A 54,887-nucleotide genomic window follows, 5' to 3' on the forward strand; every position below is an offset into this window, starting at 1 on the left:
CAATCCTATGTGTCGTGCATGTTTTGCTGTGATGTAGGATGAATATTAATCACGTTGTCAAAATTTATGAAGAAAAGATTTGTCAAACTTTATTATGTCACGCAACTGTTCTATTTGAAAAATGTCCGCTGAATTGTCCGCTGTACTCATAAACCATCAATATTCTAACCTATCCACTTATATGGAAGAGAGTTCGAAAGCTATTTTATTTTTGTAAGGTAATCAAGAACTATAATAATAACCACTTTCTTCGTCTCCCTTTCGATAAAGTTATTAATAAGAAAGGTGTTATTTCCTCTTTAATTTATCTAATCTATAATAATTTTGCCTTTATCTTTTTCTTTGTATAATATGTAAAGAACTTGCCATTGAAATAATAAAATTTTCGTAAAATATCTTGTTCACAAGAAATACTACGTCCTATTCGTTATAAGTAGTGATGTACTTCTCAAAAAAGTCTAACAATTTGGTCGTATAACTAATATGATTAGATGTATCATTACATGATTAACTATATAATCTTAAGTGAATACATCACATATTTATTAAGTATGCACTTTGCGTTAAAGAAGATGGTGTGCGACAAAATGTGGGAATGATGTTAGGATAAGTGAATTGTAGAATAAGTGTTTAAATTTGTTTTTGCACACTTAGACTTAGCAAGAAAGAAAAAAATTGATGAAGCAAATAAATGATTGAAATGCTTTGGATGAATTTTTTTAAGGGTTAGATATGTTTTTAATCTCTTAACTTTTAGTGAAAATTGGAATTAGTCTTTCTAAACTTTGACCTAATTTAGTCCTACAATTTTAGAAATGTGTGAATTTAGTTCTTTTAACCAAATTCTGTTAGGTTTATTTGATATTTCAAATGCGTTTCATAATTGCATTTGAGTTGTTTACATTATTCGACACATTTCCACTTCAATGTTAGATGAGAAATGAGTTTGAAATGTTAAATAAATTTAACAAAATTTGATTAAAATGATAAAAATAACGTATTTCTAATGATAGAGAATTAAATTAGTCAAAAATTTTGAAGAAAAACTAATATTAATTTTCACTCAAAGTTAAGGAATAAAAAACTTATTTAACCCATTTTAAAAACATATGGCTTATGAGTTCTGCAAACAAGAAAAAGGCCCTCTTAAAAACATTTGGCTAGACCAACATTGGTTATGCTTGTCAAGCCTTGAAAATTTCTCTATTTAAGTTTTTGGGTTAATTATGTTTTTTGTTCCTTAAATTTTAGTGAAAATTTGAATTAGTCTCTCTTCGAAACTTTGAACAATTTAGTCCTTCAACTTTCAAGATGTGTGAATTTAGTAGGGGTGGCAATATGGGCCGGCCCGACCCGTTTAGGCCTGGCCCGCCCCGCATACTTTATGTGGGCTGAAAACACTGCTCCACCCCGCATACTCCTTGGCCCGGGGGCCCGGGGGCCGGCCTACTTTTTTTTTTAATTTTTATGATAAAACTTTCAATGTTTAAAAATTGGGAAACTTTAAGAAGTTTACAAAATTAAGTAAAGACTTTGGAGAATTAGATGATAAATAGATAATTCAACATTTTCATCATATTCATACTATGACTAGAGATGGCAACGGGACGGGGCGGACACGGGTTTCGCTGTCCCATACCCATACCCATACCCAAATCCAACGGGTATTAAACTTTTGACCCATCCCCATCCCCACTGGGTAACAGGTATAATCTCGTACCCATACCCATACCCATTTTCTTACTACTTCAATATTAATTTTAATTAATTTTTATAAAATAATAAAATTTTTATGATAAAGGAAACATAATATTATCAAATATTCAATATTAGATTGATGATTGTTTCTTCCATATCAAATACTTTAAAATAAATTATAATTGTTTACATTTTATATAATAATACCAAATAAAATTTCATGAGAACTAAAACAATTATTAAATTTGCAAATATTAATGAAACATAATTGATAAAATTTAAAAATATTTTTTAAAAAATATAAAAGAAAAACAAATATTCAAATTAAAATATATTTTAAATGTTTGTTTACTTCAATCTTTTAAATTCTAATAAATCTTTTTTTTTATACACTAATAAAAGTTATAATACATCATTTGATCAAAATGATACAAAGAACATAAATGATATTTTAAATGTTTGTGTACTTCAATCTTTTAAATTCTAATAAATATCTTTTTTATACACTAATAAAAGTTATAATACATCATTTGATCAAAATGATACAAAGAACAAATAATAATCATAATAAAAGTTTAAAATAAATTATAATTGTTTACATTTTAGATTATAATACCAAATAAAGTTTCATGAGAACCAACACATTTATTAAATTTACATACATTAATGAAACCTAGTTGATAATATTTAAAAATATTTTTTAAAAAGTATAAGCGAAAAACAAATATTCAAATTAAAATATATTTTAAATGTTTGTTTACTTCAATCTTTTAAATTCTAATGAATATCTTTTTTATATACTAATAAAAGTTATAATACATCATTTGATCAAAATGATACAAAGAACAAATAATAATCATAATAAAAGTTTAAAATAAATTATAATTATTTACATTTTAGATTATAATACCAAATAAAATTTCATGAGAACCAACACATTTATTAAATTTGCAAATATTAATGAAACCTAGTTGATGAAATTTAAAAATACTTTTAAAAAAATATAAAAGGAAACAAATATTCAAATTAAAATATATTTTAAATGTTTGTTTACTTCAATATTTTAAATTTTAATGAATCTCTTTTTTATACACTAATAAAAGTTATAATACTTTACTTAATCAAAATGATACAAAGAACAAATAATAATCATAATAATAAAATTTTAACATAGATCTTATATCTTTTGAACTTCAATTATGTTGGATGGTGATAAAAAATATTAATGACAATTACATTAAATTTTTATATTGTAGTAAATAAAAGTTATTTATATAATTATAGTGAAAAAATTACAGTATGATTGATAATGAGTTAAAAAATAAAAAATAATTAAATAAAATATATCGAAATAGTATTATACATAATGAAAATAAACAAGAAATAAAAATATTAAAAAATTAACAAATGTTTACAAACAATTTGAGAGACTATTAAAAGAAATCGCACAAAAGAAAACAAATGTATAATTAAGGGTATGATAAGTTGAAAAATATCTTAGAGATCTAAGAAGATTTTTCAAATATCAACGTATATACTCTGTAGTTGAGAAATAACAAAAAATGTTTTAGTGAAATAAAAAAGTTATTCAAATGAAACAAAAACTAATAATAAGAATAATAAGTAAATGATTTTTTTTATATTACCTAGTAAACGAAATGTTTGTGCTATTAAATACTTAAATTGAGAGTATTAAACATTTTCATGTAAAAGAAAAATATACATTAAATAAAAATATTAAAAAATAATAGAAATATTCAAATGTGAGATATAAATTTTTTAATTAACATACATATTTTTGAACATAATTACATAAAGATTATGATAAGATGAAAAATATAATTGAAATGCAAAATTAGTTTCATGACAAACCAAATAATTAGAATAAATAAAAAATAATATATATATATATATATATATATATGTGGTTATTTAATTAATTAGGAATATTTTAATAATTTAAACGGGGACGGATAATATGACGGGGATATGTACCCATCCCCATACCCAATTGAAAAAGTTGGGGATTCCTCATACCCAAACCCATACCCGGTCAATGCGGGGATTCCCCGTCAAAATGAGGACGGGTTCGGGCAATACCCACGGGGACGGGTTTATTTGCCATCTCTAACTATGACATACACAATGTATTCTTTAAATTTTAGCACATTAAAAATTACATAATACTTGTCTTTTCCAGTTATAAAAGAATTTGAAATGTTAATGCAAGAGTCCATAAAAGAAGTAATTAATATACACAAATGCAAGTTTTTTTTTTTTTTTTTAATTTTATGCGGGCTTGCGGGCCGGCCCGCACAGGCCGCGGTCCTATGCGGGCCGAGCCCGCGCGGGCTTGCGAGCTCACTATTCTGGCCCCCCCACATTTTTTCTGCGAGCCTGTGGGCCAGACCCTAATTGTCATCCTAGAATTTAGTCTTTTAAACCAAATTTTGTTAATTTTATTTGACATTTCAAACACTTTTCATGATAATATGTAATATTTGAGTGGTTTACACCGTTTGACACATTCTCACTTAAATGTTAACTGATAAACGCATTTGAAACATCAGATAAACTTAAAAAAATTTAGTTAAAAAAAAAAATTAAACCCATGCATATTTAAAAATAAGAGACTAAATTGGTCTAAATTTTCAAAAGAGGCTAATTCTAATTTTTACTGAAAATTAATGAACATAAAACATATTTGGTTAAATATGTTTTTGATCCCTCAAGTTTAACTGAATTTTAGAATTAGTCCCTCTTCGAAACTTTATACCAATTTAGTTCTTCATCTTTAGAAATGTGTGGATTTAGTCCTTCTTACCAACTTTTGTTAACTTTATTTGACATTTTAAACGCATTTTATAATAATATTTGAGTTAATATTGAAGCGAAAATGTGTCAAACCGTGTAAACAATTCAATATTATAATGAAATGTGCTTGAAACATCAAATAAACTTAACAAAACTTGGTTAAAATGACTAAATTGACGTAATTTTAAAGATGAAGGACTAAATTGGTCAAAAGTTTCGAAGAGGACTAATTCCAAATTTCACTGAAACTTGAGGAACTAAAAACATATTTAACCCTAAGTTTTTGTTATGCAAATCTCTATACGACTTCTCTATATTTAAAAAATAAATAATTTTTTTTTTATTTTTGTATATGATAGGCTTATTCAATTCCATTTGAGGAAGGCCATAGCAATTATATTTCACTCCAAGGATCAAAAGGTTTAGCGGCTTAAGTTAACTTGGATTGATAGCTTGTTGTTTTAACCATAAATATACTGAAAATATGTCTTTAAAAATTAATGTAGTGTATTAAGTACTTTTAGTTATTTAATTAAATGTATTAAATATGTTCACAATTTTGAATACATTAAATATTTATAAATAGTAAAATCAATAAAATCATCATACAAAATTATAAAATCATATAAATCTAGATTTTTTAAAATGTTTGTTGATTACTTCTTCACCTCCTTAAATAAATGCATTCCGTTTAAATTAAACCTATACCTGAACCTAAGTAAAAGTTAATTTAATTACAAATTTTGATTGTTAGATGTGTTCTCACCACATCACAATTAAAAATTAATATAATTAAAATTTTCTTTGTTTTTCGACCACAAATTTTTTATACACATAAAACATTCATTTTATCTCTATAAGTTCATTTTAATTCTCTTTGTATACCCACCTTATCATTTAAATTTTAAAGATTAAAACTGGATTAATTTCTACTCTTATCAAAAATTAATAATTGTTCCCATTAAACCTAAAGTAGTAACAAAGAAGATGATGTTCTTGTTATCCCATGTTCTTATTAATTTAATTCATGGAAGAGATAGAGCTAATGAAGATCTTTTTAGTTTTTATTTTGATTTGAATGATTTATATTAGATGAATTAAGTTTAATGAAGTATTAAAAAAATAATCAATTTTATAACCATAAAATTTGATAAAGCATTAATAGGGGATTGATTTTATTTTCATGAATTTGTGTTTAGTGATATATTATATTTGTAAAAAATTTTAAAATCTATTAATCATGTTACGACTATACGAAATCTTCACGATTCTGAATGTAATCTCAATTTTAACAATTTTAAACACATGAATCTCGTGATTAATGTGTAAAAAAAAATTTCACTTAAATTATCGAAGATGCCGAGGGAATACATAATGTTTATAAATTTTCATAAAATCAAGATTAACACAAATTCGCCTATTTAACTTCTTATTTCAATGTTGAATTTCTACATGGACGGAGTTACGGTCCCCTTTCTAAGATAGTATTTGTTAATTCCTATTCATAAATACAAATTAAAATATTGATGATTTTTTTAATAAACTTTTATCTATATTGTCTCTTGTATTGTTTATTTTTCAATAAAATAAATTTAATTAAAAAAGATAGATTAAAGTAACAAAGAAGGTAAAGAAATATTAATAACAAAGAAGAAGAAGATGAAGAAGGTAATTTCTTTTATTTTGAAAGCAATAACATAATTGAAGAAGACAAATCCTTATTTAAATATTGTATGGATGACTTATAGCATATGAAGTGAGTGAGTGTGAAGTTGCTATCCAATGGTGGGAGTCTTATAAACGATTCCCTCTTTAGTGACCCAAACCCTAACCCTGTCACAACGGAAATCAGCTGTGACTATGGATCCCTTCAGCACAGTGTGAGCATCCACATAAGGATTCTCCCTCTCAATCGTACCCACTGCCACCGATCCTTCCACTCCGACTAACTCCGGCCATGAATTCTTACCTGCACACACATTAAATATCAAATTATATATCAAACCCACAACCCTTATTCTATTCATGCTTGCTATATACAACATATATATTTACCTTTGCACTCCGACATCTTTCTCTTCTGTTTTCTTAATGCAATTCTTGTTTTTGTGATTTAGATGCGTTGATATGTGGACGTATTTATAGTTTGTTCTGGCCATGAACGGATGTGCCTACTTTTCAATTATGTACGACACAAGTTAATCAGATTGTCAATATTTACACAAACAAGATTTGTCAAACATTTGCGATCTCACGCAAACACTCTTCTATTTTGAAACTCTTTGCTGCTTATCAACCCTTCAAATCTTTACACACATACCTTCCAATTTCTAATCTAACCGCATACTACTTCATCAACTCTATCCAAAACTTGTGCCTCTTCGCCCTTGTACTAGGCCATGACGTATATTACAGTTATATTGCGAAAAATATAAATCACTTTCTTAAATATTATATATATATATATATATATATATATATATATATATAAGTTAATTAATTAAATTAATTTTATCGTATAAATGTACCTTTTTAATTAGGATAAAAGTACAACAAGATCTATGTGAATGATTTAAAGGTTAGATTAATTATGAATAGTCACGTACATACAAAATTATAACTATTATATATCCTTTTAACCATAATTCATTCAAATTGTTAGAATCACTTTAAAAGATTTGTTAAAAATTCATTCAAAATTATACTTTTCCACTAAACAACCTTTGAGATATACTTTCCGAAACGATTAACATCCATCCTCTTAGGACAGTGACTCTTATGTACAAGGTACCAAATGTGTATGGTAGGTCAACTAAAATAGGCATGCTTATAGTTCGTGTATACATGAATATAGGATTTACGTGGAGTAATTTGTTTCGGATTAGATTGAGTTGAATTATATTTCTAGGGATTCATTCTGAGACTTCCTTTATTACATAACCACTAATATCCGAGCTGCTGCAAGATTTAACGGTATCTAATTTGTTCTAATAAGACATCTAAGCACCTAAGCATGTTGTTTAATTCATGGTTCAGAATCTATCCTAATAAAGTTTTTTGTTTAATTGAGTTTATTATTTCATCTGCTGTTAATACAATCGTATTATCCAATAATATTTCATGCTCGAGATATATTGATAAGCAGATAATATATAGGTATATTCATGCATTAGTTAAAGACATTTTTATGCATTTGTACATTATTGGATTAATTTTATCATGCATTATCTAGTTTCGGACAATACATTTGAATTGGTACATTGTTTGTGTAAATAGGTCAAAGGGAGTAAGTTAGACGCAAAACAGCATGTTCCACAAGTGTCTGGTGGAGTATTTCACGACTTGTGGATTTGACTTCAATAATGCGAGTTTCAAAACAACTTGTTCCATAGGTGCTTGGTAGATTTTTCCACAACTTGTGATTTTTGCTTCAAATTGGAGGATACAAAACAATGTGGTGCCTAGTGGGTGTTTCCACGACCTGTGGAGTTTGCTTCAGGAGATCATGGGCAAAACAGTGTGTTTCACAGGTGGCCTGTGGATTTTTCCACAACCTGTGAATTTTCCAGCGAAAAATTTAAAGATTACATGAGAACGTGGAAAGAGGAGAGATATGGAGAAACGATTAGAGGAGAGAGAAAATCACGTCAACAAACGAGAGAACGTGGAAAAGATAAAAGGAGGCGTGTTCACGAAAAAAAAAAACTTCTTCTTCTTCTTCTCTATTTCCATCAGTTGCTTTGCCTACCGTTTGAAGTTTTTCTTTTCATTATACATAACTAATTTCCTTTTGTTGGAGGTTGATGTAAGACTTTGGATTATAGGTTCTATTCTTTACATTTGATGTTTTGTTAATGTTCTTTATCTCAGTGCTCTGTTTATGGTTTTATCATTTATTTATGAGCAATTTCACAATGGAGAAAGTGGGGATTGTTTGCAATTATAAACAAGACATGTTAGATTATGTCACAATTAGGCATATCTAATTAGTTTGCAATAGAGATGATTATTGATTTCTCATGATTTTATTGAATTTTTGTAAACTGACCTAAGAAATTAGGGGTTCGAATTCAATGAATAGATTTTACTTACTAAGGGATTAGGAGTAAAACAACTCTCAGTAAACTCAAGTGGATGATTACATTGCTTGCATCAATTGAAAAGGAGTATAATTCTATAGGAAAAAGTACGAAATCAATCCTCTAACGGTTCTTCTATCTTCTATTGATTAAAGTTTTTGTTATAAATTTTATGATAGCAATTCTATTTATCCACATTTGCTCAAAATTACGCGAATTGGGAATCTAGTATAAAACAAATCAATCCTAGAGGACGATATTTTATTACTACGTTAACCATTGGTTCACTTATCAAACATTCATCATATATATCTCAACATAAGAAAAGAGTATCAAAAGTTATATCGATTAAAAATAAGACTAATTTAAAAAATATAAATAAATATAAATCTCACTTTACATGTTAATTTTGTGTAATTGAGAAGTTTACTTTTTAGATATAGAAAACAAAATTATTTTAAAGTCATTTTTTACATGGATACGCCCTGAATCGTATTTTAGATGATCTTAGAAAAGAAATGTTGCATTTTCTCCCAAAAGTGCACTAATATGACGTAGTAAATTAAAAAGTGATATCTGAAGTCTGGTGCTACTGAACTGTTACGTTGTACATGAGCTAAACGTCGGTAGGAGATATATATAATTGTTGTTTGATTTTTTTTTCTCTTTTTTTACCTTTTTTATGATTTTTCTAATTGCAGCTACAAATTCGTTGATTATCAAGTCAATTTGATATTTAGACCACATATTTATAAGGTGGAATTCACTTTCATCTTAGTTTAAACGATTTGTTATTACGGTTGGCCTCATGAAAATAACATGTGTTGAAAAGTTTCACATCATTTAGAATAATTATGGGAGTGAGTGTTAATAACTATGTAATGGGCTCTAAGTCTATTATGTTCTTTGCTCCAAGTCAAAGACACTTTAAGTTTGTATTTGACTCTTCTAATACTCTTGTAATAAGAATTTTGTGAGGGTTGAGTTAAATTATTGCTTTGGGTATATATATATATATATATTATATATATATATATATATATATATATATATATATATATATATATATATATATATATATATATATATCATACAATTAAGATGATGAAAAAGATCTTTTTTAATAGACAATCAATCATACTCAAGTATGCTATCTTTTAATAATACCTTATAAAAATAACTTTCTATAAACCAATTAATATATCCAGTTTGGTATCCTTTATTTCATGGATAATTCTTAACTCCACTTTATTTTGGAATTAATTAAAACGTAAAATTTGATCACTTTTATCGTTACAAATTTACCATACAATTAATTCCTAATTCCTAATTAACAATAACATATAATACATAAAGCAAACCATTATGCCATAGTGAATGCATTTCTCAAAGTATTCATAAAACAAATCATTATGCCATACATATAAGTGAATGCACTTTTCAAAGTATTCTTATCAGTACCAAAAGCTTGCAAATTCAAGTGCAATCCAAATTTTGCTTTATCCATTCATGTTAATCAAAGTTTTCAATTCAATTCCATGCATAACAAAAAGACACATAATTAATCTAATTAATAAATCATAAAAGGGAAAATTAATATTTGTGCACATACCATACAACGCATACTACAATGTATCAAACAGTAACTCGTGCACCCAATTTTATAAAAACCAAATAAAAATTTAAAATCCCTAAATTCCATAATTAGGGTTTTTATAATTTGGGAAATTCTTTCTATGGAGAATTATAAATTCCTAAACTTGACTTTGATACCAATGTAAAATCAACCATTCAAGAAACAATTTTATTATACACGAACTTTTAGAAACTATGATTCTCACAATTATACGATTAGAAGAGTTCAAGAATTTACCTGGATCTATTACAAAGTTCTCTTAATCAATGTTTTTCCTCTTCTTACTTCTCTTTAATGACTTCTTAATAATATAGAATTACCAAATACAAAGTCTTCTCCTGTCAGAGTCACTTTTCTTTTACTTTCTCTTTTGGAACATAATATATCCTTCAACTTCTCAGGAGCAACGGTCATATTTTACTCATCTAGTATTTTAAAAACTTTAGTAAAACACTATAATACCCCTATAAGGAGAGAAGTGAGGAAATTAATTTAATAAATTTAAAATAATTTTTATAACTTTAATACATTTATATTCTAATAATCATCACCTTAGAATCTTTTCGGTAAAGTTATTTCTTATATTACATCGAAGCAAATATTAAATTAATATAATTTAACACTCTGTACGCATCTAACATTACATGAAGCAAATATTAAATTAATATAATTTAAGAGGGCATAAAAGCAGAGGAAAGTATCATAAAACTTTCAAATTCTGAATGCTCTTGATACCATATTATGCACAATTCTGGTGTTCATGTCAGATCCAAAAGACATTGAACAAAACACTTGGTGGCAACAGAGAGAAAAGTAAAAAAAAAAAATGCCAGAACAAAGAAAACAAAGAACGAAGAGATGCCACACAGCCTTAATATTAGAGATGTTAAAATGAGTTTCAACCCGTGAGTCAATCCGGCTCACCACAGGTTCGAGTCGGGTTGGGTTGAAAAAAATTCAACTTTTTCAAAAGTGGGTTGAACTCAACCCGGCTCACTTAACCCACGGGTTAAACGGGTTCGAGCCGGGTTGATAGTGGGTTAGCCTACTTAACCCACCAACATTTTTTTAAAATTTTTTTTAATTTTTTTTAATTTTTTTTTAATTTTTTAATAATTATTTACTACTTCTTTTATATTTGTTCACAATTTAATATTTTTAAATGCTAGAATGTTGCTTAATTATATTTGAATGTTTAATTAATTTGATTATCAAGTTATATATATATGTTGTTACTTTTTTAATCTTTAACTATAATCTTTATAGTAAATTACTCAAGTAACCGTCTTATAAACAATTTTTTTTTAAATTAGCATGAAAAAAATGTATAGTTTTTTTATTTATATTTTGTTGAATAGCATGACAGAAAATTTGTAATATTAGTCATGCTTTCTTATACTAATGGATATTTTCTTGGAAATAATTCTTCATATATTGGTGTTGAGCATGATCAAAACATTGATTTTTGATTTTACTATGATTGTTATCTCAGGGGTTACTTAAAAATTTATTTAAATATTTGAATACTAAAAAAAAAAAAAATGGGTTGGTGAGCCAACCTACTTAACCCACCAACCCCTGATGGGTTGAGTCAGATTACAAAATTTCTTGCTAACCAGAAAGTGAGCCGAGTTGGGTTCACTCACTTTCAACCCGACTCGTGGTGAGCCAACCCGTGTGAGTCGGGTTGGCTCACTTTGACATGTCTACTTAATATAGGCAAACATAACAAAAAAAGAAAAGAAAAAAAAACTAATATAAAGGCTGAGCGGAAGATGAAAGGCTCTGAGCGGAGACAGATCCTATTCATCGTAATAATTATTGATGTACTCAAGAAAGTCTAACATTTAGTATGTTACTCGGTTAATTATGTTAGGTAGAATTAATAATTTGGTTTTATAAGTATTAAGAATTTAAGTCTGAGTCTAAATCTCATATTAGCTATAAATGAAAAATTAGAGCCCTATATAAGAATAAAGAGTCATAAACTCATTACTTCAAGATTTTGGATTAAGAATGGTGTCAAACCTTATGTGGTTAGACTCGGATTTTATTGATGTTTGTTCTCCCGATGAAACTTCCTTTATAAACCTAACACTAAAATGATTAGATATATCATTACTTGAACCATATCATCTAAAGTGAGTAATCACATATTTATTAAGTATGCACTTTGTCTTAAAGGTGTTCAAAAATCTTGATCACGGAATAAGTTGTGATTTGAAAATGTATGTTATTGTTATTTGATTGGGAATTGTTATGGTGAGTTTTAAAACTAGGAAAACAAAATTGGGAATGACGTTAGGATAAGATAATTGTAGAATAAGTGATTAAATTTGTTTTTGCACACTTTGGCTTGGCAAGAAAGAAAAAAATTGATGAAGTAAAGAAATGATTGAAATGCTTTGATGAATTTTTTTAAACATAAGGCTACTGAGTTCTGCAAACAAAAAAGTGTCCTCTTGAAAACTTTTGGCTAGACCAGCCTCAGTTATGCTCGATGAGCCTTGAAAACATTTGTTTCCCTCTCTCTATTATTTAAGTTTTTGCTACGCAAATCTACGACTTCTCTATATTTTTAAAAAATAAAAATAAAAAATTCTTGTATATGATATGCTTATTCATAGCCATTTGAGGAAGGCCATAGCAATTAATTATGCTTTTACCGCAAGGGTCAAAAGGTTTAGCGGCATAAGTTAACTTGGATTGATGTATAGCTTACTGTTTTAACCATAAATATTTATTAAAAAAATTAATGTAGTGTATTAAGTACTTTTAGTTATTTAATTAAACATATTAAATATGCTTGTAATTTTGAATATATAAAATATCTTTTCTGTTGCACTGAATTATTCACATTCAGCAATATTTTAAGAAGAAAAAAACTGCCTCCCAGTATTTCTAGTTGATTTACTCTAATTTATTTCATATTTTAAAATAAAAATATAATTTTGTTCGTATTGAATAGGTAGAATAGAAAATAAGGTGTTTGTGTATTATCATAAAAAGAACATAAAAGAAGAAGAATATAACACACTTTTTAGTGACAAATTCATTCATGAATATTGAACCTTTTATGCATAAGTCATAACGAACAAATTCTATTATATTAGATTAATTTTCTTAATTAACCAGCAACAAATGGAGATAAAAAGTTAATTCCTTGGAGAAGGAAAACGAAACATAATTTGAATATATATAACGAAAAATGAGAAGAAGAAGAAAAAGAAGAAGGCAGTTTCTTATATATGATCCTTCTTTTTATTTTGAAAGAAATAACATAATTGAAGACAAATATTATATGGATGACTATAACATATGAAGTAGGTGCGTGTAAAGTTGCTATCCAATTGTGGGAATCTGATAAACGATTCCCTCTTTAGTGACCCAGACCCGAACCCTGTCACAACGGAAATCATCGGTAACTATGGATCCCTTAAGCACAGTGTGAGCATTCACATAAGAATTCTCTCTCTCAATCGTAGCCACTGCCACCGATCCTTCAACTCCGACTAACTCAGGCCATGAGTTCTTACCTGCACACACATCAAATTATCAATATGTTATCCAGATAAGAAAATGAGTACGGATACAACACGGATACAGACTAAATTGAAAAAATATAAGACACGAGACTCGATATGTATATATATATATTAAGTTTGAAACTATCAACTAACACATAATTAACTAACACAAAAATGAATTTAATGTATCTATCTAATATCCAATATGCAAAAAGTAATAATAATATAAGATTTGTTCCTTATTTTAATTGTCAAAATCATATGAAATAAAAAAAAATATCTTTCCAATTGAACATAATATGTCTTACAAGTATCATACGAGTGTCAATATCCGATACATATTAGACACGGAACATGCGATTTATAAGGCATGTCGAGAATCATAACAACCCCTTATTCTTTACATGATTTATATACAATATATTTACCTTGGCACAACGACATCGTTTGTTTCTCTTCTGCTTTCTTAATGCAATTCTTCTCTTTCTGATTTAGATATGCGTTGGTATGTGGAGGTATTTATAGTTTCTTCCGGCCATGAAGGCTTATGAGTTGCTGAACGGTGTGCCTATTTTTCAATCACTTACGTGTTCTGATATATACAAACAATATTTGTCAAACATTCCAATCTCATGCAAACAGTGTTCTATTTTGAAACGCTTTTACTACTCAATTCCCCTTCAAATCTTTACACACATAACTTCCATTTTTTAATCTAACCGCATACTGTTTCGTTAACCTAAGTCCAAAAAATTTGTGCCTCTTGCTTACCATAACATATGTGTTGTAATTGATGTTGCCTTTATTTTTGCGAAATATACAAAACAACCACTTTCTTAAAAATTAGTATATACATACGCGAAAGCGTATGTGTGTACACATTTTTTTAAATATGTGTGATATTATATTAGTAAGTGATGATAATGAATGTTTTTAAGTTAGTATACAAAATAAAATTATATTTATTAAAAATAAAGTTAAATATATCAGAAAAGATAAAAGAATAACAGAATAACGGTTGATAATTAAAAAAGAAAAGAAAAGAAGCAGAGATAAATGATTTTTAAAAAAATTTGCAAAAATAATAGTAAATTCTAAAAAATGTAATAAATAATTATATTTTAAAAATATAAAATTAGTATTTTGAAATATGAATAAAAAAAAAATCTTTTATATATCGTTAATAAGATATAAAAATTTTCATATCTATTTTATCAACTTATGAATGGACGACAAAGAATGGGAGGCTCCCACCTACCTATGAATTTGGAGTTTGCAATTGAAAAGTACGTAGTTGTATTCAATCTCCATGCGTCGTCATCCACACCCAGCTACTCATTCAATGCCTAAACCACTAAAATAGTATAAATACAAGTATAATCGACATTAGCAATATGAGAATTAAATATGTAGCCAGAAAATAAATAAATAAAATGCTCAAGTTCATTCTTAAGTTTTTATTCATAAAAATAATTTTTATTTTTCATCCACACAAGATACAAAATGAATTGTAAAATCAAGTTAATCGATTTAGTTATACATAGATATTAAAAGTGGAGAATATCACCGTTAATTTAAGATTTTAGACGGTTAAAAATCACACATAATTTTTTAAATTTTAAGAGATTAAAAAGTAGGGAGTAACATCATTACTTTATATGTTTTATATCATCTTAAAATTATAAATCAATAGTTTCAATCCTTTTAAACCAACTATAATCCTAAATCAAAAATATTTATTAAAAATGTGAATATTAATTAAAATATTAGTATAAATTTCTATAAAAATTAAATTTTGTCTGGATTTAGAGAGGAGCAAAATTACTCAATTTTTTTTTAAAATAAGAATTAAATTGAATATAAAGCATATGACACACGTCACTAATCCACACGGAATTTTTTTTAAATAAAGAAAATTAAAAAAATTCATAAACTGACACGTGACAAACATTATTCACAGTCTATTAATTATTTAAACAATATTGGCAAAAATGATCAAATTGAATTTGACGAAAATTAAGATTAAATTGAACAAAGGAAAATATTATGACTAAATTGAATAAAACTCAATGAAAATAGGAACAAAATTGAATGAAATCAACGAAAATATTTACAGATAATAAATACTCGCATATGATACATGTACCCAACCCGTTTATAAACAGTATTAAAATACATGCTATTTGCGGATAATAAATATCCTAGGACATATGTATTTTTGTCATCTATATATGACTCATGGAATTTTATAATAAAATTTTTATGGAAGTTTTTAATTGTGAAAATACGATGAAATATCAACAAATAAGAGTGAATTTTGTTGATGTGTTTAACTGGTAGTATTTTTTTTTTTTCTAACAACAATATCTGGTGATTAATTTTTGTTCACAAACTTTGTTTGATATGTGTCATTCTGACAGTTCTGTTAAAAGAATATACTACAAAATTTACTTCATTTTCCGTATTTATTTTATTCATAATTTCTGCTTGTCTATAAAGAATTGTTTTACTTCTTCATCCATTTTTTTATTTTTAAATTGATTTTTTTTAAAAGTTGAAATATATTTCAACTTAATTTACTTTCCTTTCTATTTCAATGTAATTTAATTTTTTATTCATATTTATTTTTAAAGTAATAATTCTTTTTTTATACTATTTTTCTTTAAATTTTTCTTATGGATTTTAATTACTTAATCATTAAAAATATTTATTAAAAACTTATATTTAAGGTATTAATTAGTCATTTAATAAATTTATTAAAAAAACTTATATTTTAGGTATTAATTGTTTTTTTCTATACTATATATTTTTTTTATTTTTTTATTTTATGAGTTTTAATTACTTGATAATTTAATAATATTTAATTTAGAAACACGTATTTTACTTTTATTATTTAAAATAATTTTATTTAAAAATAGTATAAATTTATGAATACATATATGAAAAAGAATTTTCATATAATAACTTTGTATCGTAAAAATTTATTTCTTGTAACTATGCGTATTCTTGGCACAACCGTACAAAATTAAAAATTTAGCTTTAGAATTTTACTTCTTCTCCTCGTATAATAAGTTTCTTACATAATTTCTATAAAAGAGATGATAAGTGGGAGAATGAACAAAAGTTACGTACATGTACTTTTAGATTTTGTAAATATTGTGTCTAAATTCACTTCAAATGTTTTTCAATGCCACGTAATATGATCTAATAGCTTCAATTAACCTCATCGCTAAAAAGGCTATAAAAAACTATAAGATATTTTCACATATTCTATTCTCATATATATATATATATATATATATATATATATATATATATATATATATATATATATATATATATATATATATATATATATATATATATATATATTAATAGTAATTATAAAAAATTTCAATAATTTAAGTTTTAATATTTTTTATACCAAATAATATTTGATATATTAATAAAGGTTTTATTATTATTATTATTATTATTATTTATTCAATATAAATTGTTATTTTATTAATGTTGGTTAATATTAAATTACTTTTTTTATCACATAGACTTAAAAAGTCATATAAATATATCTTCTTGTAATACACTTTCTCATATTTATTATCTTTAATCTTAAAATATCCAATTCTCTTATGAACTTACATAAAAACAATAAGTAACAATAAAATAATATATATATATATATATATATATATATATATTTATTCAAAATATATATTTTGAAAAATATTTTCGAATTTCAAAATACCTTCAAAATTACATAATCGTATCAACGTTTTAGAACATGTTTTTAAATTTAAAATATATTTTTAAATACATTGTGACACATTATACTTATGCATATATACTTTAATAACAATACTGTTGGGTTACTTCAATTAATTTCATATTTAACCCTGAAAAATAAATTAGATAAATAATCTATAACTTCTAAAATACAATCTCTAAAATATCATATCTTGCGATGGAAATAGACATAGGCAAAAAAATTAAAAATTATTAACAATTTCTTTATAAAAAATTTAATATATCCCGTTAGAAATATCAATTAACTATAAATATAACAATGAAAAGAAAATATTAAAAAAAATTATTTATAACCAGTAAATAAAAATGTGTACATATAAAAACATCAAAAAAACTAAAAAAATATATAGATTGGTACTTATAATAATAAAATAAAATAAAAAATCAACTCAATCTTCATCCACCCCTTCGAATGCCCATGCATTAGTTTTTCGAAGCTCAGCCTCTTCCTCTTCTGTAAAATCATTAACTATACCAAAGAAGTCTCTAACAAATTCAACACTCTTATTCTGAATAACGTTTGCAATGGCGGTGGCAATAAAGTGGAAAAGAGTCTTCATGTTAAGATAATTGGCAGCGACAAGTATCTCCTTCAACTCATCATGACTGAGCTTCTTCGCCAATTCTTGATCATACTCTCCCTTTACCAATTCTATGATTTGATTGAGGATGTGGCTGCTGACATTGGAAATTGGAAAGATAAAAGAATCATCCGTATCTGTGGCACCAATAAATGTTTGGATAATTTCCATCTCCTTCACTATTGAAATTTCCACTTCCATGGTCACTCCATCTGAAGTTACCAGTTTAACTTTTTTTCCTTCTTCTTCATATCCCGCTTTCGATTCATCTCCAACTATCATTTTTCCCTTCCGTAATTTTTCTTCCTCTGTTTTCTTCAGCATAACGGCTTCCGACGATTCTCCTCTTTCTGCCATCGTTTGCTGCTTTGAAAAAAGGAACGAGAAAAGAGTAAAGTTGAAAAACAATTTGATATTGATTTACAATCGGATGATACTTTTATAAGGAGAAATATGAGATATATCTTATATCTATATCCATATATTACTGTATCTTTTAATTATTTTCCTTTTTTAGGATAGAATTATCAAGAATTAATAGATATGATATATATAATTATCAATTAACTGAATTATCCTTAATTCTATCGATTATAAAATTCAACACATTTTTTGTACGAGATAAAATGTAAATATAATTAAATAATATTGGAAATAAAAATATTGTGTTATGGTTAGTAAAAAATTAGATTTTTGGTCGAACGTTTGAAAACAGAATTGAGTATTTTTTTTATGTTATTCATCTAAACACATAAGATATTCTGGTATTATTAAGATATTTAATATTTATAAAATATGTTATCATATTTGTTATATAATTTCTATAAAAGAGATGATAACGTGAGAAAATAAATAAAACGTGACATAATGTAATTATATTTAAATAATATTGTAAATGTTGTTTATTGAATTATTAATTACTTTTTTAAATATTAATTAAATATTTTTTTATAAAAAAAATATTGTTAAGTATTTAATATTAAAATACATTTTCTTTTCATTAACATTAAATATTAAAAAAACAACAATAATTATAGGAAAAAAATAGAAATAATAAAATATATGCATTAAAAATAAGTTACACAGTCAATATGTACACATTTCCTTGTTTACTTATTTTATATTTATGGTTAAATATATTTTTGTTCATGAGGAAAAATTGAAATTAGTCATTTTTAAAACTTTTGAACCAATTTAGTTTTTTATAGAAATGCATATATTTAGTTCTTTAAACTAATTTTTTTTAAGTTTATTTGACATTTCAAACAAGTTTCTCAGCTAATATTTGAGATAACATGTGTCAAACGGTATAAACAAACTAAAATACTATAATAAAATATGTTTGAAATGTCAAATAAGTTTAGTAAAATTTGGTTAAAATGACTAAATCTACGTATTTACAAATGTGAAGGATTAAATTGGTTTAAGATTTTCAAGAGAGACTAATTTCAATTTTCACTAAAGGTCGAAAGACTAAAAACATATTTAACCATTATATTTAATTTAAAAAATTAAATATTATTTGTATTCACATTTTTATCCAGTAAATCCGAGATTCTTTATTGAAATTATAATAAATTCAAATAATATCCACAATAATATATTTATTCATTAAATTGCACTTAATAAATCATGCATATTTGAATATTAAAATTTGAAGAAAAATAAAGAAAAAAAAATTATATCACTTTTTATAAAAGTTATCTTTTTTGTTGGTTACATTTTGGAATAGATAGAGACTATATATCCAAGAAATGAACTGCAATGAATATCAACACACTGTATTTCTCTTTATTTTGGTTGTTTTTGTCTAATATCTTACCAAATAAATACTTCTGTATTTCTTGCATTTAAGGACTCTTTATTTTATGACACAAGAGGGTTAAATACGATACCTAACATAACATTGCCAAAATCCATCATTTAATATACTCTCTAGTATTACATGTGTTGGAAAACCACAATGTCTACCTTAAATTCAAGTGCATCACTTTCTTCTTCTTTTTTATATTCTTTTATCACCTTCATTATCTATCTTTATTATTATCCTTTCTTTATCAATTTGTTAAATTATATTAAAATGATCCTGGTTTCATCCATTCACAAATATTAGTAGTAATGATAATAATATTGAATGTACAAATACAATATTATTATAAAAAATAAAAATAGCTTACTCTATACGACTTCTCTATGTTTTTAAAAAATAAAAATAAACAGTTCTTGTATATGATAGGCTTATTCATATCCATTTGAGAAAGGCCATAGCAATTATGTTTTACTGCAAAGATCAAATGGTTTAGCGGCTTAAGTTAACTTGGATTGATAGCTTACTGTTTTAACTATAAATGTACAGAAAATATTTATTAAACAATTAATGCAGTGTATTAAGTACTTTTAGTTATTTAATTAAACATATTAAATATACTCGTAATTTTGAATATATTAAATATGTTTTTTGTTGCACTGAATTATTCTACATTACACTCAACAATCCATTTAAGCAAAAAAAAAAAAAAAAATTGCTCCCAGTATTTTTTGTGAAAATATGTTATTAAAAGCATGAATCGTGATTAATGTGTTGAAAATTTTTTTCACTTCAATTAATATGTCGAGGTAATACATAATGTTTATGAATTTTCATAAAATCAAGATTAACAAGTTCGCCTATTTAACTTCTTATTTTAATGTTGATTTTCTACATGGATGGAGTTACGGTCCCCTTCTTAGATAGTATTTGTTAATTCCTATTCATAAATACAAATTAAAATATCGATGATTTTTTTAATAGACTTCTATCTATATTATCTCTCGTATTGTTTTTTTTTACTTAAATAAATTTAATTAGAAAAGAAAGATTAAACTAACGAAGAAGAGGGAGAAATATTAATAACAAATCTATTTGAAAGAAAAAAATAACTACCCAGGATTCAAATATACGTACAGATACTCTGTTTGTACTGATTAAAAAATTACAGTTGGGTTTATAAAAAAAATTATTTAATTAGTTTTTATTTTATTTGAAACAAATTCTACGTTATTTTATGAGAAATACTTGGATTAAATTTTTAAAATAAAACAATTCCATAACAAAAAAAAGGAAACATTTTCATATATACTTCTCAATTTTCTTGCTTATATATCTTTCTTGCTTATATATCTAATACCTAATAAATTTTTTTTTCTTTTTTCTAGTTGATTTACTCTAACTATTTCATATTTAAAAACATAAATACTATTTTGTCGGTATTGAATAGGTAGAATAGAAAATAGGTGTTTGTGTATTATCACCTTAAAACAACATGAAAAAATAATATAACACAAGTGAGAGATTCATTCATGAATATTGAAACTTTTATGAATAAATCATAAGGCACAAATTTGATTAGATTAGACTAATTTTCTTAATTAACCAGCAATAAATGGACATAAATAGTTAACTCCTTGAAGAAGGTAGCTGAAACATAGTTTGAACATAAATAATGAAAGATGAGAAGAGGAAGAAGGTAATTTCTTTTATTTTTGAAAGCAATAACATAATTGAAGAAGACAAGTCCTTATTTAAATATTGTATGGATGACTTATAACATATGAAGTGAGTGAGTGTGAAGTTGTTATCCAATGGTGGGAGCCTGATAAACGATTCCCTCTTTAGTGACCCAAATCCTAACCCTGTCACAACGGAAATCAGCGGTCACAATGGATCCCTTCAGCACAGTGTGAGCATCCACATAAGGATTCTCCCTCTCAATTGTAGCCACTGCTACCGATCCTTCCACTCCGACTAACTCCGGCCATGAACTCTTACCTGCACACACGTCAAATATCAAATTATATATGAAAAGCCAGAACCCTTATTCTAATCATGCTTGCTATATACAACATATATATTTACCTTCGCACTGCGACATCGTTTCTCTTCTGCTTTCTTAATGCAATTTTTGTCTTTGTGATTTAGATGCGTTGTTGATACGTGGGAGTATTTATAGTTTGTTATGGCCATGAAGAAGACTTATGAGTTGCTGAACGGTGTGCCTATTTTTCAATCACTTACTTGTTATGTACGCCAGAGTACAAACAAGATTTTGTCAAACACTTCCAATCTCAAGCAAACAGTTTTCTATTTTGCAACTCTTTTAATACTCAATTCCCCTTCAAATCCTTACACACATAACTTCCAATTTCTAATCTAACCGCATACTGTGGCTCTTCGCCGTTGTATTAATTGCTTACCATAACATATATGTTATAATTTATATCAATATGTACGCTGTTGCATTTATTTTTTCCAAAAATATAAACCACTTTCTTAAAAATAACATATATATGTATATATTAAAGTTAATACAAAGCTATAAAAATCCAGTTGAATTTTTTTTACAATAAGGTTATAACTATTATCCTTTTAACCAAAAATCATTCAAATTGTAGAAATCACATAAATTGTTTGTTTTGGTACCAATCCTATGTGTCGTGCAGGTTTTCCTGCGACGTAGGATGGAAGTTAATGATATTAATCACGTTGTCAAAATTTATACAGAAAAGAATTGTCACGCAACTGTTCTATTTGACAACACAAACCTTCAAAGTTTTAACACACACACACACACATATATATATATATATATATATATATATATATATATATATATATATATATATATATATATATATATATATATATATATATATATATAGAAGTGAGTTCGCAAGCTATTGTATCATGCAGATAGTGATTATTCTAACTATTAAAAGTCAATTATTTTTGAAAATTGACAAAAAAAACATAAATCATTTTAACATTTTTTAAATTTTTGAAATTTTTATCAGCAAAAATATATTAATTATATCTATAAAAAGTTAATATCTCAACTCGTATCAAAAAATTATTCAAACTTAAGCATCTATAACTTAATAGAGTCAAACTCTTCCTATTTAAGATAAGGACATTTTTTATATAACTGTCTCTGCACCTACATCCAATCCCTCTAATTTTGTAATAAATGAAATTATTTATCTTATCTTATTTTGTATTTTATTATACTCACAATTTGAAATATCATTAAAAATTTGCACCGTGTAAAATTAATATGAAGTAGAAATAAAGACTTAAAATGGAGAATAGAAAATCTTAAAGGAGACCATACAAAGGAAATCAAATTAAAGAAATACAATAAGTTAAATATATTTGTTATTTTGATTCTATTTCAGTTCCTTTTTTTTTTAAATGTTCAGTTTCATCTTTTTCAAATTGAGACCAAATTTAACTTTTATATAAATATCATAATGATATTTTTATTATAAGTGATATTTTTATGACATACTTTTACCAATTTTAAGTTTATTTAAATTTAAAATTTACATTAAACTCTATTTATTTATTTTAAAATTTTAAATATATTTATTTTAAATTGTTACAAAATTGTTTTAAAATTTGATATTTAAATTTATAAAATTATTATTTTTAAACCAACTCTAACATTTGTATATAAATTATTTAAAACAATTTTGTAACAACTTAAAATAAATATATTTAAAATTTTAAAACAAAATATAAGTAAAGTTTAGTGTAAAATATAAATTTAAATAAACTTAATATTATTAAAATATTTAATAAAAATGTCATTATAACATTTATATAAAATTTAAATTTGGTCTCAATTTGGAGATAATGAAATTGGAAAAATTTTAAAAACTTATGGACTGAAATGGAATCAAAATAACAAATATATTGATCAAATTAAGATTCAGACAATGACTTAATATGTGTCACCATACTGACTTGACACGTGCCACAATATTGACGTGATACGTGCCACAATATTGACGTGACACGTGACATAAATAATTTAAAAATAATAAATCAAAAAATTCAAAAAATTCAAAAAATAAATAAAAATAAATAAATAAATTCAAAAAATGAGGAACTGACATTTGACACATCCTTAACATATTTAACATCATACTAACAAAATGAACATAATTATTACGTATTTTCAAAAATATGAACCTAATTGAGATTAAAAAAATCTTAAGACCTATTTGAGATTTTGGTACAAAAACGTGAACCAATGGAGTATTTTAACAAAAAAAAAATGAACTCATGATTACTTCAAAATATAAACCAGGAACTTAATAGAGCTTTTTTTTTTCAAAACTACAATTCATCATCCCTATAATATTTTTATCCTAATCATTTATTTTTTCCATCATAGCTCCAGTGTCACTTTCGCCATCAGCTCTCCTATATCTGCTCACGTATATATAAAATATATGATCATCACAAAATAAAAGAAAACAAGAGATCAAACAAAATACAAGGGTAAGTTAATTTTTATAAAAATAAATATCAATTTAAATATATTATATCTTTTACAAAGGGTTTATAATTAAATATTTGAAATATACAAAATATCAAATAAGATACCAAAGATCAAACTTATAACTACCATAGTACATTTAAATCTCGGTAGAGTAATGTATTGAATGGATTCGTGAGACTCTACACTTGTCATATTGTCTCTCTTCTCCTCCTTTTGAACAATAATAACTCAAGTGGAACAATCATATAAGTCATCTAATACTGACATGTTAACTTCACTAGCTCCTTGAGTATGATCCTCTTTTATACCATATTGTCTGTCATGTAAAGCCTCTTTCGACCCTCACACCTAGTTATCATCCTCTATATGAGTCAGATGCTAGTAGAGTCAGGATACTCCCCCATCACAAGTTCCTTTCGATACATTTGGACTCATCCTATATTAGCATTTCTCCTTGGAAATAACTAATTTGACAACCCAACAGTAAAAACCTTTACACATATATATATGCATTGTCAAACATATGGTAATATATTTATAATCACACAGGAAGCACACAAGAAAAAACTATCTAAAAAGATATAACTCCTTCATTCACATAAGATAAATGTCATAAGTAAAATCACCTTACTGCATTAAAGTCATTCAAGCAAACAGACCCGCAAGAACCATTGAATCATACAATTCACAAAAAGTCATACTCATTTCCCAAAATTTCTACTATAACAACTTTTCTAACATTTGTTCTACAAATTTTATAACACCAAGAGTAGCCACAAATTAATGTATCTCATCCACCAATTTCACCCACACTTAATAATTACAAATCACAAATCAAATTTTCTTCCTCTTACAACAATCTTAACTTTCTTTACACAAAAGAAAATCATCACCATTGCAAACATATCATTCCTTATAATTTTGTTTCTCAAAAAAAATTTCAAGTTTTATCAACATTCACACACCAAAATTAAACCCATATTAAATTTATACTTCAACAGTAAAGCATTAATCTTGCAAAGAAAAATAGCTTCTCTTACCTCATAGTCTTGACCTAACATTGTTCTTTTCTTCTTAAACAATTTCACACATTAAAATACTTTATCTATACAGCAAAAGGCCCAAATGATGATCAACATTAGGGTCTCAACCAAAGAAATTTTCATTAAGGACGAATAACATGCAAAGCAGAAAGGAACTTGCATATAGGAGAAAACAAATTGTTACATGTAAAGAATGTGTAAAATTTTGAATTCAATGTTAAGAGAAATTGAATGAGAATTTTGGTAAATTTCTTCGTGTAGATTGTTCTAGGTAGTGATAACTGACATTGAATCAAAATTTGATGGAGAGAAAATTGAGCTAGAAAAAAGAAGAGACTTTCTAAAAGAAAATGAGATACGATCTGAGATTCTCACAAAATTCAATATCAAATAGAAATTAATATAATTTTTTTTAAATTATCTAAATAATTAACTATCGTAATATATAGTAATTTAAAACAAGAACATTAATAGGTATTAAAATGAATATATAAAGAACGAAAATGGGACATATATACACATTCTTCCTATCTCTATTTCAATTTAAAAAATTGGATATTACTTCAATACATATTGTACTCAGATTTGGATATTAAAATATAAAGTCACTACTAGTTCCAAACTCTTCAAATTAATCTTATAGTTTCCTAATGTTATTAAGACTAGTTAAATCTGCAACTTCTTTCGTCTCCTCTTTCAATTTTTACCATGTCAAAACTTATAATATTTCATTCTTTCTTACATTTAAGAACTCCTTATTTTATGACAAAAGAGGGTTAGATATGATACCTAACATTGTCAAAATCCATCATTTATATACTCTTAGGTATTACATATGTTGGAAACCACAATGTCTAACTTAAATTCAAGAGTTATAGCATTGGTGCATCACTTTATGTGTATTATTTTATCACCTTCATTATCTATCTTTATCATTATCCTTTCTTTATCTTTTTGGTAAAGTTATTGGGAAAAATAACTTTATCAATTTGTTAAATTATATAAAAGATTACCCTGGTTTCATCCACTCACAAATATTAGTAATAATATTATAATGAATGTACAAATACAAGATTATTATAATATTATCTCCCTTTAATGAAAAGAACAGTTTATTCTGAAACTTTCCATAGGTACATCCTTTTATGAAAACAACAAATTTATACAGGGCAACCCTAATGGGTTTACAATGTTAATCTTTTGACATTCTGAAACTTTATTCTGAAATAAAATAAGATAAAACTGGAACTGAGTGAAATTGGTAATAATTTGAAGTATTAGGGGGAGCAGATTCTATCCAATGTGGGGAACTTGTTTGACAATTCCATCTTTGTTGATCCAAACCCAAACCCTATCACATCGAAAGTCAAAAGTAACCGAAGATCCTTCTGCCACAATCTCAGCATTCACCAAAGGATTTTCTCTCTCAATCGTAGCCTCTGCTACTTTCCCTTCCACACCGACCAGCTCTGGCCATGAACTCTTACCTGCATAACAATCCCAAACCTCAATTAACCAAAACAAATTCATCGCAATTTATGACTATTAAATCACCATAACTACACATCTTATCAACATAATATTCCTTACCTTTGCAATCGTCAGACATCTTAGCTTTTATAATTATCTGTTTCTCACTTCTTTTCAGTCTAACTCGGTTTGGGAGGGGCTATTTATAGCTTTTATTCGTCTAGTTAAGCACGTCTTTGTCAAAACTTATAAATAATTTCACACTATCACAATTCAATATAGGCTGCTCAACTATTTTCAATTCATCCCATTTCACATCTAAATTTATACGATAACAACAACCTGTAAAAGAAGTTGAATTTGTAGTTCAAAGTTTTGTGATAAATTCATACGTAGATCTACACAAACTACCTATCTCAGTATGACAAGTATGAATATATAATAATATATAAAAGTCAGAGTCGGTGTCAAAGGTTTTACCAACTCTCAAAATCCGTATCAATGTGTACGGACTGGAGGAGGGGTTTCATAATTACAGACACTTTTACAGAGGAGGAGTTTCACAATTGCAGACACGTATACAGGAGGTAGGAGTGACAACCGATCAATGTTTATCTAATAGGTAATAAAAAAAATTTATTCGTTACTTTGTTATTCGTGTGATACTCCTTTAAAAAAATATATCCGAATATTTTAAAATCTGCATGTATATATAAATGTCTATAAATATTAAAAAAAGTATATTTTACAAATATTTAAAATTAAATTTAAATAAAATTATAAAAAAATATAAAAATTTAAATTTTAAATTTAAATTAATTTAATAAAATATAAATTAAAATTAAATTTTAATTAAATTTAACTTAATAAAATATATATTTTTATTTTATTTTTATTATTTTGTGAATAATCGTGATACCAAATTACCATCGCGAATTTTATTAGCAAATATGCGTGGATACAATTTTTTTTTTCATTCCTAATAAAAATGCAGTTGCATCTCGACACAGGATTAATTTGAAAGCCTCCATGGACTCTGATTTTTCCATCATTCCAAAATAACTTTATTAATCATTTTGTTCTTTTCTTATAAGAATATCGTTTCAAAACCTTCATGTAGTTTTTATTCTAGTATAAAATTTATAAAATCTACACTTTAAAAAGATTATTTACAATTTGATTTTTCGAAATTTTGAAATTAAACTATATTCTTACGATACATGACATTATTTAATATTCATATTTTTAAACTAAATGTCACATTAATATTTATTATTCACACACAAAATATTACAAAAGAAAAAAAATAAACTCATGTCATTGAAAGATCAACCATTTATGATTAGTGAATTCAGAAAAGAAAACAAAATTGTTACAAATTCATCTTGAATAGGTTGCTGACGTTATAAAACATATCCAATGGAAAATTGAAATATCTTAACTAGATCCTACAGGATAGCTACGTCAACCCAAATTGTTGATATACTTCAACATGTTATTGGTCCAAATGAAATTAAACTTAGTACGTTAAATAAAGTTTTGAATTTAAAATTTGAATTTTTTGGGTGGTTATCAAGATATCTTTCAATGTAAACAAAATCAATAATATATTTAAATTGGATTTTCCAAGCAAATCTGTATTCAAACTTCTCACGTAAACTAAAGTTTGAATTCTAAAAATAACAAATAGGAAGAAGTATACCAATAAAGTAACGAAACAAATTTCTTAAGAAATTAGTTATTCTAACTAAACTTATAAGCAATTAGTATCAATGTTTCGACTAAATAAACAAAATATCAAAATATTTCTATCGTAAAAAAAGACTTCGTAAGAAGCTTAGTTAGCAGTGGCATGCAACCTTGAAGCCGGTGTAATCTTTGACATTGAACATAGAACCTGAGAAGTACACAAACCTGTACACTTGACAAAACAAAGGTTTACAGTGTTCTGCATGGATTTCGAGGCATATTATATTGGATAACAAGGAGCACATCGTGCTTATCTTTAGTTAACTAATTTCTGTAAAAATGTCAATTTCCAGATGGAAATAAACTCTTGCTTGCTGCAGATGTCATGTCCGTTTAGTTCTTTTTGTACGAGAAGGCTTATTTGCCACGACAACCGATGAAGAACTAGTAATGTCCTTTTGAGGATCTTCATCACTTCTGTCAAAATCACTTTCTTCACCAAAACTCTCAGTTTTGTCTGTGTCTTCCTCTTGAGGATATTTCTCAGTATTCTCTTGTTTTGACAGCTTATCCCGAAGCTCTCTCAGTTTTGATTTCTTAGAATTTAAAACCCTCAGAAACTATAACAAAACAAAATGGAAGGTCATCCTTGATTGTTGAAACTTAGAAAAAAGGGAATGCAAAATTAGTAACAGTACATGTATGTAATGAAAAGCATTCAAAGACAATGAAGAAATTTCAATATTAACTCAACATCATCCTTCGGCTAGTTAAGTTGGCCTCGATAACCAGGTATTGGTGAAAGAGGTGCTCTACTCAAATTAAATTCCTCAACCCATTTATTTATTAATTGTGTTTCCATTCATGACTATTCGAACAAAACAAAAATAATACAAGTTGTCAGGAACTTGGTACAGTCCTTGTCCGTGGTAAACTATTTTACTATCTTAAGAGAATGGCCTTCAGGCTGTGATTTAGGCATTGCCACAGAAAAATATGAAAAGAAAAAGAGAAGGTTTTGGTTTAGGAAGTGACACTATTCAGTACAAGAAGTACATTAATCTTTAGTCTCAATGTTCAAGTTTTTGTAATCGTAAAGGACAACGTCATAAAGTAAATATTTTTAGTTGAGTATTTGTAGAAACTTAATGAAATTATCTACAACCTAATCAAGAAAAAGGTACCAAAATACTTGAGATACAGTATAAGTTTTTCAGAGAAAACTAATTACATCTATGTCATTTATAACCAATGTGTGGTGGTCACAACACAAATATTCTACAGTTACATTGTTACATCTGACACTTTTCATAGCCTGAACAAATATTGGCAGAAGGCTCGTATACTATGTTAGTATATTTATTGTGACATCACCTAGTATCTAATTTATACTAAAGGAAAAACCATTTAAGTAAAAATGTGGTTGCCGAAAATAGAGGAGCTCCAAGTATATTTTAACAAAAAATATATCATTGTTGAAAAGAAAGGAAAGGAAATTTTAAGGGAAACAAAAAGGCTAGCATGGAAAGAGATATAGTAAACAAGACAACACAAGTTACACCATGCCTCTGGTGAACTATATATTTTAACATTTCAAGCACAAAATGGTTTCGATGAACTTGTGATTTGGGAATTGAATATGCCATCTTGGCACAAGGCTGAGCCATGCTATTGCGGATTTACAATAAAACAACTAAAATCTAACAGTTAAGAAGTTACCTTTGAATAGATTTCAGATTCAAATTCAAGCCTCTCATTGGCAATTCTCTCACTCTGGGCTAAGCATTTCTCAGCTTCCACTTTCATCTTGTCAAACAATTCATTTTCTCCGCCAACTTTGCCCTGTACATGGATGTAAACAAACATGATTAATTGTGATGTTCGAAATTAATGGAAAGGGAAGAGGGTCCCAGGTACCCACTGCTGGTCCTGAGAACTTTAGTGTGCAGCACAAACTGATAAAACAATGTCCTTCTAGTCATTTAAATATTGCTCTTCTATATTTTTTTTGCAAAATAATCCATAATAATTTCATAATCAAGATTTTTTAAAAAATTCAACAAAATTTAGGAATAATTAGTTTTGAAAAAGTTCTTCCAAAGATGCAATAGTAATAGGAATACGAATAGTTAATATGTAAGTTATACATGCATTAGGGAAACAACTTTTAGATGTTTGCAACGTAATTTCAAATCTTGATTAGAAAAATTGTTTAATTCTTTCAGTACTAAAAGCAATCCAAAAATATCCTCAGGTACTATATTGCTCAAATTATCTTTTAAATAAGTCAATTAATTATCTACAATATATAAAAAATAATGCATCATAGAAGACTCTTTAGTAGACCCTTTTTTGGCCCCCAAAAATTGGGCTGTGGATTATGCTCAGGGCCACCATTGTGTACCTACACTATTCCTATACTATTCAGGGTTTGAATACATAAGTAAGGCTGTTACCCATTTTGTTCTTAAGGAAAGGTGATATTTTAACTTCACATAATGATTCAAGAAGAAATCATTTGTTGTATGTACAACACTATCCCTCATAGAGTCACGCAGATTATAGAAATCTGAGCAAAATAAGACTGAATAAGAGTTTATATCCTTCCTGATTCAGTTCTAGCCATTTTATCTGTTTTGCACCTTCTCAAGATTAGAACCAAGTTTTTCTACAAGCAATAATGCTTGTCAGTCTTTCTATAAACAATGATTCCTCACACAGACAGAAAATGTAACTTGAATCAATGACAAGGGAACAATGGCGTGCAGACTTTTGCAATTTCATCCTGTCTTTCCTAAAACAAAGAATATCATAAATGACAAGGCAGCCTTTTACCCCCACTTTCACCCGATTGAAGAGTCCTATTTGTTACCTCTCAAATCATCTCGTGTGTTTAGATTTTCTACAAGTTGCTATAAGTGAGGATATTCAAGACATCACTAACATAATGCGCATTATAAACAGACAAACATAAAACAGACAAGTCAATGCCACACACATACACAGCGAGCCAGAAATTACTTGTATAAAGAACACATTAGGGCAAAGACATTGCACAAGTTAAGCAGAATTTACACTTATGTTTAAGTTCGAGCCCATGAGAAAGTCCAATATTTCTACATTACTTTTCTTAGAATCAGGAGACAGCAAGCATTTCCATCTCCAGAGCATAGTTATTCCTTCCTTTTCAAACGTCCACGACAACTGCGACATTCATACCAATTACATAAACGATAGAAAAAGTAGCAAACATATATTAAAACACCAGTTTTCAAAGCATTAACATGGATAAGAGTGAGTGAGTAATAATAACCCTCTTATGGCCATCACCAGCATCGTCAAAGGCATAGACAGAGCCCGGTTGTTGAAGCCCCAAATAGCGCTCAGACAACTCCAGGTATTCTGAAACTGCGAGGTCCCACTGAGCAGCGCGCTGCTTCACCTCCTCCTCCGATGCTTACAATTAGAAAAAGAAAAAGAAAAATCAGAACTTGAAGATTGTTTTTGCACGAAATCGGAAATGGGTAGCTGAAAATGAGAAAAAGAGCGAAAAGGGATGTACGGTGGCAATGCCAGGCGGTGAGGCCATCGGTGACGGCAAGGTGGAAGTGGGTGCGAAACCACGTGGCCTTCACGAAAATGGGTTGTTCTTTTGCAGTGTGAGCGTTTGGAATGAGAAGCTTGGAGCAGGAGTACCTCTCTGTTTCCTTCGCCATCGATGCCTTTGCCCTGCACCTCCACCTCTCTGTGTCTCTCTTCCTTTGTCAATTTCATCTTTCTAGTTTGACTTCACATAAATACACACCAAAATTTATACATCTTTGAACTGTTTCTCAAAGGAAAAAAAAAAATCTACATACAAAATCAGTTTTAGGTTAATTTACTGAAAAGATTAATTTTATTTTTATATTATCGCTCTGGATCTGCTTTTTAAAAAATTATAGATAAGAGTTAAGTGCGTTTTGTGTACCCGTAATTTTAAAAAAAGTTGATTTAAATTAATATAAAAAAAGAAATTAATTTTTTATAAATTAACCTCAATTTTAACTAATATATAAAATAAAAATCAAATTATAAAATTATAAATTAAATTGTAAATAAGTTAATGCTAATTTACAAAAGAAGTTCATTTCATTTCTTTTTTCCTTAAAAACATAAAAGCAAATGTTAAAATATCAAAAACAAATAGATTTGTTTATTTTTTTAAACGAATTTTTTAAAAGTAAATAGATATATTTGACCATATTTGAAGATAAAATTTATATTATTTGTCTTAAAAGATCGAAAGGTGTAAGGAAAGAGATTTAGGTCTTGTTCTTTTCGGTGAATCTACTAATTAAGAGGATCGGAAAGTAAGACATAGAGAATGATCACATTGTTCTCTTTCAGGGATTGTTAAAAATTTTCATCCTACTATCCTTGAAGAGATTAGAAGGTAATAAATAAGAAATTACCACTTTATCCTCATTATATTTATTGTTAATAAATTTTTCAATAAAATTTTGTTTTCAATTATTTGTCAATCATTTAATAAAATAGTAAAAAAAATAATTTTAATGTATTGTAGTATTTCAATTTTGAAATGTTTTTTGTCTACGTGTCATATGAAAATATTATTTACTTTAAAATTTTTAGACAACTTAATTTATTAATATTTACCAATTTTATTTTTTTAACAAATAAATACATATAATTTTAGTTTTAATTTATTAATAAGAATAAATAAAAATTTTATTATTAATAAACATCTAAAAATCTAAAAGTTAAAAATATATAAACAATATATAATTCTATAAAATTTCAAGAAAAGAAAAAAATTTATTAAAAACTTTTTACCTATATTATTAACAAACATAATCAAATTAAAAAATATCTTCATATCAAATAAACAAAAAATTTATACTTCAAAGACTTAAAAACAATAAATATATATATATATATATATATATATTAAATAAATTATTTTTTATGTAAACATTAAATTAATAAATATCAAATTTAATTTCATACCAAATAAATTTCACTATTCATTTTTTTATAAATAATTTTTATTATTTTACACAATCAATAGAAATTAAATAAATTATTCTAAATGATTTATATAGCGTTTTATATTACTTTTAATATTAGGGATATTTGATAATCTCATTTTTTTATCTATTAAAACTTTTTTTTAACATGTCACATAACTCAATTCAATCACAAATTTTCACAATTTCACTCTCTAATATACTCTAAAATCACTTCCTAATCCCTTAAAAAGAACAACATCAACTTCACCCTCTAATCCTTTCCATCTCTTCCTCTCCCTCTCATTTAAATCATTAATCTCAAAAGAACACAGCCTTATGAAGGTGATATTTATGTTTTTTTTTTTTTTATGGATGTGGGAGTAATAATGGAGTGGATTTGAGAGTAATGTTTGTGAAAGTTTAGGAAGAATTTGACTGATATGACTAAAAAAATTAAATTTAATAGATGAAAATGTAAAATGACCTAATTGTCCTTGGTGTTAAAAAAGTATAATAAAATGATATTTAGGTAAATTGTAATTAGTTTTTCATATATTATTATCATAAATAAAAATATTATAAATATTTATTAATTGAAAGAAATAATATTAAAATATATTTGATTTAGAAAAGGGAAAATGCATGGCTTCGCAGAGTTAGAATGACACACAAAAATAGTGAATGGAATGAAATAGATTCCACTGAAAACAGAATCGGTTAAAAGGGAGAACGCATGGTTTGACAAAGTGCATGGCTTGATATAGTTGGAATCGAATCCAACCAACACTTGATAGGTTCCATTGAAGCATCTTATGGTTCATTTATTTGGAATGAAATAATGAGGGTAATATTGTACAATCAGTTCAATCACTCTCTAATCTCTGCATGCCAGATGGATCAGATGAAATCACATATCTCTCACATTATCATTGTGTTTCGCTTTCAAATCTAAAAAAAAGAATACAAATATTCTCCAGATTCATCACTTTCTATCGTCTATGTAGAGTAATCACCTAATCACCTACATAAGATAATGTTAAAGATACTCTTTGTATTGAATATCATTACCACACTACAAGCATGGAAGCATGGTCCCGACACAACCATCACTAGCCACCAACCAAACTACGCAACACATATGCTTAAGAGGAGCATCGTACGAACGTAGTTATTCCGCGTGATTTAAAACGAAGGTCATGGACAGTGTAATAATATTAAGTTTCATATACAGTAAATCGTCACATATCTTTTTAATTTACTTGGATTTAAAATATATATTTCTATAATTACTCTCTTACAAATTCTCTTAAACCAGATGAAGCAAACACAGAGAATGCTCAGATACCCATCCATTTTGAACAATATTCCGCAAAGCAAACACTGCGTAAAAGTTATATATGTTTAATAGCTTTTTAATACGATATCTTTCTATTTTTGTTTTTCTTTTTTTTTTTTCATTTGGTTTCATTTCTTTTAAAACCACTGAGTTGTCATAGTAACATTGTCGAATATTTTTTTCGGACTGCTATCATAGTAACGGTGGTGGTTGTCTGACTAAGATTACACATTATTAAGGATTAACTCCCTTTTGTTTACCAATTAAAATGGTACAGTGTTTATCATATATTTTCTTTTAACTTATTTGTTTTTAAATACCATGTGTCTTAACTAATGAAACACTAAAGAAATAAAAAATACATCATTCTTCCAGCATAGATATACCATTCATTTGTTATTACTTTTATCATTTTTATTCATAACATTATTTTTTGCCATTGTATTCAAAACATAAATTTATTTATAATTTAATACATGTATCGTACTTGATTGTATAATTTAACTTGTAACTTGTTAGATTTAACCAACAACTTATTAATTAATTAACTAATGTAATCAATTAGGTATAACTAATTTAAAGTTTCAAATAACGTCATCTTAGACCAAATTTAACTCTAAGCTGACATGCCAAAATTTGGCAATTATTTATTATCAAATGAAATATTATTAAAATAATATATATATATATATATATATATATATAATATAGAAATTAAATTAAACTCATTATAAAAAATTAAACTATAAGAAACATAAACAAATTATAATTATTATTATTATTATTATTATTATTATATATATATATATATATATATATATAACTAAATAAATACATAAAATTAAAACATTAAATCACTTAAATAGTTTTCTATAAATATAAGTTAAATGAATTAATTTGTCAACACAATATTTTTCTCGCGAGAAACATTTGAAATCTTGATTTGTACGTTTACAAAAATATAAATATTAATGTAATCTTCTTTTAATCTTCTTTTAAGATTCTAAGGAATCACTTATTAATTTAAAAAATCAAAACAAACTAAATTATAATTATTTTTCAACCAAAATTTTCAAAAGTACTCATTCAAATCGAACTCCAAAACATAAATGACACTCATATAAATTTAGAGTACATAAAAGTCTACATCCCTAAAAAAGTTGAAAAAATACTAATATATTCAGCTTGACTTCCTCTAAAATTATCAACACATTTAACTAAACTATGATAACTTATAACTGCATATCAATATTAAGTCAATTACCAAATATCTCTAAATAAAATCATATTATCCTCTTAATACATTAATGGTTAAATCATTTTTTTTAAGGTAAGATAACAATACATTAATGGTTAAATCATTCCAGATGTTCCCATTTTTGTAGCGAAATCTCAAGTAGGTCCCCCATTTTTATTTGACTCAATTGAGTCCCTATTTTTGAAAATTCGTTGCAATCGGTTCCTTTCCGTTAGTTGTCCGGTAACGATGCTAATTATGTGCCACGTGTTAGCACATGGTTTTTTTTAATTTTTTTAATTTTTTTAAAATTTAATTTTTTTTATAATTTAAAAAAAAAATTAAAATTGCCACGTGTCGATCTGACATTGTGCCATGTGGCAGAAACAGTGTGATGTGGCAGTGGCAGTGCCACGTGTCACTATATTGGATGTCAAAAGTCTCAATATAGTCCTTGTATTTGTTATTTTGTCTTAATTTAGTCCCAATTTTTTAAAAACTGAATCAATTTCATCCCTATATCAAATCTAATTTTTATATAAATTTACAATGGTATTTTTATTATAATTGATATTTTTAACAAAATTAAGTTTATTTAAATGTATATTTTGCATTGAACTTTATTTAAATATTGTTTCAAATATTTATATATCAATAATTTATAGACAAATGTTAGAATTGTTATAATTTTTTTTGAAAATTTTTATATTTGAATTTATAAAGTTTTTATTTTTAAAGTCACTCTAACATTTATCTATAAATTATGGATATATAAATATTTAAAATAAAATTTAAATAAATATCAGTGCAAAATATACATTTAAATAAATTTAATTTTGTTAAAAATATCAACTATAATAAAAATACTATTGTAAAATTTATATAAAATTTAAATTTGATACATCATGAAATTGATTCAGTTTTAATAAAATTGGGACCAAATTGAGACAAAATAGCAAATATAAGGACTACAGTGAGACTTTTCATATCCAATAGTGACACATGACACTGCCACATCACATTGTCTCTGCCATGTGGCACAATGTTAGATTGACACGTGGTAATTTTATTTTTTTTAAATTATAAAAAAAATTAAAAATTAAAAAAAATCAAAAAAACCACGTGCTGACACGTGACACATAATTAGCACCGTGTTACTGGACAACTAACGGAAAGGAACCAATTGCAACGAATTTTCAAAAATAGGGACTCAATTGAGTCAAATAGAAATGAGGGACCTACTTGAGATTTCGCTACAAAAATGGGAACCTCTTAAATGATTTAACCTACATTGATTTATTGGTAATAGTGTACATATATTACATGATGCTAATATGTTGTTATGACCTTAAAAATAAATAAGGTAAGAAGGAATGTTTAACTTAATTATTTACAATTACATTAATTAATTACAATAATTAACAATATTAAAATGTAGTATTAGATACACAAATATAAAAAAAAAATTGTTTCTAATTATGAAATTAGGGAAATTTGAAATCTATCTTAGTTTCTCATATTCGAAATCATTCACATAACTACATTAATAACAACCACTTTAATTTTTTTTGTCTAACTATTACACACTTATTTTATATCTTTTACAAATGCAGTCAATTATTATAAGAATAATTGATAATCTAAAATCAAAGTAATTAAATCTTGTTATTAGAAAAAGCATTTTGAGACCAACTCATTTATGTAAAAAAAAAAGTCATTTGTTTTACAACTTTTACTAGTTAGAAAGAAAAACATATCTAAATATTTTTTTCGGACTGCTATCATTGATTTCTTAAAAAAAATGTCTAAGTTTGACAAACTATGATTTCTTTGTTTTCAGTTCTTACTAGCTAATTTTTGTTGTGATAGGAGAAATTATACAACTATTTGAGTCTGATTATTTCAATTCGAGTCTGATTATCTCTAAAGTTAATACATTTTTTTTTAATGTGAATAATAACTATCTTCAAAATTTTTGGATGAAATATTTTAAAGACGACTAGCAACATATATTTTTATCGTACAATTAAATTTTAGTCCAAAAGCTCAATTAATATGAGTAGAACCTCCGATGGATAAAAAATAGGCTACAATAAATTTTTTACTTAATCATTTTAACCTTAACTATATTAAGTTTTTTCGTTGTACTCATTGTACTCTATCCAATTTCTCTCTTCATCATAGATAATTTGTCTTCTATGAATAAAGAATATTCGACAATTGCTGTTAGACAGTACTATCAAGTAGCTGGACATTGAATTGATATTCACGACTCTTTTATTACTTTGATTTGGTAATGATTGTTCATTGATTGCACTTTACTATAAAATACATTACATTAAGTTGTGTCACCGTATATTAAGATTCCCTAGAATTTTGTGAGAAACATATAAATATCATTGTCAGAAATATATTATCACACAACGTATATAATAGTAACAACCGTGTACACAATGTTAGATTCGGATATGTATAAATTACGAGAAGAAAAAAATATTTACAAATATTTATTTAAAGTGTTTGATGAAAAATAATTTAATAAGTTTTTATATTAATTCATTATAATTTTTTCGATATATAAAATAAAAAAAGAAAAAAAAAATTAATATGTACTGTCATAAAACAAAATATTTAATAATAATAAAATAGAATAAAAAATATCAGATTTCTATCACTCATTCACAAATGAGTTTGAATAACATGAATATTGTAAAGTTCCAACTTGAAAATAGTAACCTAAAAATTAAAAGGTTGCAATGATTTAGGAAATTGTCAATATCTATTTTTGTCCGGATAACAAATAAAAATTTTGATTTAGAAAAAGAATACAAAAAAGGTGAATTTTGAATTGAGTATGAATATATATTTTTAACTTTAATTTTATCTTATTATTATTTCTATTTCTTTATATATATATATATATATTTATTTATTTATACATTTATTTTTATTTTTATTATTTTCGTTTTTTTTAAAAGAAAAAAAAATAATAATAATATGTATAAAAAAAATGAAATGAAGAGTGGATTGAAGTCAACGTGTCTGAAACTGTTGCACATCTGCGGACCCTTCCACTCTCATAAAAAAAAAACGTTGATCTTTATATGTTACCCAACTCTTAGGGTTTTGGCACTTAAAATGAAATCTTGAATATTTGTGTGTTATAGTGGTACCCATGGCAGTCATAGCAGCAAATCTCTTTTAAAACTCGTTTCTTTGTTTGGTTCATCTTTCCGTCACGATTTTGGTTGTGACAGAAACATATCAGCAAGTTGATTTATAGAAGGAACACAGAGAAGGAAGATAAGGCCATCAACAAGCTTTTGTTGGATAATGTGACAATCAAGTTCTATATGCTTGGTTCTCTCATGAAAAGTGGGATTCTTGGCAATGTGAATAGCAGGAATATTGTCACAAAAGACGATGCATGGAGTGGGAACAAAAAAATGCTAATCCTAAAGAAGATATTGAATCTATTGTAGTTCAGAAACTAGGGATACCCATGCGCGATACTCAGTCTTATAAGAAGATCGTAAAACAGTGGTTTGTTTCTTAGACTTCCAAACAACTAAAGAGGTACCTAAGAAAACACAATATCCAGAAATAGAGCATTTGATAGTGACACATGTTGCCCAATCAGAGTAAGAAAATGTCTGAAATAAAGATACTATATTTTTTATTCTATTTTATTGTTATCAAATATTTTATTTTATGATGGTACATATTAAGTTGTCTTTTTCCCCTTATATCATGTGACTTTGTACTCTATGTATTGGACAAGTTTCTAATAAATCAGTATGAAAACTCTCGTTGAGTTGCTCTTCATCAAAATCCTCTTGTTGGTATTTGTGAGTATTTTTCCTTTTCATGACTTATACTTATCTAAAATGGTATCAGAGCCATAGTTAAAAAAGTCTATCATAGCAAGATTTTTGTTTCTTAGACATTTATTCCATCCGCTATCGGATCGCTATTGGACTACCTATTTCTAGACCCACGCATGGGATGTATATACCTCGACGTGAAGGGGTGTGTTGGAAGTCTTATATCAACAAGAGATAAGATAATTTCATAATATACAAAGTGAAGTGCAAACCTCATCTTATAACCAAATCTTGTGAGGTTGAGTTGGGCTTAAAGTTCACTTTCTAACACAGAAAAAAAGAAGAAGTTAAGATGAATTAACTTTTTTTTTTAACTCTTTTAATTAGAACAATACTAGATATATTTTATTACACTTATTATTTTGTAATTCCCATACATATGAATTAAACCAGTCGTCAATGTATTACTTTCTTAAAACATTAACATATTATGACAAGTATTGTTGGGAATCCAAATGTGAGTCTAACGCATTGAGTAAAAATGAGAAAGTTGAGCATCATACAAGAATGAAAACCCATAAATCTATTACTTTAAGCTTTTTGGGCTAAGAGTGATGTCAATCTCTTATGTGTGGGTTGGGCTCATGCTCATTGGTGTTGTATCTCCTCGGTGATCCTCTCTCGAAAGACCTAATAGTGGTATCAGAGTCTGGTTCGTGTGGTGATCGGCTTAGGTGAGACCCTGTATCAAAAGTCTTTCTGACAATGTATTAGTTAAGTGTGTCCCGTTAAAAAAAATAGAGGTACAAAAAAGGGGTACTCGGTAGCAGGGGCAACTCAAGAGTTTGGAAGATCTAAAGCAAACTTAAAAAATAAGGTTTTTTCATTTAAAATTTACTTTCTAAGCTCTTTTTGATGTAAAATTTGTTTATTAAATTGTCATGATTAATTTTATTTAACATTTATTTTTTAATAGATAATCAGGCTAATTCGTCTCATCTTTCTTGGAATATTGTTACTTGGAACATTGTTAATCTTAAATAAGTTTTTATTATCTTTAATTTTGAGAGACTCTTTCAACTGAAACAACTGACACTGAAATTGTTAATATTATCCTAATCACTAACTATTTCTCTTTCTCTATTATTGTTTTCGTCTATAGCTATATTGTTATTATCTTGTTCATTTAAAGAGCTTCCGTATGTATTTTCTACTTCATTTTTCTTATCTATTTTTATAAATTTATTTATAACTCCTTTTTGTGATTAATTTTTTTAGTTGAACATATGATATAAAAATATATAAAAATATATAAAATAAATAGTTGCCTTATTCATTGTGTTTTAAAAAAAAAATTCTTTATAAAACAAAACCGTTTACTCTTTTGATTTTGAAAACTTCTCTTTTGACATTTTTGAAAGAAAAGCAAACAAACAAATTGAACCATATATTCCAGTACTAAACATCTGTAAAATATGTAATAAGGAAAATGTTATTCTGTTTTAGTAATCGAACCATATGCTCCCGTACTAATAGAGATATTTTTATTTTCTGAAAATCTCTTTGGAGTATCATGAGATAGTAGGTTTGTGGGGCTTATGTTATTCACTTTCACGAATCAGGAGTGATGTCTACACGTGAATGGGCACAGAACACGTGCAGAGGAATCCTTTATTACTGCCGATGAGGTAGGTGTGGCTGCTGATAGCAACGCCAATTAATACCTCAAAAAATGGTTCACTCTGTGCTCCTATTTCTGCTTCTCACTCTCACTGCTGTTTCTGCTCAGCAACATCAATATGATGACCCTTCTATCACAGCCACCATGGAGAAATTTTCTGGCTACACAATCAACGAACCTCACTCTTTCCAACTCACTTCACTCTCCGTTGATGCTCAAGCTCTGCAGAACCAGGTACTACTCCACTTACCCAACTGGGGTTTTCGCTTTTCGATTTTTGGTCTTTGTTTTTTTGGCAGTGATGATTGTTTATACTCTTATTAATACTGTCTTGTTCTTAGATTGACGAGCTTGCAGCTTTTTCTGACTCACCTGCTCCATCAGTGACCAGAGTCTTGTTCACTGACAAGGATGTTTTGGGTCGCAAGTACGTGAATCAAGTTCCATTTTTCTTTTTAATTTTATTACCATGGCTGGGCTGTATATTTTGGTTTGTGGTATCGTGGAAAAGAACCATGTTGATGTAACATTGCACAAGTGCAGAAAGGAGGTGCAAGTGTTTTTCTTTTTGTTGTTCTTCTAAGTTTACGTATGGATAAACAATTCAATCTTATGAAGATATGCCTTGAGCATAGTCTGCCATTATGGACTTTTTACTCGTCTTTTATTGTAGGTATGTAAAAACCCAGATGGAACTTGCTGGTTTATCTGTGAGAGAGGATGCTGTTGGGAACATATTTGGTCGTTGGTGAGTGTCTGATTGTTCTTCAAAATAAAATAACATCTAATCTCAAAATTTTTATTTTTATAATTTTCTCTCTGATATTTGACTGGGTCGTCAAGCACATGTGAACCTTCTATATCTTAGTAGCAGCATTCCTGTAATTTACTAACTACAGCACCGCCTTATCGCTTTATGCAGGGAGGGCCTCGAGCCTGAGCTTGCTGCAGTTGCAACAGGTTCGCACGTTGATGCCATACCATACTCTGGAAAGTATGATGGAGTTCTTGGTGTTTTAGGCGCCATTGAAGCCATCAGAGTCCTAAAAAGGTTTCATTTTATTTTATTTTCCTTATTATTTGTAGAACTTAATTGAATGTTCAGAATACAAAAGTGTTTAATTCCTGTCTATCAACACATTTAATTCCTAATGTATTTCCACTGTCCTGGTGTTCTGCATTAGCCTCTGCAGAAGTTAGTTCAAATAGATACTCATCTCTTTCAGTACAATAATTTTAAAGTTCAAACATTTTGGCCCTAGAGACATTGAATCAAGATAAAGCTAACTTGTATTTTCCATTTAATAAGTTACTACAGTCTTTATGACTTTAGTTTTCTGTGGTTTGATGAGTTGATGCTTGACCAGAACAGTATGAATGGATTTTTTGTGTTGTGGATGACTCCATGTTAACCAACATAAGCATGTCTGTAAACTATTTTACAAAAGACAGGAACAAGTTATGCTCTGGCAATTACCGAAATATCAACTCATACAACTGGAGAGAAATGAGATGTTCCACAGATAACTAATTCCTTGTATTTGCTTATATGCATGAAAGGTCCAAATTCCCGAGATGAGACTTATAATGTACAATCTTTGGTTATCCACTTTTTTTCGGAGTAGTGATGTTTGCGATATTGATTGTAAACCTTCACAGGGCTGGTTTTAAACCTAGAAGATCATTGGAAGTCATATCATTCACATCAGAAGAACCAACACGCTTTGGGATAGGTTGCTTGGGAAGGTCAGAAACTGCGTTTATGTATTGTCTTCGAATAGGATTCCTATTTGTGGTGATTTTTGTCAACAAATCCATAATTCGTTTTTATCCTCTGGTGTTGTCTCACTAACATGATAACCAAACTACATCCCATATTCTACTTCTAGCTTCATCATTTGTTACCTTTGTGCAGCCGCTTATTGGCCGGGAGTGAGGATCTTGCAAATGCTCTAAAGACAACAACTGACATTCAAAACATATCATTCCTAGATGCTGCAAGATCTGCTGGGTATGGGAAAAATGGAGACGACTTATCCAGTGTATTTTTAAAGAAAGGAACATATTCTGCTTTTATAGAACTGCACATAGAGCAAGGACCAATTCTGGAAGATGAAGGTACACATCTTGGAGCTAACATAACCTTGAAACAGCCATAGCTTCAATGATCAGACGTAATATGTTTCTTGACACAGGTATATCTATAGGCATAGTTACTGCCATTGCAGCTCCAGCAAGTCTAAAGGTTGAATTTGAAGGCAATGGGGGCCATGCAGGCGCCGTCCTTATGCCTAACAGGTGTGTTCCATCTTAAATTAGATATTACTCTGTGACATTACACCCTTATCCTTTTCTGTCATCGCAGTAACTTGAACTGAACATGCAGATATAATTTTTCTATAGTTTTCAGATTTTTTTATGTTGTTCAATATCTTTCCATGGTTTTTGAGAGACCAAATAGTAACATCTATCTTTTGAATCCATTAAATTTTCTAGTCCACTATTTTGATCTCTTTTGAAATTGAAACTTCTTAATGGACAAACTCTAATGCTTTATATATATATATCCTTTTGAGCAGAAATGATGCAGGTCTTGCTGCTTCTGAATTAGCCCTGGCTGTGGAGAGGCATGTGCTGGAATCTGGGTCAATTGATACCGTTGGCACTGTTGGTAAGTTATTATTGAAGTGCCTTAGTTAATCTAGAACTTACATTTAAACTAATCTCTCTTATTTTACAAGGAATCCTGGAACTGCATCCTGGAGCAATCAACAGCATCCCTAGCAAATCTCACCTAGAAATTGGTGTGTATTTATGGGACAACTTCAGTTGTACCTGCATTCTTGCAATGTTAAATTACATCTGATTTTACCATACTATAGTTGTTTACTTTTTCTTTCACTACGTATGGATAATTTCAGTTGCTAATTTATTATAATCATTCATACAAATATTTTGATTGTAATTATTCTGTATTGCCATAGACACAAGAGACATTGATGAGGAAAGAAGAAACAAAGTGGTGGAGAAAATTCATCAATCAGCAATTAAAATAACCAAAACCCGTGGTGTCAAGCTCTCTGACTTTCGTGTCATCAATCAGGATCCACCGGCTCTTTCTGATGAAGCTGTCATAAAGGCAGTTGAAATTACAACAAAAGAACTAAACTTGACAAGCAAATTGATGATCAGTAGAGCCTATCATGACTCATTGTTTATGGCCAGGTAATACTTGAGAGAGAGAGAGAAAGATGACAGTTTATTTTACTAGAGCAGATATTATTTTTGTATGAAGTGCCCCAAAATATCCATTATTAAAATTTTCAAATGTTGAAATGGCGTAGGACCTAACTAAGAAAAAGGTTGTTTTAAAGATTCCGTGATTTCCATGAACTGGGGGGTACTGCACTATTCTAATATTTCTTTCTCTTTATACAAGGACTAAACCTTGACCATAATGATAATCAGAATGGTGACTACATGGGAGGAAAGAAAAAATAAGGAGAAGAAAGTCTTGTTTTGAGCATGATAGTGAATGGATTGGATAAGTTATTTGGGCTCACAACTTTTCTCACAATTTTTACTTGCACATAAACTGTATATATTTTAATTTCATAGAATATTGGGATTCTTATTATGCTTGGAATCTTGTCATGTTTTTGGACTTGTTGGGGTGGTCTTAGTAGTAGCATTACACTGGTACTTGACCTAATTATGTCTATAATTTGGTGCTTAGTCTTTTTTTTTTTTTCTAGCTTCACTGCTTATTGTTCTAATCTAATTTCATACATTCAGAATAATATTATTGAGAGCCTCCCGTCTCTCTTTTCCTCCTATTGCCATGTACAAGTTTAATGCTTGCAAACATTCTGACAGCAGTTGAAAGATCTCCATTAGCATAATTTAATCCAATTATATTATGTTATAAGAACACAAAAAAGGGTTTGCTATTACATGAATTAAATATCTGCTGCTCATGTACGTCCATTATTTATTGCAGGCTGTCTCCGATGGGCATGATTTTCATTCCTTGTTACAAAGGTATTTACTTTTGTTATTGCGAACCACTTGCACTTTCAGCATTTCTTGTGCAATTCATAGCTAAAAGAAAGGGAACAAAATGTAGTTTGTGCTCCTCTTATAATTATTTTAAAGCACCAAGTAGAGCTCTAATCTTGTGTAAATAAACACCTAATGAATGAACTTAGAATTCAGAAACATATATAATTTTTTTCATGTTAAGTTAGACATGGCAAAAACACCCATATTCATAGCCTTTGATCCCCACCCCTATCCTACCATACCCAACTTTTGTCGGTCTCAAACTCAAACTTGACCTTATCTTGTTGCCATACATTCACATGCATCATTTCCAATTTGATGGAGCCAAGTAGGGATATGAAAAAAGAAATGTTTCTAAGAGCTTCATAAAGAAAAGAATTTGTCAATATTCTTTTTCTTGCTTTTGCAGGGTACAGCCACAAGCCTGAAGAGTTTGCCAGCATTCAAGATATGTCTAATGGTGTACAGGTATTGGCGCTCACCCTAGCTAAATTGTCCAGTCAGTTACATCTTCAGAAGTGAGTTCGTGTGAACTATCATTGTTCAACAAAAACGTAATTTACTTCTTTTAGACTCTTGACTGTTACAGCTTACTGATTAAATAATTTAAAACTTAATTCCCTCTTTATTCTATCAAGATGATGGGTTGAACAATTCAATATGAAAAGTGGGTTTGTAAACAGTTTTTACTGTTGTAAGATGATATTTGCCTGCTTGTGGAAGGACTCACAGCAGTGAATTTTACTTCACCAAACTGCTCAAAAGACAAAAAAAGAAACTACTGATATTGTAGAACCAAGTTGCATTGCATATACCTCAACCAGAATAGCCTTTTTAAATTTTAAATAATTGGACCACTTTGTGTGGAGACAAAAAACATCTTACTTTTCTCAATTGTCCATATTGCGTCTTAAAATCCCACCCGATTACAATAGTTAAAACAACTGGATTCAATAAATAAAAGTGGGAAAAATACATATTTTTAGTTTGGTAGTTGGAATAGCCCTTCATGGATCCTTTGAGTGAGAAAATGATATTGTGGGTTGTAAGATCTTCCTCAAGAAGAAGGAAGTTCGTAAAGTAAGGATGAATTTTAGTTTCGCTCATGCCTATGTTTATTGCTTAAACTATGGAGAGATTCAAAAGAACAAACCGCTCATTCTTCACTCTCAAATTATGAATCAAAACTCAATCTTGACGTGGGAAGGTTTGTACCTACTATTTTGTACTTCAATTGACTAAGATTGTGATTTATTTGACCTCTAAACCATTGTTTTTTAATGTACCCTTTATATTCTTAACTTACTACTGTTAAACTAATAATGACTTTTCAACAGACAAAACAGGGTAAAGCAATTTTAACTCACAAATGAACACTTGCTCATTATTTCTTTTGTTAAGTTTCTTGCCAGACGAATAAATGAATGCAAATTTTTTCGTGTGAAAATCTAGCTATTATTTCAACTAACATTGGTTGCTTTTTCAGTATCCATCATTTTCTACGTGATGGAGTTGTGTGTGAAGTGCATTATTAATATTTAAAGAATACAATGCACGCACTTCCCTAATGAAAAATCAATGCTAACCGAACAACAAACGTGCACTTCCCAGGAAAGCTTTGCTACTTTTTCATGCATATGCTTTGATTAAAGCTTCAAGCATTCGTTTGAAAAAAACCACAGCCACGAAATTCAAATTTTTGTCCGTTATTTGCACTAGATGTTAAAAAAAATTAATTTGCAATGATCCAGGACTAAAGACAATTCAAAAACTCTGGTTGAACTCAAATTCAAAGAGTAACGTCTTCAAGTTCAAAACTTGAATGAATTGATAAGAATTTAATAAATTATGGGAGGGTGTTGGGCATTTTTCGAGGGGTTAAGCAGGAATAATCATGGATAGGATCTAAGCAATGCATTAGATGGGATGTCTTTTCTCTAATTGCTTTTCTGCAAAGACATTACCATCATGATTAGTGATCCTCACTGGCAAAATTAATTAGTATTTTAAATCATCAGCCAGATCATAACTACTCCAATTTATTTATGATGGAGATGCAACGTTGAAATGATAGAAACCTGATTGAACAAGTGTATACAAACAGCAGAAATCACTCTCTCTTTAAACTAGTTTTTGGAATTGAGTTTGATTTCAATATAAATTCTAAGATAGAAAATCAAACCATAGCTATAAATGTTTAGTCCTTTGAATTTCATATTTTTAAATTTTCCAAACTTTAGCACAAGGGTAATGTGTTGAAAATCTTATCCTTATGACTTGCTCTACAATAACTTGAATTTGCGTTTCTATGTAGTTTATCTAATTAGGCAATTTTATGTGATTTCTCTTGTTAGGTAAACTTTATTCCATTTTTAGTATTAAAAATCGGATATATCTACAAATTTAACCGTGAGAACAATCCTTAAGTGCAAATGATAACTAGATAGAACTCTTCTTATAGTGGCGATTCTAGGATTCATGACATCATTCTTTAGTAGAATATACTCATTTAGTAATGAATAAAACTTTGTAGTATGTATCCAAAAGGGAATCAGATCCTTTGCCACTCTTATACACGTTATGATGCAATTCTATATATAAGTGAGTTGTGCATGATGTTTATATGGAATTTAACCAATTTTTTTTTAGAAAAATAAAACTTATACTAGAGATTAACATTTTTATATACGAGGGGACCATCTGTTGATTGTTGACGAATTTTATCAAGCACCTGTCAAACGTGTCCTTCAACTTCCCAATTTATTGTTTGATTTATACTTCATCTATAATCCTAATCTTGATTTTAGTAATAAACCTAAACTCATTTTGTTGCCTTTGAAAAAAAAAATTTAAATCCTAAGGTTGTGTTCGGTTTTTAACTGGGTGATTCAACGTTGATTTAAAAAGTATTATTTTTATTTGGTTTTCGACCAGGTTTATTCTCTTTCAGTAAAAAAACAAAATTAAATAAAGGATCCACGTAAAATTAAGTTTAAAAAATTATTTTTTTCTAATTTCAGGTATTGAATAACGGTATTTCTATTATTCCAATAATTCTTAGATAAGTAAAAATGGTTGGGATAACAACACATCAAGTAGGTTGGATATTTTATTTTATCTTGAAAATTCAATTTGGAATGGGAAAACAGAAGAAGAAAAAATTTTCAAACTCAATTCTACAAAATTTCATTTAAATTCAAATTAAAGTTGTGAACTTTAATGTAGCATTCAGTAATTTTTGTAACTAATGACTTCGAAAAGGGTTATGCAAAAGTCTATGAATTATGAAGTTTTGTGGTAAAGAAATAGAAACGAAAAGACCCAAAACACCGAATGTACAGAAATATCCAATTGTAAAGACAAAAACGAGAGGGTGTTTGTCTATTTGATTAAACATTGCACTATCAATTATTATAAAGAGAAAGATAGGTGAAGACAAAAAGTATTTGGTAGAATATTTAAATTTGATTTAAGGGATTCGTTAATAATTTTATCCAGTGGCTTAAGAAAAGAATTATTCACAATACAATTGTTCCCCACAACAAAAGTGGATGAATCCAAATTCAAAATTGGAAAGGCGAAATTTAACACCGTTAAGAAACGGTGAGTGACCGACGAGGCTCATATAAACGCGCGACAACACAACATACACAGTACAGGACAAAACTCAGGCATAAACTCAAACTCAAAACACAACTCACCAATACAGTTGCATTATTTCTTTCCAGATCCAACTCATAATGTGAGTCATTCTGCTCTCTTTTTCCATTCCTATTCTTCAAAATGCACATTTTTTTCTATCTGAGATCCTCCTACTCCCTGTTTCTGTGTCTTCTTTATTTTATTTTATTGCTTACTTTAATGGGTTGTTCAATTATTTCTTTTATACTTTTCTGGGTCATTGACCCTTTGGGTTGATTTTCTTTTGAAATCGGGCTCTGTTTGGTTGATGGGAAAAAGATTTAAGTGAAGGTTTACTTACTTGTTGAGAAAATGTCTAATGTGGCTGAGGAAGAAGAAGGCAAATCTGTTTACATGTTGAATTTTGGAATTCGCTTTTTCTTTATTGGTTCTCTATTGCAAAGTATAGATAATTCAAAGTTTGAGTTTTTTCCCCTCTTTTTTGGGTTTTGGTTCTTTTCCTGGGAAGCATTTTGCACCCAAATCTTTGCATGTTTTGATCCAGTTTTGGAAAAATAATTTATCCATCGAGATTTAAACTATACCGTTTTTGCTGTAACTTCAAATATATACTATAAACGATCTTCACGTGTGATCTATGTTTATATTGAATTTGTCGGTGGACACCGTTTATGTAAGATATTCTCTTTATTGATTTTGGAGTTTGAGAAAACTCAATGTATTTTAATTTCTCTAAACCACAGCATGTTTTCCTTGGGATGATCTTCGTGGTTACACTTAAAAAGAAAATATTCTGTCCTATTCTTATTCTCCTTGCTTAACACCCATCTTTTTACTTGCACATATGATGTCTTGTTTATGATATACTTGAGTTGTTGATTTTTTAACTATTAGAGTCTTAATCATTGATTGAAGACACCCACCAACCAATTTGATGGCTTTCCTTTTGCATGCTTTAGTTTTTCTTGAGTGCTTTTAAGCCTGGAATTAGGTAAACAATTGATTCTATTCCATATGATTATGTTAAATAATGCACATATGCTTTCACACAAAAGAGACTTGTCATGCTCATTTCTTTAGTTTTAAAATAATCTTTTGCCCCCTGGTTTCACCTTTTGTAGTTGAACTCAACGATTAAGGATTTTAGAGAATATTCTCATCTCGCCTTGTGTTTATTAAATTTATAAGTACGTTTAGGCATATGTTAGTTGTAACAGTGAGTGTCAGAATGAATTGTGGTTGTAGTGAGGAGAAGATAGTTCTAATGAATGTTTCCAGGAGAGAACATAGTTTCAAGAATAGCATCTAGATATTCTCCTAATTATAGGTACAAATTCAGATGTGTAATTGTAGATAAGACTTTTTTATTTGATTGTTTTAGAGAGAAATTCCTCTGAAAGGGTTTAGTGCAAACCTTTTGTGGGTTAAATTTTCTTATCTTTCTATCCAAAATAGGTTCAGGGTTGACCCCAAATTTTTTGTGCCTTGGGGAAAACTGATAAATATTGTTCTTTGTGTATTTTATTTTGGTTGCAAAAACACCAATATTTCTCTCATAATAATTTAAAAAAAAAAATTGAATAGGAGTTAGAGCAGGACTATTGAATCTGTTTTGGCAGATTGCAAATAAGATTTAAACAATTTTAATTTCAGAAAACTTCTTTTAGTGGGTGCATCAATAATAGGAATATTTAATATTATTTTATAAGTTATGCATGCATTAGGGAAACAACTAAATGTCTTCAAAGAATTCAATATCATAAAACTTGATTTTGATTTAATTGTTAGAATCTCTCAAATGAACTTTAATTTTTCAAACTCAATTTCACCATCAACATCATGAGAATTATCATATTTTAGATGAAGATTTTAGATGTTTGTAATGTAATTTCAGGTATTGATCAGAGAATGAACTGAGTCTTTCAATACTAAACGAAATCCAAAAATATTATTATATGTATTATATTGCGCCCCTTCTCAATTAGGCATGTACTTATTTTTCTGTTATGTATGCCAATTGTAATAGAGAACTGTAAAACAAACTATCCTGATTATTTGTGACATTTCAGCCAACTCAATTTATTTAGTTTTCGCATTTCTTTGCTATAGAGCAATGGGAATAGAAGATACAGATATTTGTATCATCAAGGAGCCAGATCATGTCGTAGTATATTCGGATGGCATTCCCCATGATTCAGGTCATGAAGCTGGAGGTGACCATCACAATATTACAGAGTCTTATGAACAAATCAACGAGACAACTGAACATCATAGTTCAGAGGAAAGTGCAAAGGAGTATGAGGTGAAGGAATGCACCACAGAAGTTTCTGTTAAGGTCTCTGATGTCAATAATCTTAAAAAATGCGAGGAGAAGTTAACATCAGATTCTGAGGATGTTGTCAGTGAGAAAAGTTTTAAATCCCACAAAACAAGGGGTAAACACAAGCCACGGGACACTGTGAAGAATGGATCAAGACCTCCTGCTGGAAATACTGGAAATATTCATAGCAGGTGTACAGGTAGTGCCCAAATCAAGCCCACAATTCCACAGCCGTTTTCCTTAGCAACCGAGAAGCGTGCTTCAGTTGGAACTCGTCCTGCTTTTGAAGAAGACAACAAAGCCAATAATGAGAGAAAATCTTTAAATAAAAAAAGCGTGTTATCTCCCAATATGTTTAAACAGAATCAGGTATATGCTGATATGTTAAATTTATTTCCATCTTTAATCATTGTGATGTCTTTATTTATATTTGTGGAAAGTTTTAAAAATAAACCCTTCTATCACTGTGCTTTCTTAAGTATATCATCAGGGAAGAAAAACTTTTTAAGTTTATATATTATCTCTTGTATATTCATACAAAGTTCAGAACCAGAGAGCTTAAACTTTTGACGTCTAGCCCATTAAGAGGTTCTTCAGAATGGTAAAATAGTTATCTTATAAGGATTGCTGCAATTAAATGGAATTAAATTTGGTTTGACCGAGTCACTGATAAACTGTTTATGGTTAGCTTTTGTCTTGTTACTATTTATTCACAGTTAGTCTTAAATCTTTTATTTTCTCTGCTTCCACTTGCAGTTGAAATCTCCTTTAGTTTCAAGAAAGCCATTGCAACCTGATAACAAGAAGCATCCTGATGAGGATGATGCTTGCTCCGTAACTTCAATGTATCCTCTTAAAAATGTTTAAGTTGATAAGTATAAAATTCTCATGTCATGTTTTTTCTTATTCTGGCAATGGGTCTACTTGCTTTAGAATTTGAAATTTCTATTACTACTTGACCATGTAAAGAACCGGAACTTCTATGCGGTCAATCAAATCCAGGGCAACTGTTTCTTCTGCTCCTGTGTTTAGGTCCACTGAACGTGCAGAAAAAAGGAAGGAGGTAACAACCTGTGTATTAGTTAGCTTTGTTTGAATAGGTTTTCCTACCTCAAATTGATATGTGCATGGTCCCTTAAATAGTTTTATACAAAATTGGAGGAAAAGCACCAAGCAATGGAAGCTGAGAAGAATCAAAGTGAAGCAAGGACCAAGGTGCAACACTTTATCCTGTATATTCAAAACTTGGGAATACATCGCCATTTTGTTACTCCTTTCTTTAAGAACATAGTTTGTTTTCTCACTCCAATTCCTTCATCAATTTCTAAACATTTAAGGAAGAGATGGAGGAAGCTATTAAGCAGCTAAGGAAGAGTTTAACTTTTAAAGCAAGCCCTATGCCTAGCTTTTACCATGAGGGGCCTCCTCCCAAGGTTGAGCTGAAGAAGGTATGTACTGTTCTTGTACTTGTAATGGTATCATGTATGGGGCTCAGTTTAAAAACAACAATGTTGTGTTCATGTTAAGCTCTAGAACTAAATTTCAACAGTGACTGAAAAACTGCTCATTATAATTGTGAAAGATCTAATTACATAGACATATTTTCAACTTCTGTGCTTGACAAAAGTTGAGTATTATGTCTGGGTCAGCTACCAGCCACGCGAGCAAAATCTCCAAAGCTGGGCCGGCAAAAGAGCAACAATGGTGCAGTTAATTTATCTGAAGGGGCTAAGGAGAAAGGAGCTGGCATCAGGAGAAAGCATCAAACACTGAAGACCAACAACAATGATGTTAAGAGTGATGTGAATGACTTATGTGACCCAAAAAACAAGCTCAATCATATTGAAGAAATTGATATGGCCAAAGTAACTGGACAAGCAGACTTGGAGATTGGCAGCCAGTGAAATTTTCAGTGAGATTAGTTCCTCATTTTTCTAATTTATGTGTATCTGGGAACTGTGGTCTTGTTTCTCCCAACAAACATGTTTTTCCTTTAACTTATAAGGCACTTGCTGCTGTGTGCATTGCGTAAGTAGTAAAATGTTTATTTGTAATTTATTCAAATTATTTGTAAATTTAAATCCTGTTGCTCATAAGAGCAATTTCAGCATTTGTTTGTCTGCCTGAAGTCCAGGATCAGATTGTTTGAAGTCATCATTAAATAATGCTGTTCGATTAGCAGTAATTATGCTTCATTGTTGCCATTTCTTTTGCTACTTTTTCTCGCATTAGCAAAGCTGTTTTGGGGTTTTAGTAGAGTAGTGTACGAAAGATAAGATAGTGCCATAGCTATGATTTTCACCTCCAACTTTATGGGAGTATATGGACATCACCAGCAACATAAAGGAACCTTGTTTAAAATTAAGATGATCATCGGTTTAGATGAACAATTTCCTTTCTTTCAGTGACATCACTGACATTTGCATACTGTGGCCATAATGCCAGAGGAATAACGTGCAACTTTGCTGAAGGGTCAAGTGCTTTCTGCCTTTAGGTGGGACATTAATGTCTAGTCGTTAAAGGTAGAAAGCAGAAATAAAAATATTATGTCTATTGCTTGTATGGTTTTGTTTTTGCACGGCAAAAGAGAAACCCTTTTGAACAAAGCATACCCCATTTGTAAAAGCAGCACTTCTGGTCTAAGGGATGCTGCTTCCATATCGATGTAGTTTAGTTTGTGGAAGCATATTCTAAAACCTTGTTTCGTTGTAGGATTTTCTGATCAAGAATAGTTTTCTTGGGGGGTCAAACAAGATTTGTGTTTGATATTGGTACAATTATTGTACTGTTACAATGAGTAGAAGTGGTAAAATACAGAGTTTAAATTATTATTTTTTTAGTATGAATTAAGCACGAAAATTTATTTGCCTGATAGAGTTAAATCTAAATGATGAAATGTCTAAGTATCGTGTGACCAAAAGAATGTCTCAATAACAAACATTTTTTAACATTTTTTTTTTCAGTAGATCCTTTATACCATTAGTTTAAGAGCAGACAGTCTTAGAAAGAATTTAACGTTTTTGTCGCCTGCAATTGTGAAACTCCTTTAAATGATGCGAACCTAAAATGAAATTCGTTAGTGCTATATATAACTTACTTTAACAATTTC

General features: G+C 28.3%; 7 protein-coding genes and 1 pseudogene across 9 annotated transcripts; 2 read left to right on the top strand and 6 right to left on the bottom strand.

Annotated features, from left to right (window-relative positions):
* Positions 1-6,172: 6,172 nt before the first annotated feature.
* Positions 6,173-6,619, bottom strand: LOC114190773 (glu S.griseus protease inhibitor-like). Its single transcript, XM_028079801.2, has 2 exons — positions 6,568-6,619; positions 6,173-6,481 (listed from the first exon to the last, which is right to left on the bottom strand). Exons 1-2 carry the CDS (start codon positions 6,581-6,583, stop codon positions 6,288-6,290), a joined length of 210 nt encoding a protein of 69 aa, XP_027935602.1. The 5' UTR covers positions 6,584-6,619; the 3' UTR covers positions 6,173-6,287.
* Positions 6,620-13,465: 6,846 nt separating this feature from the next.
* LOC146884846 (glu S.griseus protease inhibitor-like) lies at positions 13,466-14,246 on the bottom strand. Its single transcript, XM_085675380.1, has 2 exons — positions 14,183-14,246; positions 13,466-13,763 (listed from the first exon to the last, which is right to left on the bottom strand). The coding sequence occupies exons 1-2, from the start codon at positions 14,196-14,198 to the stop codon at positions 13,570-13,572; spliced, it is 210 nt and encodes a 69-aa protein (XP_085531506.1). The 5' UTR covers positions 14,199-14,246; the 3' UTR covers positions 13,466-13,569.
* A 3,613-nt stretch (positions 14,247-17,859) lies between these two features.
* Positions 17,860-18,530, bottom strand: LOC114189523 (SKP1-like protein 14 pseudogene; annotated as a pseudogene).
* Positions 18,531-21,622: 3,092 nt separating this feature from the next.
* LOC146884847 (glu S.griseus protease inhibitor-like) lies at positions 21,623-22,050 on the bottom strand. The gene is made up of 2 exons (XM_085675386.1): positions 22,035-22,050; positions 21,623-21,947 (listed from the first exon to the last, which is right to left on the bottom strand). The coding sequence occupies exons 1-2, from the start codon at positions 22,048-22,050 to the stop codon at positions 21,754-21,756; spliced, it is 210 nt and encodes a 69-aa protein (XP_085531512.1). The 3' UTR covers positions 21,623-21,753.
* A 4,549-nt stretch (positions 22,051-26,599) lies between these two features.
* Positions 26,600-27,129, bottom strand: LOC146884848 (inhibitor of trypsin and hageman factor-like). Its single transcript, XM_085665192.1, has 2 exons — positions 27,096-27,129; positions 26,600-26,992 (listed from the first exon to the last, which is right to left on the bottom strand). Exons 1-2 carry the CDS (start codon positions 27,112-27,114, stop codon positions 26,799-26,801), a joined length of 213 nt encoding a protein of 70 aa, XP_085521318.1. The 5' UTR covers positions 27,115-27,129; the 3' UTR covers positions 26,600-26,798.
* Positions 27,130-28,697: 1,568 nt separating this feature from the next.
* Positions 28,698-32,449, bottom strand: LOC114190358 (DNA repair protein XRCC4-like). Its single transcript, XM_028079207.2, has 5 exons — positions 32,227-32,449; positions 31,978-32,120; positions 31,740-31,868; positions 30,384-30,506; positions 28,698-29,284 (listed from the first exon to the last, which is right to left on the bottom strand). The coding sequence occupies exons 1-5, from the start codon at positions 32,378-32,380 to the stop codon at positions 29,048-29,050; spliced, it is 786 nt and encodes a 261-aa protein (XP_027935008.1). The 5' UTR covers positions 32,381-32,449; the 3' UTR covers positions 28,698-29,047.
* A 9,265-nt stretch (positions 32,450-41,714) lies between these two features.
* UAH (ureidoglycolate amidohydrolase) lies at positions 41,715-46,615 on the top strand. Its single transcript, XM_028082194.2, has 12 exons — positions 41,715-41,988; positions 42,096-42,181; positions 42,428-42,502; positions 42,677-42,805; positions 43,414-43,500; positions 43,670-43,872; positions 43,950-44,052; positions 44,334-44,425; positions 44,496-44,558; positions 44,739-44,979; positions 45,755-45,795; positions 46,226-46,615. The coding sequence occupies exons 1-12, from the start codon at positions 41,806-41,808 to the stop codon at positions 46,336-46,338; spliced, it is 1,416 nt and encodes a 471-aa protein (XP_027937995.1). The 5' UTR covers positions 41,715-41,805; the 3' UTR covers positions 46,339-46,615.
* Positions 46,616-50,476: 3,861 nt separating this feature from the next.
* Positions 50,477-53,973, top strand: LOC114191762 (TPX2 (targeting protein for Xklp2) protein family). Of its 3 annotated transcripts, none has more exons than XM_028081143.2 (7): positions 50,477-50,785; positions 51,568-52,147; positions 52,535-52,623; positions 52,748-52,841; positions 52,922-52,993; positions 53,116-53,226; positions 53,406-53,888. In XM_028081143.2, the coding sequence occupies exons 1-7, from the start codon at positions 50,727-50,729 to the stop codon at positions 53,490-53,492; spliced, it is 1,092 nt and encodes a 363-aa protein (XP_027936944.1). In that variant the 5' UTR covers positions 50,477-50,726; the 3' UTR covers positions 53,493-53,888. The 3 variants fall into 3 exon arrangements, with proteins under 3 accessions (XP_027936944.1, XP_085531795.1, XP_027936939.1); XM_085675669.1 differs by having other exon boundaries at positions 50,478-50,785; positions 53,361-53,699; XM_028081138.2 differs by having other exon boundaries at positions 50,486-50,785; positions 53,428-53,973.
* Positions 53,974-54,887: the final 914 nt, after the last annotated feature.

The sequence above is a fragment of the Vigna unguiculata genome, chromosome 7, assembly GCF_037176805.1.
Source record: "Vigna unguiculata cultivar grain cowpea cultivar isolate G323 ecotype 2 chromosome 7, ASM3717680v1, whole genome shotgun sequence".
NCBI classification, from domain to species: domain Eukaryota; kingdom Viridiplantae; phylum Streptophyta; class Magnoliopsida; order Fabales; family Fabaceae; genus Vigna; species Vigna unguiculata.

Bases quoted from the DNA above. Each gene is read 5' to 3' on its own strand.
- LOC114191762 (XM_028081138.2), top strand. From the start codon at position 50,727: ATGTTTCCAGGAGAGAACATAGTTTCAAGAATAGCATCTAGATATTCT. The intron at 52,148-52,534 runs GTATATGCTGAT...TTCCACTTGCAG, and splicing joins ATATGTTTAAACAGAATCAG to TTGAAATCTCCTTTAGTTTC. The intron at 53,227-53,427 runs GTATGTACTGTT...TGTCTGGGTCAG, and splicing joins CCAAGGTTGAGCTGAAGAAG to CTACCAGCCACGCGAGCAAA.
- LOC114190358 (XM_028079207.2), bottom strand. From the start codon at position 32,380: ATGGCGAAGGAAACAGAGAGGTACTCCTGCTCCAAGCTTCTCATTCCA. The intron at 32,121-32,226 runs GTACATCCCTTT...TCTAATTGTAAG, and splicing joins CACCGCCTGGCATTGCCACC to CATCGGAGGAGGAGGTGAAG. The intron at 30,507-31,739 runs GTAAATTCTGCT...ATCCATGTACAG, and splicing joins GCTCGAACTTAAACATAAGT to GGCAAAGTTGGCGGAGAAAA.
- UAH (XM_028082194.2), top strand. From the start codon at position 41,806: ATGGTTCACTCTGTGCTCCTATTTCTGCTTCTCACTCTCACTGCTGTT. The intron at 42,503-42,676 runs GTGAGTGTCTGA...CGCTTTATGCAG, and splicing joins GGGAACATATTTGGTCGTTG to GGAGGGCCTCGAGCCTGAGC. The intron at 43,501-43,669 runs GTCAGAAACTGC...ACCTTTGTGCAG, and splicing joins GGGATAGGTTGCTTGGGAAG to CCGCTTATTGGCCGGGAGTG.